The sequence below is a fragment of the Camellia sinensis genome, chromosome 10 (assembly GCF_055761805.1).
Source record: "Camellia sinensis isolate YWXY chromosome 10, ASM5576180v1, whole genome shotgun sequence".
NCBI classification, from domain to species: Eukaryota; Viridiplantae; Streptophyta; class Magnoliopsida; order Ericales; family Theaceae; genus Camellia; species Camellia sinensis.
The window spans coordinates 58,793,501-58,865,180 of record NC_138970.1 but is presented as its reverse complement, the minus strand read 5'-3'; the positions used below and the strand labels follow the sequence as shown (position 1 = coordinate 58,865,180).

At 40.6% G+C, this 71,680-nt stretch overlaps 6 protein-coding genes and 1 pseudogene across 9 annotated transcripts in view; 4 read left to right on the top strand and 3 right to left on the bottom strand.

The window, feature by feature from the left end:
* The window catches only part of LOC114260020 (UDP-glucuronic acid decarboxylase 1), a 4,727-nt gene extending 951 nt beyond the window's left edge, over positions 1 to 3,776 (bottom strand). Inside the window, exons 1-4 of one of the 3 annotated variants that reach the window (XM_082891458.1) lie at positions 3,632 to 3,776; positions 3,466 to 3,545; positions 1,580 to 2,285; positions 1,347 to 1,421 (exon numbers count right to left, since the gene is read on the bottom strand). In XM_082891458.1, the coding sequence (XP_082747584.1) occupies positions 1,347 to 1,421; positions 1,580 to 1,744 (240 nt within the window). In that variant the 5' untranslated portion in view covers positions 1,745 to 2,285; positions 3,466 to 3,545; positions 3,632 to 3,776. The remainder of the gene's footprint in view (positions 1 to 1,346; positions 1,422 to 1,579; positions 2,286 to 3,465; positions 3,546 to 3,631) is intronic. The other 2 variants (XM_082891457.1, XM_082891456.1) reach the window with 2 other exon arrangements.
* Positions 3,777 to 3,857: 81 nt separating this feature from the next.
* LOC145801129 (UDP-glucuronic acid decarboxylase 1 pseudogene) lies at positions 3,858 to 4,505 on the bottom strand (annotated as a pseudogene). Its single transcript, XR_014342057.1, has one exon. The product of XR_014342057.1 is annotated as a UDP-glucuronic acid decarboxylase 1 pseudogene (transcript).
* A 19,904-nt stretch (positions 4,506 to 24,409) lies between these two features.
* LOC114260021 (putative pectate lyase 4) lies at positions 24,410 to 30,954 on the bottom strand. Its single transcript, XM_028200071.2, has 5 exons — positions 30,354 to 30,954; positions 26,493 to 26,844; positions 26,205 to 26,415; positions 25,999 to 26,067; positions 24,410 to 24,846 (listed from the first exon to the last, which is right to left on the bottom strand). The coding sequence occupies exons 1-5, from the start codon at positions 30,640 to 30,642 to the stop codon at positions 24,616 to 24,618; spliced, it is 1,152 nt and encodes a 383-aa protein (XP_028055872.2). The 5' UTR covers positions 30,643 to 30,954; the 3' UTR covers positions 24,410 to 24,615.
* A 4,056-nt stretch (positions 30,955 to 35,010) lies between these two features.
* Positions 35,011 to 35,733, top strand: LOC145800416 (uncharacterized). The gene has a single exon (XM_082890088.1). It carries the CDS (start codon positions 35,011 to 35,013, stop codon positions 35,731 to 35,733), a length of 723 nt encoding a protein of 240 aa, XP_082746214.1.
* A 1,194-nt stretch (positions 35,734 to 36,927) lies between these two features.
* LOC145800415 (uncharacterized) lies at positions 36,928 to 38,245 on the top strand. Its single transcript, XM_082890087.1, has 2 exons — positions 36,928 to 37,807; positions 38,229 to 38,245. Exons 1-2 carry the CDS (start codon positions 36,928 to 36,930, stop codon positions 38,243 to 38,245), a joined length of 897 nt encoding a protein of 298 aa, XP_082746213.1.
* A 158-nt stretch (positions 38,246 to 38,403) lies between these two features.
* LOC145800414 (uncharacterized) lies at positions 38,404 to 38,847 on the top strand. The gene has a single exon (XM_082890086.1). It carries the CDS (start codon positions 38,404 to 38,406, stop codon positions 38,845 to 38,847), a length of 444 nt encoding a protein of 147 aa, XP_082746212.1.
* A 10,472-nt stretch (positions 38,848 to 49,319) lies between these two features.
* Positions 49,320 to 49,763, top strand: LOC145800413 (uncharacterized). Its single transcript, XM_082890085.1, has one exon. It carries the CDS (start codon positions 49,320 to 49,322, stop codon positions 49,761 to 49,763), a length of 444 nt encoding a protein of 147 aa, XP_082746211.1.
* Positions 49,764 to 71,680: the final 21,917 nt, after the last annotated feature.

Here is a 71,680-nt window from a genome sequence, read left to right as displayed (position 1 = left end):
ACTAGGAAAATTGTGACGAGCACAACGCATACAATATTTTTATATATTTATTTGTGTGAGTTTAATTGCTTAATTATATGCTTAAGTGTGAATATCTGTTTGTTTATGGAATACCTGTTAGAATTGCCGACTTGGAGACACTACTGGGGTTGTTTTAGATTTTAAAGCTATGGGTATTTCAAATATGTAATAAATGTTAAAAGCCTATTGTGATGGATGAAGGCACATATGTAAAGAATGGATGTACAATTATGCTATGAGGATGTTTTCATGTGTGCACAGCTCAATGGATCATCATGTCTTAAATTGCTTCCGCTAATCCCCGTAAATTATACTAAGATTGATTTTGTTAATAGAGGCCGTAGATAATCTGAGATTACTGGCCGGTCATAACGCTAAACCTATAGGGATGGGTTTAGGTCGTGACAAAAATGCTCTGTCTAAGCCACGTGACGCAGAACGTTCATGGATGATCTTGAAGACTTTATAATTTTATTTGTCTTTGATATTTTATTTATAGTTTAATTTTGACCTGCATATATTTAGTTTCATATTGTAGGGATTCTAGTTACCAAATAATATTATGATTTACTTTCTTATTTTGAATTAGAGTTTCTAGCCTATAGCTATTAAGTCTTTGCATTTTAATAGTTAGATTTGAATTAATAAGATATAGTAGGTTGTGGCCGTTGTGAGATTAGGATTGTGCCCCTTGTGTTCTTCTTTCTCCTTCCTCTCTTTTACCTCTTGACATTTTTGCTCTTCTCTTTTGGAGAAATTCTCCATATATTCTGGTTTTGAAATCACTTGAATAATTGAACAGATATCTTAATAGTCATTTGGCATCACTATACCTTTAATTTAAGCTTGCCAAACTACAATTTATTACCCAAGTTAAATGGCCTCAAAGCATCCTTATGTATCATGAACAAAACAGATGCTACATTAACAGTCTGTTAACTAACAACCCTCGAGTTTGTTTTAGAGGTCAGACATCTTGAAGACAACAAAGGGATTTGAGGTTGGGGTGTATTTCTGTAACTGTCTTCACAATTATAATCAATTGATCTCACAAGATGACATGCAGCTTGAGATATGAAGTCAGGTAATCCATCTTCCCAAACTAGTTTTTCAAAATTCTGCCTTAGGTCAACCATTTAACTCAAAATGCTTTTGCTGTACTACTGCCCTTCTTACAACTGTGAGAATCTATTATTCTCACAACAAGAAGCCCTTGAAGTTATTACGGAAGTTTTATGATAAAAGGGGGAAATTTGGTTCCCCCAACTTCTACGAACAGGAGATAATGAACAAAAAAGGCCTTTGCAAAGGATAATATGGCATACCAAGTCAGATACATATTGGAAGCTTCGTGTTTGTTTTCCATCACCATATACGGTCAATGGTTGCTTGCGGATGGCCTGCAAGAGATGGCACAACAGTAGGAAATCAGTATAAATCTCAAAAAATTTCACCCACATTTGAAGTTCAAAACAAAAGGAATTTTCATTTTCAGTATGAATTTTCTGTGTGTGTGCCCGTGTGTGTGTGCCTGGATAGATGGGTCAGGAGATCAAACCTGCGCAACAAAATTGCTTACAACACGGCCATCATCTAAACACATACGGGGGCCATATGTATTGAAAATACGTGCAATGCGCACCTGCAGAGAGCAAAAACCATGATTAAGTCTCCTTAAAATTTGATAACTATTCATAACTCTGCCGAATATCCATCCTGGCATCACATTATATGTTACGAAATTATCATGATAGCAAATTTCTCAATTATTCCTGATATTCCAAATTTTTCGTCAGGCAAATGGAAACCCAATTGTCCCTTGTGACCAAACGATTCCCAACAACCCAAAAATTCTTTCCACAACAGCCAACTTGGCTAAGAAAGCACGTCCATCTTCAAGTGTGCTGCTTTCTGTTCTCTAATTCCTAATTTACTTTATCCCTGTCAATTCTAACATTTTCCTGCAAGGCCGCAAGCTCCATTACTCTGCCACGGAGAAAAATGTTTTTTATTGGCCATAATACATACACTCACCACAAAAATCCAAACCCTCAACCAAGGCCACATGAAATGAAGATGATGATCAAATGATATAAAATCTGAAGCAACATGTTTGCACAAAATTGAACCAAGGAAATGTCTCGAGAAACAAAAATATAACTGAAACTTGGAAGAAAGATAAAAGAAGATTTAGAAGATTTTCACGTGGATTTGTCCATCTATCTATATCAAATGGATGCTTTCTGTTCTGAAAAGTCAACTACCTAGCATATAAAAATGAAGGATGCATGTTAAATTCAGTTAAATTTTTTTATTACAAATGGCTAACAACAATATACAAAATAAGCCACCTATCACATGAGGATGAAAAGTCAAAAGCACATGTACTCATTAAACATCAAAATCTTTCAGGATTAAATATGCTATCTCTGTACCAACAGCAATAAATTTTGTGGGAAAGTGATTGCAACTGGTGAAGGTCCTTACTCTATCCAGTCTTGAGTCTTTAGCACCAACTGTTATAGTGTTCTCACTTCTCAGGTTGCTCTAAATGATGCCTTTTGTACTTCATTACGCTTTGGTGTTTACTTTTGTTCAAACGGTAAGGCCTTTAATGCCTATCTCTATTGAGTTATAAGATCTTACAATAAGGTATTTAATCCATTATAGAATTTTGATCCATAAATAAAAAATATTAGCTCATTTTAGTCCAATTAGTACCGAAACAGTTGTTTAAAAATATAATAATAAAATAAAAAAAACTAACCCACCTTTCATGACCAGCCTAAGTCCAATGAAGCAACCAGCAGTTCGGATGAATTATGCTTTTTTTAACTTCATGACTAAACTTCAAGTACACCAGCAATCAATATAATAAAACACTTTTTTTTCGATTTAAGTCTAAACGAGTAACAAACATAATCACTAACCAGTGCCGTTCTAGTAATACCTCCCTTTAATACATAATAATTGACTTATAATTAACACTTGAACACACTATTTGCCACAAATCAGGTTATTGGTTTCTCTGTTTATGTATATGGTTGTGCAATGAGCACATGACAAGATGAAACAGTAATAAACCTGTATTGGCTAGTAGGCCCAGTAAATGCATCAAATGGATGTGATAAATGACTAAACTCAATCATGGGGTCACATGAAGCATGTCCTATGCCTAGAGAGATCTGAGAGTTATTTAGCACAAATAACAAAACAAAATCAACTTGGTCGTGTAGAGAGCAAGACTTTCCATGACTTCAAGTCCTGACAACTTGTGAGGATATGGAAACCTTCTACAAGGGATTTATACAAGAACAAGCCAGCAGTTCAGAATGATCATACTATTTGCAATAAAAATATAATTTTTTAAAACTAAATCATCCACATGTTAAATTCAGCATTGCGCAACATATCACGTACATGTACTCAAATAGAAAATATTACCTCAACACCCGCACCTCGATGATAATCCATTGTTAAGGTTTCAGCCGTGCGTTTACCTTCATCGTAACAGCTCCTAACACCTACATATTAACAAGTGCTTTGAGATTATAAACATAAATTTACACATAAAACAGACAAAATGATTTGGTAAGTAGCAGCATTATACCTATTGGATTTACATGTCCCCAATATGTCTCTTTCTGAGGATGCTCAAGTGGATCCCCATAAACCTCACTAGTACTCGTGAGCAAAAACTTCGCCCCAATTCGCTTTGCAAGGCCCAACATGTTTAGGGTACCCATCACATTTGTCTTGTAATCTCAGTCAAGGATTTCAAACAAGTTTGCATTTAAAATTCAACAAAAATGACAAAAACCCAAAAACTCAAAGCAATAAAAAACCATACTTCATACTAAGGATATGATAGTCTTGACAGGATTATACTTGTAATGAACCGGCGAAGCCGGGCAAGCCAAGTGATAGATCTGGTCCACCTCCAGCAAAATAGGTTCAACCACATCATGCCTAATGAGCTCAAATCTTGGATTCCCAAAATGATGCATCACATTCTCTTTCCTCCCAGTGAAAAAATTATCAATCACAATCACATCATCACCTCTTGCAAGTAATTTGTCAACCAAATGACTACCCACGAATCCAGCACCTCCTGTGACCACAATTCTCAACCGTTTCCGCCCAATTCCCACAGGAATTCTCGCAACAGCCTTGTTGGCATCACCGTAATTCTTTGAAACCTGATATGGGTTTGATAGGGACTCGCGATTTGAGAGAGAAAATGATCTGGGTATTGAAGAATGGGAGTCGGAAGGGGAGAGGCGGGAGAGAGTGGGTTGAATGATGAAGAATGTGGAGCCAATGAGGATACCGACTAGAATGAAGAGGAGTCGCTGTTCCTTGAGGATGTAATTGATGGATCTGGGGAGAGATCTGGGGTGTTTTAGGGTTTTGGGTGAGTATGGTGGGGTTGTTTGGGTTGAAGGGGTGTGGTTAGCGCTTGATTGTTTGTGCAATTGTTTCATGGTTTTTGTGGTATTGAGATTGAGATTGAGATTGAAATTGAAATTGAAATTGAAATTGAAATTGAAATTCCTGGAGTTTGAGAAGATTTGAGGAGCTTGGAACTTGAGAGGTATTGAACAATGGATTAATGTCAAAAGAGGACTAGAGAGAGAGAGAGCGAGAGAGAGAATAGCAGTTGACCCTGTGACAATATGTTTTGATTTGGACTCCAAATTTTGGAGTAATGTTTACTGAATTGTTGTAGATTTGTGGGTGTGAAGAGGAAGATGCAGTGAAACACAGGGGTTAAACTTAAAACAGTGAGTATGGAGGTGTGGGAGAGAGAGAGAGAGAGAGAGAGGATGAATTTTGAAAAGGAGGAGTTAGTTAGAAGAAGAAAAAGACTACAAGATGATGCTGAACACAGATCAAAACATTTCTCCCTCCACCCTACGGTAGGTAGGTATCAGAATTGTGTTGTCTTGTCCCCCGTTTAAAGCTTCGGTTGTCAATTTTATTTTATTTTTAAATTTTTTGTATTATTTTTTATTACGGTTCTGCTGGGTAGTCCCAATGTCCTCTGGCTTGGTATCAAAACGACGTCGTTTTGATATTGTTTTTTTCTTTTGTTTTTTTTGTTTCAGAGGAGAGAAGAACAGAGGAGAAGAAGATGAAGATAGAAGAAGAAAAGAAACAGAGATGAACAGAAGAGGAAGAAAGAGGAAAAAAAAAAAAGATTCTTTATCTTGTTCCCCCAGAAGGACAACACTCTGCCTCCTCCACAAAGTCTTCCCCCTTTCCTTTTCTTATTCCCTTCTTCCACCCTATTTTCCCAGTCCGTCAATCCATTACTCATCTCTTTCTCTCAACTTTTACTTTAAGCACAAAGAGATTCATAAACAAACAAGAGCTTGGGAACACAAACAAACAAGACAAATCTTTGAAATAAAATAAAAATAAAAATAAAATAAAATAAAATAAAAAAACAAGACAAAAAAAAAAAAAGACGTTTTGAGTTTATCAACAGTCATCATCTCAACATCTCCTACAGTTTATCAACGTCATCATCTCAACATCTCCTACAGTTTATCAACATCATCATCACAACATCTCCTACAGTTTATCAGCATCATCATCGCAACATATTCATCAACATCATCATCATCATCAAAAAAAAAAAAAAAGATACAGATCTGATTCAGATCTAAATCTCCGATCACCGCCATCACCGTCAATCTTCCTCCTCCGCCGTCACCGTCTGCTTTTCTTCCTCCTCCTTCTCCCCCATCTTTTCTCCTTCTTCTCTCTTCCTCTTCTCTCCTTTCTCTCTGTCTGTTTGTGTTCAAACAAGAATAGGAAAAAAAAAAAAAAAGCAAGAAAAGGCCAAAAAAAGACAAAAAGACAAAAAAAAAAAAAAAAAACTCAAAACAACACCGTTTTGGGTTTCGAGCCAATTCAAGCCAAACGATTTCGGGCGCTCAAATAATTTTCTTTTTATTAAGGGAATGACTTCTTTCCAGTCTAATTACGGACTGGAGGTATTGTTTGGCCCGTATGGATCCACTACGGGTAGCTTTTTGATAATCTGAATCGTTCAATATGTAGAACTCACTGAGTACTATATGTTTGTAAAAAATCACATTAATTGGATATCAATAACCATGTGATCAAATCAGTTTTGTATAAAAACAATTGACAATGAAAAATAAATGGCTTACAAAAAACTGATTTGATCACATAGCTATAGATATCCGATCAATGTGATTTTTTCACAAGCATATAGTACTCGACGAGTTCTACACATTGAACTGTTCGAATTATCAAAACAGGACCTGTGATGAATCTCTATAGACCCAACAGTACCTTCCAATCCATCAGACTAGACGGAGGCCATTTCCTTTTATTAAAAATATAGAATTTTACCCTATGTGGTTTTCTGGCTTGCAGTAAGTAATTTGGTGTTTTTTGAAATAACAATGCTTAGGGTGTGTTTGGTAACGTTTACGTTTTCAGTTTATATTTACAAAAATTTTATAAATTGATTTTTGTTTATTTATTGTTTATTTTTAGAAAAACATAAACTACAAACGTGTTTGGTAATTGACAAAATGTTTAAAAAAATTTAAAAATATAAAAAAGAGTGAGAAATGACAAGTGGTGGCAAGTGACGGCGGAAGACGGTGGTGGAAAGTGGTGATGGTGGGTGATGGCGGGTGGGTGGTCGTGGTGTGTGGGTGGGTGACGGTGGCGGGTGGTGGGTGGTAGCGAGTGGGTGGTGGTGGTGGTGGTGGTGGTGGTGGTGGTGGCGGTGGCGGTGGCGGTGGCGGGCGATGGGTGGTGGTGGCAGGTGGGTGGCGGTGGCAGGTGGGTGGCGGATGGCAGATGGCGGATAATGGTGGGTGGTGGCGGGTAGGTGGCGGGTGGTGGTGGTGGTGGTAGTGGTGGCTGGTGGCGGGTGGTGGTTGCAAATAGGTGGCGGATGACGGGTGGGTGGTGGGTGGGTGGGTGACGGTGGTGGGTGGTAGCGAGTGGGTGGTGGTGGGTGGTGGTGGCAGGTGGGTTGCGGATGACGGGTGGTGGTGGGTGGTGGCAGGTAGGTGGCGGGTGGTGGTGGTGACGGTGGCGGGTGGTAGGTGGTAGCGAGTGGGTGGTGGGTGGTGGTGGGTGGTGGTGGCAGGTGGATGGTAGGTGATGGTGGTGGTGGTGGTGGTAGTGGCAGGTGGGTGGCTAGTGGCTGGTGGTAGTGGGTAGTTGGTGGCGGCAGGTGGTGGATGGTGGTGGTAGGTGGGTGGTGAGTGGTGGTGGCAAGCAGGTGGCGGGTGGTGGTGGCGGGCGGTGGATGGTGGTGGCGGATGGATGGCAGGTGGGTGGTGGGTGGTGGTGGTGGTGGCGGCGAATGGGTAGCAGGTGGGTGGTGGCTGGTGGCTGGTGAGTGGCGATGGCAAGTGGTGGTGGGGGGTGGGGGGTGGGTGGCGGCGGCGGAAGATGGTAGTGGAAAATGGTGGCAAGTGGTGGTTAGTGTTGGGTGGTAAAAAAAAAAAAAACTCAAAATAGAAACACATTTTTTGTGTTTTCATTTTTTGGCCAAATTTATAAACTGAGACCATTGATTTATAAATCAAAAATTTTACCAAACAAATTTTTATTTGAGTTTTTAAAATTTTTGTAAATATAAACAGAAAACAGAAAACGTAAGTGTTACCAAACGACACCTTAGTATTCGAATTTTATGGTCTGAATGACTCGAATGTCTCAAAACGACGTCGTTTTGAGGGTACAACGACATCATTTTAGAACATTCAATTCATTCGAACCACACAAATTCAAGTTACAAGTATTTTTCTTTTTGAAATATAGTTGCATTATAGCAGAGACGTGATATTTGGTCATTAGTGCTGTATTTAGTTAAGTTGTGTTTGGTTAAAAAATTTAAGAAGAGATTTAAAAAAAAAGAAAAAAAAAAGTAAGTAAAATATGAATAAAATATACCTACATTTCACTTAGTTTCGTACACTTTTTTTTTTTTTTTTCTAAATCTCTTCCTAAATCTCCCAACCAAATGCTGCATTAGGGAATTTGAAAATGAATTTGAAAAGAAAATAAAAAAGATAGGTAAAATATGAATAATATATATATATGTATACTTCATATAATTTCATATATCTTTTCTTTTTTATTTTCTAAATCTCTTTTCAAATCTTCAAACTAAATACAAACACCATGTAAAACTACTAAATAATTTTTCATAATATTCTTATATTTTCACTCTAGCATGACACATCAGTCATTACACACTCCAACAGCGATCGAGGTTGTTTTGATAATTAAAAATTCAATAAAAAAACACATAAAAGATTTAATCCGTGTTAGATTCTAGCATTTGGTCACAAACTCAACAAGCATTTTTATTTATTATTTCGAGGGTAAATTACAATAAACTCATTTTTAGCTATTACATTTTTTTTTTTTTGGTAAGAATTTACACAAAATCACATCATATATAAAGTATGTGATATATTTATTGAATTCTTAAGATAATAATGTTGGTGATCTCATTTACACTTTACCAATAAAACGAGGGAGACAAGTTATAAAAAATGAGACTTTTAGCGACAGATAAAAATCCCAAAATACCTTAAACCTTGTTTGCTTAGAAAAAATTAAATGATGGAAAGTGAAAATGATAAAAAAAAAAATAAAGCAAAAGAAAAGAAAATATATTTTTTCATATAAATTTGATTAGGATGAAAATTTTACAAGAAAATAGAAATTATAATTATAAGTAACTACTTTTATAATAAATTTAAACTTTTATGTATTTTTTTGTATTTTTTACAAGAAACTGGAAGTTTAGTAACCTTATTATTATGAATTATACAAAAAAATTAATTTTTTTATATCTTCTACCACTTTCATGCTAAACAAACTTAGGAAAACTTTACTTTTTTTTTTTTCCCATTTTTTTACTTTTTATCATTTTCATCGTAACTAAATTGAGCCTTAGTCTTAAAAAAATCAATAACTAGTATAGTTACTAGGGGTGCAACTCGGGCGGGTTCGGTCGGGTTGGGGGTCTGCCCAAGCCCGACCCGAATTGTATTTGGCACTGCCCAAGCCCGCCCAAGCCCGACCATGAACCCGAACATTGTTGCCCAAGCCCGGCCCAAGCTTTGTATTTTGAACTCGGGTTGCCCGAATTGCCCGAGTTCAGAAACCTGTAGGTAGATCTAAGGGTAGACATAAAAGATAATCTAATGGTAGAAAACTAACCAAAAAAAAATAAAAAATAAAAATTAAGACTAACTCTTTTACTTAATAGAAGACTAACCAAAAAATAAATAAATAAATAAAAATTAAGACTAACTCTTTTACTTAATTTATATATATTATATAATTTATTAAATTATATATATATTATATATTATATAATTTATATAATATATTAAATTGAATTCGGGTTCGGGTTGCTCGGGTTGGCTATTGGTTCTGTCCAAGCCCGGCCCGAATTGCAATTCGGGCATCAAAAATCTGCCCAAGCCCGTCCAGATTACAAGATATAGTTGCCCAAACCCTAAAAAAACTCGGGCTGGGCTCGGGTTGCTCGGGTTGAGCCCGCCCGAGTTGCACCCCTAATAGTTACATCATAAAATCATTAGAGTCATGACGCACACGACCTGGGCCTTGTTGGGAAACTTAACATTTTTGTTATTTTGTGAGATAAAAAATAAAATAAAAATAAAAAAAATAAAAAATTATGTTTATAATGATGTGTAATTTTTTTTTTTTTAATTGAATATATTGTAAGAAGAAAAAAAAATTATTGATTGAGGCCGAATTGATTAAGGCCGAATTGTATATCATTGAGGCCGTTAATCAGAATCTCTTAACTTTACTTGCTTGTCAAACTGTATACTTTATGTGTGTTTAATGTCAATCAGGTTGTACATAGTAGGAGCATAAAATGGACAAAAAGACAAAATTTTGAGCGAAAATAGATTCTCGCACGTGCGTTGACTTTTTTGGGAAAACGTGCTCTGTTTGAAAGACAGTAGAAGTATAAATATGAAAGAAAAAGGCTGGATTAGGGTTCTGAAATTGTTTTGACAAGGAAAGAGAGGCTAGGGTTTCAAGAGAGGATTTGCTCCAAAAAGCTTGAAGGACACTTCTATGGGGTCTTCTTCATCATCTTCTTCCTCTTCTTACTCCTCCATGAGTGGCTAGTCTTCTTTTCTAGAGTTTTGATGAAACCCTAGCCATATAATTAGGTTTTTTTTTTTTGATTTTCAATTATGTAAAGGTTTGAACATTTGTATGCTGTTTTAGAAGTCTCATATATATATTTTCTATTATTTCTTCAAATATTCGGTTTTATGTGATTGTGAATGTTTTCCATACAAAAGTTTTGTATTCTTTCACATTCAAGGTATGAGACGGACTATACTACAAGGGACGAGTCGTGTCACTACTCTAGTTTAGAGTGAACGATTCGTACTACTTGAGATGGTTCGTGCTCGTACAGTGAACGTGATGATTTTCTTGTTAAATGCTTTGAACTTGTAGTTGCAAAGCATTATCCCGTTCGAACCATAACATAATTGATTTCAATTTGAAACTCTATTTACGTGACTAGTGGTGGACTCTTTGCCCTAAGTTTTTTCCCAAATCAGTAAATTCAATTTTGTTTATAATTGATAATTAATTACTTAGTTTATTTTATTTGTTAATAAATTAGGTTATGAACAATCAATTTTTTCATCAAAATTAATTTAGGAATTTAACAATTAAATTAGTTTAATTTCACAATTGTCCTTGTGGATCGATACCTGGACTTACCATTATTCTAAAAGAATTTGGTATAGTTTTGTGTTTAATTTTGGTGTGTTTAACGACCCATCAAATATTTTATCTTATTAATTAATTTAATTTTTTTTTAATATCTTAATATCTATTCTAGCCAAAAAAAAATTCTTGCCAAACACTCCCTTGATTTCGTTTTAATCCCAGGTAAGACTGCAAATAAACCGAGTTTGCTCGCAAACTAACTCGGCTCAACTTGTGAAGGGCAAGACTTGGTTTGGCTCTTATTTTTGTAAATAAGTCAAACTTGAATAATCTTAACTTATTTATCTTTAGAAAAATGATTTTTTCCTCGAAAAATCATTCCCCCGATTCCCCCGTTTTTTTTCCCTCTCGTTTACATTTGAAGAAGGGAAAGGCAAGAGAGAGAGAAAGAGGAGAGGAGAGAGGGAAACAGAGAGAGAGAGGCCCCTCCATTCTGCCGATCACCCAGTTGATCGTCGGAAAGAGACAGGGAAAAAGAGAGAGGAAAGAGGGAAACAGAGAGAGAGAGGCCCCTCCATTTTGCCGATCACCCAACCGATCGCAGCTCGGCCCATCGTCGCAGATCGCCCGGCCAATCGTCGCAGCTCGTCCGCCGTCTGCTTCTGCCCGGCCGCCGTCTGCCTCTTTCTTCTTCTTCCCTTCTTCTTTCTTCTTCTTTTTTTCTTTCTTCTTCTTCTTCTGCTTCTGCTTCTTCTCTGATTGAACCAAAACTAAAAAAATAAAAAAATTTCAAAACAACGAAACGACGTCGTTTTTTAATTCGGGGGGATTTGGGGGCCTCCATTCGAGCTACCAATCACTTCTCTTACTTTTATTTAAATTTTATAATAAATATATTATTTATATATTAAATAATATATATATATATATATAATAAAAAAATTATCGAGCCCAACTTAATTTGTTTATAAACTTAACCCCGAGACCGAAACCTAATACAATTTGTTAGGTGTATTTAAAATAATAATTTGTGATAGTTAATTATTGCGTTTTGAAGCTAAAAGAAATGAGTTCTATAATTTAAAAGAGTTTGCCATTGCCATGTCAATGCAAAAGCAGTGAATAATTGCTCCACATGTTAATGCTGTCAGCATCTGTAATGCCGGTCAACTGGCATGTCTACTTTCCTACTTTGCTCAACACAGTGGCTTTCATCCGGTCTGTGATCGGAGAGTGCTGTAAAATTTGTATTACGAATTTTGTTTTAAGGGTTGTTTGGGATGATCTAAATAAGTATATTTTTTATTTTTTTATAAAAAGATGTATAGAAAAATAGAGAGGTAATGTGATAAAAAAAAGATAAAAAGATAGATTATTTTGGTGTTGCCAAACTTGGCCTTAATAATTTGAATTATTTTATGTATAAAATTTATCGAGTATTATATACTTATAAAAAATTATGTTAATCCGATATTAATAGTGATATGATGAAATTAGTTTTCTGTCAATCGTTTATTTTTTTACCGTCTATTTTTTTTTATACAAAACTGATGTGATCACGTAGTTTTCGATATCCAATCAACATGTTTTTTTTACAGGCATATAGTACTCGACGAGTTCTACGCATTGAATGGTTCGGATTATCAAAACGGGACTCGTGATAAACCCTCACAGGCCTAACAATATCCTCCAATCTGATCACGGACAGAAGGAAAGCCTAACCTTTTGCTTAAATATCGATATAAAAAATGTTTCAGAGCTCTAATTGTGAGCTTTAGGAAAACTCTAAATTGTGGGTCATATTGTGTGATTTGATATTTTAGCCTTTATTTGTTTGTTTGTTTGTTTTGTTTTGTTTTGTTTTGTTTTTTTTTTTTTTTTTTGAGTTTCCACATCAATAAAGCTCTGATTAAAACTGTACTATTAAAGCTCTTGATCATTACTTATATGCATATCGCTCTCCCTTAAATTACCCAATAATAACTAAAGGAGTGTTGTAACTTGGTAAGTAGGGGTGTAAATTTAGCTCATTAGCCCATGGTTCACTTAAAGTCCATTTGTGGCCCATGAGGTTTGGTCCAGACTTGACCCAATTCAAAATCTTAGGTTTGGGTTTGGACTATGTGTTTTGAGGTTTGGTTCTAAAGTCTGATCTGGGACTCGACCCACACGACCCGTCCATGGCTCACTATCATTTCAAAACTATTTTGGAGAGGAAAAAAATTTTTGGTAGAAAAATATAAAAATATATATATAAATAGCCAGACCCAGCCCAAGCCCAATCCTAGGCCCATGCCCGATGGCCAACCAGAGGCTCGAGTACCCACTAAGCCTGGGCTTGGGGCCTAGGCTACAGTTTTTTGCGAGTAGGCTAGCTTGGCCTGATTTTGGAGGAAGGCTTGACAACAGGCTAGCTCGAGCCTAGGCCCGGCCATTTTTACACCTCTATTGGTAAAGCCTTAAGGCATAAGCCTTGAGGTCCCAAGTTCCACTCTCCTCAGGGCTAGCCACCAAAACAACAGCATATATAGTTGGTAAGACGAACACTCTAAGCTTGGGTGCACCGTACCCAGTGTTAGGTGTATGCGTTTGAATCCCCGCCCATGTGCAAGTCTATAACTTACCGCTACATAATTGAGTGGTCCTACCATATAACACCACCTAAGGGGTAATCTTTGAGCTCTCGGCTCCTTAGGGTTTAAACCTAGAGGTCACCTTATGTGATTACGTGTAACAACCCTCATACTGTTTACCGACTTATGACTGATTGATTACCGATAACCATCGATTACCATTAAACTGAATTGATTATGACTGATAATTGAACTGATTAAAGTACTGAACTGACTAACTGAAATTGGAAACCGAATTGATTGAGTATATGTTAGTTAAATTGCATTTTATCTGTTTGACTGTATGATTATCTGTTCATGCTTATATGTTTAAACTGCTAATTGAAGGCCATATCGGCGGCCGAATTAGTAACCGATTGATGTTTTATGAGCGTCATAATTAATGTGATTTTATGGTATAATTATCTGAAAATTGATTAGGTATGATTAAATTAGATTAATATTGATCAATTGCATAGTTTGATTTATTTACCAAATTGCCACCTGAGTGGCCCACTACTTGAGCCTTTTTGATCTCCTAATACACTCAACAAAACATTTTCTTCTCCTCTTCTTGCCTCAACCGACCCAAGCTAGAGAGTGAGAGAGAGTTGAGTTGTTCTTGAGAGATTTGCTTGATCTTGCTTGGAATTGAAGTGTTGATTGCTACTTTGAGCTCCTAGACCTTGAACACAAGACTAAGGTAGGACATCATCATCTTCTTGTTGTTGTCTTAGAATCCATTCTTGCACAATTCATGCTTTAATTGTAGAGTTAAGCCATGTTTTGGTGCATACATGTTGAATTGAAGCTTGATTGTTGCATGCATGTACATATATTGAAGTTTTGAGGTTGTAGTTCATAATTCCTCACATGCATGTTCATAATTTTGTAATGGTCCATGTTTTCAACTTGTTTTTGGATCAATTGGTTCCCTAGAGCATCAAATTGAAGCTTTAAAATGATTTAAAGATCATGCACGTCATGTTTGAGGATTGTCCTTGGAAAATGGTTTGAAATTGGGTTTGAATAAAACACCCTTGGGCTTTGATTTCTCAAATTGAGTTTTGAATCATGTTTAACTATGAGTTTATATGTGTTTTCTGGAAATTTAGCTCAAGAGGTCGAGTTTTGATGCTTTTGGACTTGGTTTTAAGCTTGGAGGTGCAATCTGGGTTTTCCAGATTTCACACTTCCGCTCGAGCGGGGGAAGTGCCGCTCGAGCGTGGAATCCAAGCATCCAGCATCTCTCTGCACTGTTTTACAGTCCGCTCGAGCGGAGGATTGGGCGCTCGAGCGGAGTCATGTCTCAAGCTCGAGCGGGCATCGAGCGGGGATTTCACCCATCTAGTACTTTTACAGTACGCTCGAGCGGGAAAGTTTACGCTCGAGCGTGTACCTTGGTTTGCCTGTACGCTCGAGCGGGGAAACCTGCGCTCGAGCGAGACTCTGTTTTTCTGAAAATCCTGAAAATGTTTTCTAAGTGTATTTTTGCATCCTCATCCCATCCTAGGCATTCTTAGGCCTAGTTTGAGACATTTAGATGAGGATATCGTGGTAGAACACACCAAGGCAAATTAGGGATTTAGTTATGATATTTCCCAACTGTGTAGCTTAGTGTGTGTTCAACCTGTGAACTGTGTAGGGTTGGCAACTGGGGAGACACGCTCTAGCATACTGTAGCCCAGAACTCTGTGAGTAACAATTGTGTAAAGATATGTTCAACTGATATCTTTTGAATACTGAACTGAACTGTTTACTGAACTGGTATTACTGAATGAATGTATGTCCTTTATTTCTGAACTGTACTGTGGCATCCTTAGTACCTACTGTTTACTGTTACTATTACTGTTACAGAGATCTCTGTCGGTTCCCTCGTGGAACCACTACTGTTTACTGACTGATGGCCATCATTACTGTTCGGTCTTTTAAGACCTACTGTCACTGTTATGCTAATGGATGTACCACATATGACTGTTTACTGTACTGAACAACTGAAATACTGATTGAATTGAACTGTTTTCATTACTGTAAGGACATTCATTCTAAACCCCTTTACGCTTTATGTTATTCACTGGGCTTTAGCTCACTGTTTATATATAAATGTAGGTGCTCAGCCACCAGATCGGAGCTAGGAGCGTGGGTTAGACTCCAGTTTTGTCAAGCCAGCCTTTGTGCCTCATTGCGAGGTTCCGAGTTGCCATGCTATGGCTTTGGGGTGTTTTGTTTGTTTCCCCCGTCTGTCTCCATACTGTTTGGATTACCGTATAGACTGTCTATTGCTAACTGTACTGTTATCAAGGGATTAGGTCCCTGTACTGTGTGACTGTAAATTTTGTATAGACTGTACTGTTTGTGTATGTATGAATGCATGAAAAATGTTTTTGGCATACAGACTGTCACAGCTCAATGGACACTATTTACTTACTGTATTGGCTTCCGCCAGGCCCTGCACTCTGTTTTACTGTATTACTGTTAAGCAGGCCTTCGGTAATCTCGAATTACTGGCCGGTTACGGTGCTAAACCCATAGGGCCGGGTTTGGGTCGTGACAAAGTGGTATCAGAGCGATACTTACCACGAGTTATACCGCACACACGTGTCCAAATGAGCTATAGGGTGTCCTAGAAAAGTTATTAGGGCATCTCATGAGCATGATAAGTGTGTGGTTATGTTATGACTGAATACATGCTAATGTGGTAAACTGTTAAACAAATGACTGCTTATGTTTAAAACTGTTATAACTGCTTATAGTGAAATGGACAATGCAAATGAACCTGAGTCCTCATCTACTGAGGCAAGAATGGAAAGAATAGAAAGAATGATGGAACTGATAACTGCCAGACTTGAACAACAACAGAACCAACCGCCCCCACCTCCTCCTCCGGTACAGCCGGAACCTAATGCGAATGTGAATGATGGGGATATAATTGCTCTGACCCAGAAGTTCAGCAAAATGAAACCGCCATCCTTTCAGGGAGGCCTTGAACCGTTAAAAGCTGAAGCTTGGGTTCTGGAAACAGAAAAATTATTTGAAGTATTTCCGTGCTCAGAAGCAAACAAAGTATTGTTAGCTACCTTCACCCTACAAGAAGAAGCTAGAAGGTGGTGGATGTTGATCCGCGATACAAGCACTGTTATGACTTGGGCTCAGTTCAAGGAGTCCTTCTTTGAAAAGTACTTCCCTCAGTGTGTCAGGGATAGAAGAGTGACTGAATTTGAACAGCTGAAGCAGGGCACAATGTCCGTTGCAGAGTATGAAACCAAATTTACTGAACTTGCCCGTTATGCACCACACATGGTGGATACTGAATATAAGAAGGCCAGAAAATTTGAAGGTGGCCTTAATGTGGCAATACTTGACCGGATAAATGTTTTGAAACTACCGACTTTTGTGGGTGTTCTCGACCGGGCGTTGATGGCCGAGTCGAACATTGCAGCAGTGAAACAATCTGAAACACCAACAACTGAATGGCATGGAAAAAGACAGGGTTTCAAATTCAAGAAAGGCAAGCACAACCCAGCCAATAAGAAACAGAACACGGGATCAATGACTAGCCCCAGCCAAGGGAGTGGGTTCATTCCCTCCTGCTCTGTATGTGGTAACAAGCATAAAGGGGTTTGTCACAAATTATCTGGAGCCTGTTACAGGTGTGGTAAGGTGGGCCACATGGTTAAAGATTGTCCTTCTGCTCCTCAGGGCAATAGCAAAGCTGCAGCCAGCGGCGCAGCATCAAATGCTCCACCAAAACCGAACCCTAAAGCTACCGGAAAAGAGCCTATGAGGCAAGGCCGAGTGTTCGCACTAGTACCGGGAGATGTGCAGAATACCGAGACCGTTGTGTCAGGTATTCTCTCTATCTGTACTCAAAATGCATATGTACTGATTGATTCGGGGTCTACGCATTCTTATGTATCGCATGCTTTCTCACGGAAATTGAATAGGCCCTTAGAACCCATGAACTATCTGCTAGCCGTATCATCACCCGTAGGAGGATCTATGACCTGTGCATATATGTATCCCGCATGTGAAATTATTGTTGGGGATATGCATCTGTTTATTGATTTACTGCCATTGAACATTGATCATTTTGACGTAATATTGGGGATGGATTGGTTACAAAAATATCATGCCACTATTGACTGTGTGACCAAGCAAGTTGTTTTCCGTCCACCTGGTTTGCCTGAATTTGTGTTTAATGGGAGTGGAGTAGTACCTCCTCCGTATTTGATTTCGTCAGTGAAAGCTGTTAAATTAATTAGAAAGGGGTGTAAAGGATATTTGTGTTCTGTACTGACTGTGTCTACTGATGATAGTGTTAAAACTGATGTGAATTGCATTCCTATAGTCAGAGAATTTCCAGATGTTTTTCCAGATAATCTTCCAGGAGATTTGGCTGACAGGGAGATTGAATTTACCGTTGATGTGATTCCCGGAACACAACCAGTTTCTAAAGCTCCATACCGAATGGCTCCAACTGAATTGAAAGAACTGAAAGTGCAACTGCAAGAACTGTTAGACAAAAAGTTCATCAGACCCAGTACCTCACCATGGGGTGCACCAGTTTTGTTTGTAAAGAAGAAAGATGGCTCGTTGAGGTTGTGTATAGACTACCGTGAACTTAACAAGGTAACTGTGAAAAATAAATACCCTTTGCCACGTATTGATGACTTATTTGATCAGTTACAGGGTGAACAAGTGTTTTCCAAGATTGATCTCAGATCAGGATACCATCAACTGAAGGTTAAACCGGAAGACATTGATAAAACTGCTTTTAGAACAAGGTATGGACACTACGAATTTTTGGTTATGCCTTTTGGAGTCACGAATGCCCCTGCTGCCTTTATGGACCTCATGAACAGAATTTTTAAACCATACCTTAATGACTTTATTGTTGTATTTATCGATGACATATTGATTTACTCCAAAAGTGTAGAACAACATGAACATCATCTGAGACTTGCCCTACAAACCTTAAGAGAACAGAAACTGTATGCTAAACTGTCTAAATGTGAATTTTGGCTTGACCATGTTATGTTTTTGGGGCATGTTGTTAGCAAAAATGGAATTTCTGTTGATCCGCAGAAAATTGAAGCTGTAGTGAACTGGCCTAGACCAACAAATGTGACTGAAGTCCGAAGCTTTTTGGGTTTGGCTGGATATTACAGAAGATTTGTCAAAGATTTCTCCAAAATTGCCCTACCACTGACACAGTTAACACAAAAGGGGACATCATTTGACTGGACCGACCAAAGGGAATCAGCATTCCAAGAGTTGAAAACTCGACTTGTGACTGCACCGGTTTTAACTTTACCATCAGGTACGGATGGTTATACTGTATATAGTGATGCTTCTCATAAGGGTTTGGGATGTGTTTTAATGCAGAATGGGAAAGTAATTGCCTATGCTTCCCGACAACTGAGACCGCATGAAAAGAACTACCCGACCCATGATCTGGAACTTGCTGCAGTAGTATTTGCACTGAAAATCTGGCGTCACTATCTGTACGGGGTGACATGTGAAGTATACACCGACCATAAGAGTTTAAAGTATTTCTTCACACAGAAAGAACTAAACATGAGACAGCGGAGATGGCTGGAACTGATTAAAGACTATGACCTACAGATATTGTACCATCCGGGAAAAGCCAATACCGTTGCCGATGCACTGAGCCGGAAATCGATTGGAAACTTAGCCTGTTTGCTTACAGGACAGAAAGAGTTGCTTTGTGACCTTGAAAAATCTGAAATCGAAATTGTTTTATGAGAACAAGGTGGAATCTTAGCTGCTATTTCTGCTCAACCGGAGCTGATTGAGGAGATTAAAGAGAAACAGCAACTGGATGACTTCTTGAAAAAGATCATCGAAGAAAGAGAATCTAAACCGAGATCGGGATTCAAATTCGAGAATAATGTACTGAAATTTCAAGAAAGACTGTGTGTACGAAATGATACTGAACTGAAAAGAAGAGTTCTGCAAGAAGGCCACAATTCGAAATTGTCTATCCATCCGGGGAATACGAAAATGTACCAAGATCTGAAACAGAATTTCTGGTGGCCGGGAATGAAGAAAGAAATTGCTGATTTTGTATCCAAATGTCTTCATTGCCAACAGGTCAAAGCTGAACATCAACGACCTGCCGGACTATTGCAACCCCTATCCATACCAGAGTGGAAATGGGAGCATATCACGATGGATTTTATCGTCGGATTGCCTCGCTCCAGAAAAGGTATGGATTCAATTTGGGTTATTGTTGATAGACTAACCAAATCTGCTCACTTCTTACCTGTCAAGACGATTTATAATGCGGACAAATTGGCTGTTATCTATATTGATGAAATTGTAAGACTGCATGGAGTGCCTGTGTCTATTGTTTCTGACAGGGATTCGAAGTTTACATCGAGGTTTTGGCAAAGCCTACAAACTGCACTGGGTACTGAACTGAGACTGAGTAGTGCCTATCATCCTCAGACAGATGGCCAATCAGAAAGGACCATCCAAACTCTGGAGGATTTACTGAGAATGTGTGTCCTTGATTTTCAGGGAGATTGGGAAAGTCATCTGCCATTAGTTGAATTCGCCTACAACAATAGCTACCATTCGAGTATAGGTATGACGCCTTTCGAGGCATTGTATGGCAGGAAATGTAGATCTCCGATTTGCTGGGCAGAAGTTGGAGATGGGCCTTTGCTTGGGCCCGAGATTGTGTATGAAACAACTGAAAAAGTGAAACTGATACAGCAAAGACTGAAAACTGCACAGAGTAGACAGAAAAGTTATGCAGATGTCAGAAGACGGGACAGAGAGTATGAAGTGGGTGATCACGTTTTTGTGAAAGTGACACCAATGAAGGGCCAGACTCGTTTTGGAGTCAAAGGCAAGTTAGCACCGAGATACGTCGGACCATACGAGATCATTGAGAAAATCAATCCGGTGGCGTATCAAGTTGCGCTTCCTCTTGAAATGGAGCACATGCATAACGTCTTCCACATCTCTATGTTGAGAGACTATCTCCGGGATCCCTTCCATGTGATTGAGCCTACTCGGATAGTGTTGAGTGATGACTACACTTACGAGGAACGGCCTATACAGATTGTAAACCGACGGATCAAGAAACTGAAGAACAAAGAGATCCCGCTAGTAAAAGTTGACTGGCAGAACCACGGTGGCGTGTATGCCACTTGGGAAAGGGAAGATGACATGGCCAAACGATATCCTGAACTGTTTCCACTGAATCCTGTTTTCTTCCAGAATGAAGGTAACTCGAGTTTAGAGGACTAAACTCTTTATAAGGAGGGGAGACTGTAACAACCCTCATACTGTTTACCGACTTATGACTGATTGATTACCGATAACCATCGATTACCATTAAACTGAATTGATTATGACTGATAATTGAACTGATTAAAGTACTGAATTGACTGACTGAAATTGGAAATCGAATTGATTGAGTATATGTTAGTTAAATTGCATTTTATCTGTTTGACTGTATGATTATCTGTTCATGCTTATATGTTTAAACTGCTAATTGAAGGCCATATCGGCGGCCGAATTAGTAACCGATTGATGTTTTATGAGCGTCATAATTAATGTGATTTTATGGTATAATTATCTGAAAATTGATTAGGTATGATTAAATTAGATTAATATTGATCAATTGCATAGTTTGATTTATTTACCAAATTGCCACCTGAGTGGCCCACTACTTGAGCCTTTTTGATCTCCTAATACACTCAACAAAACATTTTCTTCTCCTCTCCTTGCCTCAACCGACCCAAGCTAGAGAGTGAGAGAGAGTTGAGTTGTTCTTGAGAGATTTGCTTGATCTTGCTTGGAATTGAAGTGTTGATTGCTACTTTGAGCTCCTAGACCTTGAACACAAGACTAAGGTAGGACATCATCATCTTCTTGTTGTTGTCTTAGAATCCATTCTTGCACAATTCATGCTTTAATTGTAGAGTTAAGCCATGTTTTGGTGCATACATGTTGAATTGAAGCTTGATTGTTGCATGCATGTACATATATTGAAGTTTTGAGGTTGTAGTTCATAATTCCTCACATGCATGTTCATAATTTTGTAATGGTCCATGTTTTCAACTTGTTTTTGGATCAATTGGCTCCCTAGAGCATCAAATTGAAGCTTTAAAATGATTTAAAGATCATGCACGTCATGTTTGAGGATTGTCCTTGGAAAATGGTTTGAAATTGGGTTTGAATAAAACACCCTTGGGCTTTGATTTCTCAAATTGAGTTTTGAATCATGTTTAACTATGAGTTTACATGTGTTTTCTGGAAATTTAGCTCAAGAGGTCGAGTTTTGATGCTTTTGGACTTGGTTTTAAGCTTGGAGGTGCGATCTGGGTTTTCCAGATTTCGCACTTCCGCTCGAGCGGGGGAAGTGCCGCTCGAGCGTGGAATCCAAGCATCCAGCATCTATCTGCACTGTTTTACAGTCCGCTCGAGCGGAGGATTGGGCGCTCGAGCGGAGTCATGTCTCAAGCTCGAGCGGGCGTCGAGCGGGGATTTCACCCATCCAGTACTTTTACAGTACGCTCGAGCGGGAAAGTTTACGCTCGAGCGTGTACCTTTGTTTGCCTGTACGCTCGAGCGGGGAAACCTACGCTCGAGCGAGACTCTGTTTTTCTGAAAATCCTGAAAATGTTTTCTAAGTGTATTTTTGCATCTTCATCCCATCCTAGGCATTCTTAGGCCTAGTTTGAGACATTTAGATGAGGATATCGTGGTAGAACACACCAAGGCAAATTAGGGATTTAGCTATGATATTTCCCAACTATGTAGCTTAGTGTGTGTTCAACCTGTGAACTGTGTAGGGTTGGCAACTGGGGAGACACGCTCTAGCATACTGTAGCCCAGAACTCTGTGAGTAACAATTGTGTAAAGATATGTTCAACTGATATCTTTTGAATACTGAACTGAACTGTTTACTGAACTGGTATCACTGAATGAATGTATGTCCTTTATTTCTGAACTGTACTGTGGCATCCTTAGTACCTACTGTTTACTGTTACTGTTACTGTTACAGAGATCTCTGTCGGTTCCCTCGTGGAACCACTACTGTTTACTGACTGATGGCCATCATTACTGTTCGGTCTTTTAAGACCTACTGTCACTGTTATGCTAATGGATGTACCACATATGACTGTTTACTGTACTGAACAACTGAAATACTGATTGAATTGAACTGTTTTCATTACTGTAAGGACATTCATTCTAAACCCCTTTACGCTTTATGTTATTCACTGGGCTGTAGCTCACTGTTTATATATAAATGTAGGTGCTCAGCCACCAGATCGGAGCTAGGAGCGTGGGTTAGACTCCAGTTTTGTCAAGCCAGCCTTTGTGCCTCACTGCGAGGTTCCGAGTTGCCATGCTATGGCTTTGGGGTGTTTTGTTTGTTTCCCCCGTCTGTCTCCATACTGTTTGGATTACTGTATAGACTGTCTATTGCTAACTGTACTGTTATCAAGGGATTAGGTCCCTGTACTGTGTGACTGTAAATTTTGTATAGACTGTACTGTTTGTGTATGTATGAATGCATGAAAAATGTTTTTGGCATACAGACTGTCACAGCTCAATGGACACTATTTACCTACTGTATTGGCTTCCGCCAGGCCCTGCACTCTGTTTTACTGTATTACTGTTAAGCAGGCCTTCGGTAATCTCGGATTACTGGCCGGTTACGGTGCTAAACCCATAGGGCCGGGTTTGGGTCGTGACATTACGCCTAAATTACCCAATAATGCTACGTTCTTTAATTAATCACCCCTAATGATGTGATATTGAGATTAGATTCCAAATGATGAAATGTTTGACAAATCAAAATTTGACAATTGTAAGACATATCATTAAGGGTGATTTTTAAGGTGATAAATTAGGTATTTCAAACATTTTTCACAATCGGCTAGTTGGCATATTAATTCCATGTAATTTGTGAATTTATCACAAATTTGGTCGTAGGGGTTGTTTGGGAATAAATTAAAATAATATATTTATTATTTTTTTATTTTATTTGAGTCACATCACTTTTTATTAAGTTATATCACATATTTTTCTTTTTTGCGCACTTTTTTATAAAAAGAAATAGATTCTCTAAGGATTCGTTTGGAAATAACTTTTTTAATCCAACTTTTTGGCTTATTTAACCTAGTTAAATTAGTACCGTTTGAGAATAATTTTTTTGACTTACTTTTTTTGTAAGAAAAAAAATGAAATGATTATGATTTGAATGTGACATTTTGTTTTATTAATTTATTTAGCCTATTTTGCCTTTTTGTACTTTTTTAATCTCAACTGACTTCCAACTAAGTTGCCAAAGGAAAATGTGAATGCTTGTGATTTAAGAGATGTTTGGTAATTGGTTAAAACAATTAAAAAGTCAAAAAAAACTATTATAATATAAATATATTTTCTCTATTTTTTTATATATATTTCATAAAAAATAAAAAATCATTAAAAAAAATTAATTCTCAAACAAACTCATAATTTATAATTAATTCTACCATATATATACATATAATAAGAGTTCCATTTGATTTGTGATTTTTTAATTGAAAGAACCAAAAAAAAAAAAAAATCCAAAAGGTAATGTCAGTATTATATACATTAATCAATTCACTTTTTTCCTTAAAACTTATCTATTAAACTAAAAAAATATTCCAAACACATAACATTTTTCATCTCATAAAAACATTAAAAAAAAATTAGAAAAAAAAACTACCAAACGTGCATATTAACTATTTACAGTAACTAATAAATTATATATATTTGATTTGGTTCCAAAAAACAAAACTACTAATCAAACCACGAAATAAAATTCATCTATTTTAAAAACCAAAATCGAAATAAAATTCGTCTATTTTAAGAAGCAAAATCAATCAAACTGTGTATTGAGAAAACCAAACCAATCTGATTTGCTATTGATTGAACCAATTTACAATTTTTACAATTTTTTTCTCAGCCTAACACAATCAACAAGGGGTAAGTAACCAATCATTCTTAAGAATCTTACAGATCAATAACTCCAAGTGGTAGCTTCATCATTATTATCCTTCATCCATGTCTTACAATACAATTAGGCCATAACTAATATTCAAAGTAATCCACACAAATCTGATAACTAGTTATCAGATCTGACAGCTAACCATTCCAAAATTATGGAAGAACATCACAAAATGCACAACCCTAAATTCATGTATAAATATTTCAAATCTTGGTGTTACTTGGTATAATCTGCTGGCCGTGGGACACTCTGCCATCCTGTACACTGTTGGAGAACTTTTTTCAGAGCATCCGTTGGAGCTTCGACAGTCCATGTGGGGTAGTATTCACTAGGATGAAATATATTATCTGCAGTTGCCGTGGTCAATAAACTGCCTTGAGTTCCATATAAAAACACGTCCCCCTCGGACTTTATGCAGCCAGTACTTGCTTCTTCTTTGTCAGTAGCCTATGAAACAGAACAACAATTCCATCAGTTTTGTAACAAAATGTCGAAGATCTCATGTCAATTGCCAGCATCTTCACAAGGGCAATTTCATATTCATGAGAGATACATATCTAAGTTTAGAAAAGGCTTCTTCACATCAACTGATGGATTGGACGGGAAAAATCATGACATTTTAAGAAACTAGAATTATACAGAAGTTTCACTGTTTCAGCATAATTGCTGCCATCAATTTGATTGATTCCACATTAAATTTCAAAATCAGTAAGAAACTACACATTGTCGTACAGAATTTGCATACCTTTTGAATGAGATTCAGTACCGCAAAACCATAGATAATAATGGTGAACTGTTTTTTTCTAATTGAATGAATGCAATGAAACAATAAGAACATCACAGTATAAGTGCAGTCTAGACAGGCACTCAAGGTGGATAGTTGGTATAAGCAGCAAAGAACTTAAAAATAGCACGATCAAGATAGCAACAGATAATAAGAAATAAAGTGGCACTCATGAAGTTGCATTAACATGAAGTGGAGGACATGATTCAAATATTTCGCACCGTTTTGTAGATAATAATCATCAAAGTGCCTTACAGTAACTAGAGAAAGTACCAATGAAAAGATGTATATGCTATATGCATATAACGAAAATTATAGAAATACTGTATAAATATTCAAATACATCAATCACACTGATCCACATCACCTTAATGAAATATAAAATGTCATGGAATATTTTGGTTGCACAATGCCTTAGTTTCTACTGATTTTTTTCTTTAATTATAAAAGCTTTGCCTAAATTGCTCACCTTACCACATTTTGCAGCAGAGTTTCTATTTTCTAATTGGTTTCCTTCAATTTTGTATGTTTGACCAATTTTTCCAAACTCTTTTCAAGTCCTTCACTTCTCTAGGTTGTATTGGTCGATTCTTTTTTACCAAATATTTAGAATCGACCAATACAACAAGAGAAGTGAAATTCCCTACCTAAAGTGAGGAGTTCCCTATCATGGGATGAAATTTTACCATCCAAAGCATGCATTCGAACTGTTTCTTGAAGCAACATAAAGAAACTTGTGCCATTAATGAAACAATTTCTTGAAGTCACTAATGTCTTCATATGAAGTTTCAGAATGCCAAGATAAAACAAATTACCTTCTCTGTTAGATATTTGAAAGCCACCTTCTTCTGTCCTGCTTCATATATATTGCATTGTGAATATATCTGAAGCCAATAAACAACATGTTCATAAGAAGTGGCCAACCATGTATAATATTTTTAACACCTTAAAATTCAAACCAACAAAAAAGATGAAAGAGGAGGCAGATGATGAAGAAAGCAGCAGCTGAAAGCATCTTTACCTGTGATTCTACACTGGCACATACAGCATAAATGCCCCAGTTTCTGGTGTAATTATTATATAAATGTACTTTCCCAAACCTGACACGAGGATGCCGCTGTCGGGTACCATCAAAAAGACAATGGTGAATGGTCACTCGAATACATCTGTCACCAGTGTGAGACGGGTCTGCTCCAATGAGCATTGTCTTGTCATGCTTTGAAAAGTGACATCTGAATACAAAGATTTAATGATTAAAGACATGGGTAAAAATCAACAGTGATTTCCTAGTGTGGTAGATTCAGCTCACCTAGAAATTGTAATATCTGTGCTCTCTCGGGTGATATCTATCAGTCCATCATCATAATCAGAGAGGCTGCAACGGTCTATCCATATGTGCTTTGACTTGGGTTTTATCTGAATGCCATCAACATCAGGTCCTCTACCACCTTCAAACTCTAGATTGCATATAATTACATGTTCACATTCCTTCAACCTCAAACCCTTCCCTGTGAGTTTCATCCTTTGTCCTCGTCCATCAATGGTCTTATAAGATGACACGTTCAGATAAGATGACAGACCAATAGTTCCTGAAACTTCAAAGACAATCCATAGAGGTTCTTTCTTGCGACAGCCTTCACGGAGTGATCCTGGCCCATCATCTGCAGTAGCACAAAAATGTGCACTATGCTTGCATCACAACCAAATACAAAGTGCAGAAAACCTTTTCAATAAAAGAAAAATTACGAAAAAAGAAGGGAAGGGTTCCCATAAATTGAAGTTCTCAACAAATCAATAGGATGTTAAATAAAATAAAAAAAAAGTTAATGGGAACTACGGTTGACAAAGAAGATAACAAACTACAAAATTCACTTTGACAAGCGCACTAATGACAGGATACAACCAATTCCTACATAAAGATTCATTGAATCAACCTCTCAATATCCGAGTTTTCAAAGATTTGACACAGCACATCCCAATATCGTTCTGTGCACCTTTGCCAAACCCTTCAGCCATACACTTTCTCAGCTAAAACCCAATCTCTCAAATGAAACTTTTAATTATTGAGAATATACAAAAGTTCAGGCCGCAGATGCAAAAGATTATGTCCTACAAATTCTCACACACAATCCAAGAATGTCCATTGCATCACACAAAGTTCGTAACCCAAAATTTAGCCAGACAACTGTTGAGATTGTTGTACATGTGTGAACTACAAGACTGAATGTTACTTGGCTTTGACACAAACTCAGGTGCCTAAAGGGATGCGGTATGGTGGTTCTCGATGAAATGGTGATTCTCAATGGAGTAACAAAAATCCAGGGTTGACTCTCATGTCTAGAAGCCTCAGTGGTAGTCGGCTTTGACAAAGACTCTCGAGTAAGAAAATTCAGGCGGCATTGGAACTCTTGATGGAGCAAGACAAAATCTAAGTGCTGGATTGAGTGGAACGGAGCTCTTGATGGAGTGGGTGTAAGTGACTCACAGTCCAAGCTTGGACAAGGTGTGGAGAGTGGTAAATGAACTTGGATGATCTATGGTGAAACTTTCAATTAGGAAAAGAGTGGTAGAACTACCAAATTTGGTCTCATCAGGCCTACTAGTCTGTGATGTAGTTTGTGTTCAGGCAAATATTGAGTTTAAGGACGAGCACACCAACGCCGGTGGCCAAATAGTGTCCCAACAAAACCATAATTCCCTTCATCAAACTAAGGTCCCGTTTGGGAACAGGCTAATTTAGTAACTTTTTGGCTATTTGGCTAAAATAGGAGCTAAAAAAAACTAATATGTTTGGGATGACTTTTTGGCTTTTTACGAAAAGATGCAAAAAGTAGAGAGAAAAGAGAATCTTTGACTTTTTGGTATGGATTGTTGGCTTTTTGGCTAATTTAGTAACTTTTTAGCTTTTTGGCTAAAACGGAGGGTTCCCAAACGAGGCCTAAAGTATCCTTCACAATTGGAACATGATCCGTTTGTGCTACCAGTCTAACACTACACAACAACATCTCAATCAGATATAATTGGTTGACTTCTGTCAAGTTGAATTATAAAATTTCTTATCAATTTAAACTATTTCCAAAACTTGTTCACATTACACGGTATTTACAACACAAAAACAACAATCAACCAATAAAAATGCCCACAAACAAACAAAATTAGCTCCTAAACAGAACATATTGCAATAGTAAATAACACAAAACCCAAATAGTATGATCCTACTACACTTTCAAATATTCTAGAACTACCCTGACCCTACCATGTGGATATATTTCTACAAGCATATGCATACATTTGTGTATATATTATATATGGGATTAATTATACTAGTTATCCCAAAGTATATGTTAATTACACTTTAGTTTGTAATCTTTTAATTGTTTCACTTTTGGTCCCTACAGTTTGTGATCGGTTACACTTTAGTCCTTCCATCAAGATTGAGAAGGAGTATTTTTTATAGGGTCATGTTAAACAAGTTTAAAAATATTATACATATTGCACTCACTTTTATGCATGCTGAACATACAATCTTTTTGGACTTCTTAAAACTTAAACAAACTCCTTTTGAAAATTTACAAGAAGCCTCGACAAATTCAAAATAGCCAGATACATACCAGTCTAAAATCAAGCAATATGTAACATTTTGATTCCTAAAATATGTATTTTGTTTCATTATAAAGCATGCACTTTCTTACCTTTATTGTCCCTAATCTTTTAATTTTGTTACATTTATTTTTGTAAAATTATGAAAACATCCTGATTTTGAAGGGACTAAAGTATTAACATATTTTGGAAACTATGGTGAAACAATTTAAAAATTTTAAAACTAAAGTCAAATATAATAGAAATTTTTGCAGACATTTATGTAACTGGATTTAGTTTTTGTCAAGTTCAAAAACTTGGGAGGCCTGTGAAGCCCACCCCAAGTCACATTTCGATAATTTAAATCGTTCAATTTGTAAGATTTTCAATTTATAAAGAGAGTCGCTATTCCCACTCCATTTTGCTCCAAATACACTTTATTCTTTGTCCTTATTATACATAATTACATTAACATCCTTGGAATTTTAATTTTTTCAGGGAGTATTTTTTGCTCCAAATACATTTCATTTTTTGTCCTTATTATACATAATTACATTAATACCCTTGAAATTTTAGTTTTTTTTCAGGGGAGTGTATTTTGTTTGAAAGAGTATTAATATAAGCATGTATAATAAGGAATAAGATGAAGTGTTTTTGAAATAAAGTGGAGTGAGAATAGGGTGTCCCTTTATAAATCCATTTGATAGTCGTAATCCTATCATGTTTGCCGACAAATAAATGGACAACTACGTTTTTCAAAATAGACCAACTATTTTTTTTTTTTAATTTAAAAACAAATACGATAAAATGAAAAAAAGCTTATCAGATTCACATAATTTTTGTATCCCCACAAATAAATGATTTAAATCTATTTTCAAAATAGGACACTCAAATTTTTTAAAATTTAAATTTGAATGTGAGATAAATCCAACCCTATGAAATTCCCATATATATACCCAAAAAAAAAATACCAAACTTTTTTTTTTTCTTCAAAATTTTAACAATAAGTAACGAGGAACACATTGCAACAAACTATAGGGTTCAAATTGTTTAAAAACTACAACAGCAAAGTGAAACTTTACTAAAATTACAGGGACAATAGTGTAATTCACTCTTTATGTAATGAGTAAATTACACCATCGGTCCCTCTATTCTATTCTAATTTAAGTAAAGTGTCACTTTAATCCCTACAGTTTCAATTTGATTAATTTGATCTTTATACTTTCAATTTTCTTACAATTTGATCCCACCATCACTTATCATTAGAATTTGATATGAAATACAAAACTAGAAATACAAAGTGAAATTAAAAACAAAACTAGAAAGACAAAGTGAAATTAAAAACAAATTGTAGGGACCACTGTATTTATTACAATGATGGACCTATAGTTCTTTTTAAATTTCACTCCAATCTTCTAATTTTCAAAATATTAACCACAAATGATAGCACGTTGCAACAAAATTAAAAGGGTAGATTGTAAATTGTTCAAATTAACACTATGTAACTAAAGTGACAGTTCATTCAAACTAGAGGGACGAGTGGCGTAATTTACCCTTATGTAATTAACCCAGAGAGAGAGAGGGATGAGACCTGCTAAAGTGGTGACATGATAAAGGGGACCTTGGAGGCCACCGATAGCAAGGCGGCCGAAACCCTCGGCTTGGCCGGCGAGAGCTCGTAAGGAGGAATCGACCCGAGCGTAAGGCAAAGACAACGACGACATAGACGACGATGAGTCCGTGATCTGAGGAGGAAACCCATGATCTGAGGTTCCCGATTTATAGGGCGGAACTTCCGATTTCCCAGGACGAGGAGAGGAGTTAGAGCCGTGACGGTTCTTGTGATGTCTCCTCGAGAAACAACCGTTGTGGTTCCCCATTGATGACACAGAGAGGAGCTTTAAAGCTCAACTCAAACCGACAATCTCTCTCTCCTCTCTCTACACATACACTCGATGAAATAATGAAACCGACCATTCTCTCTCCCGCTATGTAACCGATTTGGGAAAGGTAAATACAGGAAATGACTTTAGCATCTCCTTAATTATTTAACAGTCTGAATAAACGCCACTAACTACCAACAAGTTATTCCATCTGTCAGTCATACAAGCAACCTCCCACCAATGAGAATAATATAAGGATAAGCTACTTTCTAGTTAGATTTTCCAATTAGAGGCTGATGTGCCAACGGCATTTAGAAATATGATCGATCGACATGTTATTAAAATTTCATCAACGCGATTTTTTTAAAAATATGAAGTGTGGGGATGTATTTTCTAAATACCAACACGTGACATGGTGACGTCGACGTATCAGTCGAGGTGCCACGTGTCCTGATAGTTAAGCCGAGATGATCATCTTGGAGTTGCCGAGGTTATCCCGAAGATATCGGAATCCGAGATAAGCAGATAAGGGACAAGAGTCCTAAGGTAAAGAGGGGACTTAACCAAGATAAGGATAAAACTCTTAGGGAGTTTTATCTTTATCTCTTATAGAGTCCAGAGTAAAACAGTAAATTGGAGTTCATAAGAAGTCATACTTCTAGTGGGATTTGGATTGAGTATATTATAAAAGAGAGGCACCCCGTGGGTCTAAGGTATGTAATTTATGTTTTGAGTATTCAGTTTAGCACTTGATTATCTTTGAGAGATATACTGACTTGATCGTCGGAGTGCCCCCGGGTGGAAGAACCACCGCCGGAGCTTTTTCTTTCTGTTACAGGTTGCTAAAGCCATCTATTCTGCCTGTGCTCTCCAGCTAATCGGTTCAGATTATTAATACCAGGTCCATAGTGATTCACGGATGCTCAACAATACTATCAAGTCTGATATGGACCGACAGAAATTTGCTCACAATAATATATGAATGAAAAAAAGTTAGGATAAATTATACTGACAATTCTTGAGATTTCTTTTTAATATAAATCTTTTTATTCATATTTGAAAAAATACACTTACCTCTCTATTATATTAAAATAATATATTTATTCTTTAACCTTTATACATATAAAATAATAAAATAATATTAATATTTTGTTTAAGTCATTTCAATAGAAATAACAATTATCTTCCTTAGTTTAACTCATACAAAAAATTAATTTTTTTTATTTTTTATGTTTTTTATTTTTACTAATTTTTTAAATATTTTCAGTAATTTTTTTATTTTTTAGCTACACCTAATCTATATATACTTAACAAGTATCATATTTTGTAATCGTTTGGTGAGATGGGAGATTTGGACCGGACTGTACGGCCGAGCTACGGTAACGCAGGTTGGTCAAAATCTCACGGTATCGAGCTGTGTTCTCAGTTGGTGCGGCCCCCGACCTGTCGTGTACATCCGAAGGGATTGGTCAACTAGGCATGGATTGAGGCCTGACCGAGCTATGATTGGGAAGGCATTCGGCTGGACGCGCAGTGATTTGAGGTGACCGAGCTAAGGCAGCTCGGGATAGACTCAAGGCGAGGTGAGAGTCGGCATGCCACCAACCGATCAGCCAAGATGGCCCAGCTTCATATAACCAAGAATGAAGGTAGAATGGGGAAAGGCCGGCATGCCTCGCGGCCGGTTAACCAGGACTCACCGGTCCTACGCAGCTCGGCCATGAGCATCACACTCTTGCCCCTTGTCAAGGGACAGGTCGGCGATACATAGCTCGGTTTTGTTATCTGTGGTGGCAATTCTCCACAAGGAATAGGTCGGTCGCGGTACTCCGGTTGAGTGTGCTACCTGGGCCAATGGCGTGAGGGAGAGGAAATCTGCTCCAAGCACGCGTCAATTCCGTTTGGCAGTTCTGTGTGTACTGGTGGGAGGACTAGGCCTTTACACGCGTAAGGTGGTGAGAGGCGAGCACTGCCACCTGTCTAGGGAAGGACAACAAAGGTAGTGCGCGCACAATCTTGAGGCTGCATGGCCAGCCTAGAAATAGGGGTGGAAGATGAACGTTAGAGGTAAGCAATTTGCGCCATATGAAACACACTCTCTCTCTAACAGCCTTCTTCTTCCTCAAGTGATCTGACATGATCGTCGGAGGGTCCATCTAGCACACCACCGCCGGGCAGCTCACCGTTCTCTGTGTTGCCAGGTTAGACGCCGTCACGTGAAACTTGAAGTCCAAGGAGTACGGAAAGCAGTGGATATTTCGCCCTCGTACAATTGGCGCCGTCTGTGGGAAGCTCTTTGATACTCAAACCTTGTTTTTCAAGCTTCTTCGACCATCTCCATGGCCAACAACAACGAAACTCCACTGTTCGTCGTTGATGGTGTCACACCAGAGTCTGTCCGACGGAGAGAAGGCCCCCCGAATGTTCCATCCATGGCGGGCCTAGAAACTTCTTCGCGAGGTGCGCGAGACAAACGCGGAAGGAGTACTGATCGCTCGAAGAGTCCAGATGGCCGCCGACGTCGGGGGGAGTCTCGTGCGCAGCGCCTGGAGCACAAACTCAAAGACCAAGACGCCCTCATTCGCAAGATGGTGGCGGAGATGGAGGTGCTGAAGCGCCAGATTAAGGGAAAGAGTGTTGCTGGAGAGGACAACCTCAGTGAGTGCACCCCGTCCCCTTGTTCTAGCAGTCGCCGCCAGGAGAGGACTCACTCTCTCTCCATCACCAGGAACTATGGGGTTGGAGATTCTGACCAAAGAGAGGGCAGGTCCCTCACTCGTGACAGCACCTACCGCCCCTCACGCCCGTCGCCAACGTCGCGATACTCTTTCTCCACACGTTCCAGAGACCTGAGGGATGTATTAGAGGAGAGGGGGCGCCGTTGAGAGGCTCAGAGAGTGCCGGCGTTGCAGAAGTTGAGCGCCCCAACTCATTGTAGCGAAGAAGTGGCGATGCTAGCGCCCAGAGCGATGGCCCATGCGCCAGTGGACAAAGAGCTGGCGAGACTTACAGCCACGCCGTTGTCTCCGGAAATCGAGAGTACACCACTCCCTGTCGGATTCCACCAGCCTAAGTTCACCTTGTACGACGGCAAGACGGATCCTTACATGCACGTAAGTCATTACCGGCAAGTAATGGCTGGCCATCAGGGCAATGACGCCTTGATGTGCCTCATATTCCCTGCAAGCTTGGGAGAACTGGGCTTGAAGTGGTTCGAAAGGCTCCCGGAGGGGAGTATCAAGGGGTGGCAGTAACTAGCGGAAGCCTTCGTTACCAGATTCAAAACTAACACTCGAATGCCGAAGGAGGTCGATCATCTTCTGGGCGTCAAGATGGAGTTAGGAGGATCATTAAAGGCATACAACGCGAAGTACTGGGAAACTTACAACGAAATCCTCGACTGCCCTACCAATCTGGCAATCACTCAATACAAGCTGGGTCTCCCAGTCGGACATAGGCTGTGAGATTCGCTCACAATGCACCAACCCACAACCATGGAGTCCTTGATGTAGTGGATCAATGAGAACATTCGTGTGGAAGATGATGCCGCATCCGCGACCGAGAAGGTTAATCCGGTTGCAACGGACAGAAGGGTGGCAGGGAAAGTTCACTCGGTCAGGCAGGAGGATAATCGCCCACGCGACTGGTCAAAAGATCAGCGTCGTGGCCCAAACCGCGATGACAGAAACAAAGGTCACAGAAACGACCGAACTGACGCTCAGCGTGATGCAGAGGAGGATGCCAAGAGAAAACTGAAGGCGCGGACTGGAATCACCACGGTCTTTAAAATCCCTATCTACCGCATTTTGAGCGAGACCCGAGGTGAGCCTTTTGTCCGCTGGCCGGCCAAGTTGGGAAGTGCACAGAGAGGCTTCAATTCAAAATATCGCTGCACCTTCCATGAAGAACAGGGGCACCGAACAGAGGACTGCTTGCCGCTCAAACAACATCTGGAAGAGCTGGTGGCGGCGGGGCATCTTGACCAATTACATAGATGGGGGTATGAGAGCCGCCCCGCAGGGACAAACCCAAACAAACGGCCTAGCCGCCCTGGACGCGGCGCCGCAAGGTGTAATCAACGTCATCCATGGCATCATTGAACCAGCGAGGGTCTGCGAGCTTAGAGGGATGATTAAGAAAGCCGAGTACATGAGGGAAGTGCTCTCTATCCAGCCCGCTGTGAAAAAGGGAAAGACCGAGGAGAAAGACATTCTTACCTTCTCAAGCGAAGATTAGGAAAGGATCCAGATGCCCCACAATGATGCCCTAGTAGTAACTCTTCGCGTCAAAGACTTTGACATCAAGAGAATCTTGATCGACCAGGGGAGTTCGGTCGAAATTATGTATTATGATGCGTTCAAACAAATGAAGTTGGAGGACAAGGACTTGGCCCCTGCGACGTCCCCTTTGGTTGGCTTCAACTCTCAACCAGAATGGTCGATCGGAAAGATCATTTTGCCGGTCAAAGCGGGTTCAGTCGTAAAGCAAGTGGAATTCTGGGTGCTCAAGGTTCCATCCACTTACAACTTAATTTTGGGCAGAGGCTGGTTACACACCATGCGAGCAGTTGCGTCAACCTTCCATCAAGTTATTCGCTTTTCGGCACCCACCGAGGAGATCGAAGAGGTTTGGGGAGACCAAGTGATGGCAAAACAATGCTTTGTTGCGGTAAATGGCAGCCGAGCAGCCAAAGGGTTTGTCCAAATGATTGTGGGACCCGAGGGAAAGGAGGTCCTTGAAGACGTAGGAAGAAAGGCCGAGGAAAAATCGGTCGAGGATTTGGTGGAAGTGCGCATCGACGAGAACGACCCAACTAAGTTCTTCCTCTTGGGATCATCTTTATCTAGCGCCGAGCGGATAGATTATGTCAACTTCTTGGTTAAGAATTTAGAGGCTTTTGCGTGGACGCCTTACGACATGCCTGGCGTCGACCCCAACTTTATTTGCCACCAGTTGAATGTCTTCCCAAATGTGCGGCCAGTCATTCAGAGGACCCGCTGCTCAGCTCTGCACCATGCCGAGGTAGTGGCAGAGGAGGTCAAAAATTTGTTGGACGCAAGAGCGATAGAAGAAGTGCAATACCCTTGATGGATATCCAACACGGTGGTGGTCCCGAAAAAGAATGACAAGTGGCGAGTCTGCGTTGACTACAAGACGTTTAATCGTGTATGCCCAAATGATAGCTTCCCCCTCCCTCGAATTGACCAGTTGGTGGACTTGACCGCTGACCATTAGAGGTTTAGCTTCCTGGATGCATATCGCGGCTACCACCAGATAGCCATGTATGAACCGGACCGAGAGATCACGTCGTTCACTACTCCTAAAGGCCTGTATTGTTATAAAGTCATGCCGTTCGGACTGAAGAACGCCGGGGCAATTTTTCAGAGGATGGTGACAAAGATGTTCGCTCCCCTTTTGGGCCGAATAATGGAGGCCTACATCGACGATATGGTGGTAAAGAGTAAGGAGAAGTCTTAACACCTCGCCGACCTAGTATAAATTTTTGCCATACTTAAGCACCACAAACTTCGTTTGAATGCCTCCAAGTGCGCCTTCGGAGTCGGCACCAGGAAGTTTCTGGGGTTTCTGGTCACAAACTGAGGGATTGAAGCTGACCCATCACAGATCAAGGCTATACAAGAGCTGGAGCGCCCAAACTCCACGAAGGACGTGCAATATCTTGCCGAGATGGCAACCGCGCTGAAAAGATTTATCAGCCGGTCTTCGAATCGTTGGAAGCCCTTCTTTAAAACTTTGAAGGCCAAGTTCTCCTGGGATGACGAATGTGACCATGCACTGGCAGACTTAAAAATATACTTTTCCTCAGCCCCTATCTTAGTCACACCTCGGCCGGGCGAAGAGTTGTATCTCTACTTGGCAGTCTCTCAACATGCTGTGAGCACCGTCCTAGTCCGCGTTGAAGGCATCCAGCACTTGCCCATCTTCTATGTAAGCAAGACTTTGCTCCCTGCCGAGACGAGATATCTTCCACTGGAAAAATTAGCGCTGGCCCTAATGATGGCATCAAGAAAGCTGGCGCACTATTTTCATACTCATACAATAGTTTTGTTAACCGAGTTTCCACTTAAGGTGCTTTTTGAAAAGGCAGACTTCACCGGAAGAATTTTGAAATGGGCCATGGAATTGGGGCAGTACGATATCAAGTTCCACCTGCGCTCCGCAATCAAGGCTTAAGCTCTTGCAGTCTTTGTCGCGGAATTTGCCCCTGGAACGCATCCAATTTGCCCGGCTGATTTGGCTGGAGCAGATTTAGCGCAGCCCATGGTTCTGGCAATAGAGACAAGTGTTGGCTCACAAATGGGAGGAGTGCGAAGAGTGACCGAACTAGAGGAACTGGGTGACTTCTTGGAAGACGGACTCAACCAAGACAAGGAAAGAGACCAGAATGAACCGATCAGAGACTTGGAATTGAGAAGCTCCCAGAACCCCTCTGATTGCTGGAAGCTGTTTATTGGCGAGATGTGGAAGCTCTTCGTCGATGGGGCATCCAACAGACATGGCGCCGGGCTGGGCATCGTACTGACTTCACCGGATGGGCTGATTATCGGGCAGGTAATTACGCTCGGCTTCCCAGCATCCAACAACGAAGCGGAGTATGAAGCCCTCATTGCCAGGCTAAGAAGCGCATTGAGAATGAAGGCGTCAGCCCTTATGGTATTCACCGATTCCAAGCTGGTGGTCAATCAGGTCTCAGAGGAGTATGATGCAAGGGACGAAAGAATGGCCAAGTATCAGGCGCTGGTACACGCAGAGATCAAGAAGTTCGCCGCAATAAGGATGGAACAAATCAACCGCGAAGAAAACAACGCGGCTGATGAATTGACCGGACTTGCTTCTACTCAGACAGTTTTTCCTAACCCCTTGACGATAGAATTTTTACCTCGGCCTAGCATTGAGGAACTAGAAGTGACCGAGGTACTCTGCACCGACTTGGGTCCTTCCTGGATGGACTCCATCATCGCCTTCCTGAACGATAGAGTTCTACCAGAAGAGAAGAAGGCGGCCAACAAGATCCGAGCCAAGTCAGAGCGGTTTTGGCTCTCCCCGTCCGGAGCCTTGTATAAGAAGTCTTTCACCGGGCCGTATCTAAAGTGTGTCCACCCCGCCAAGGTGGAAGCATTCCTCTACGAGATCCATGAAGGCATCTGCGGCAGCCATACTGGGGGCAGATCTTTGGCTTACCGAGCAATTTTCCAAGGTTATTGGTGGCCGTGCATGCAGGCAGACGCGCAGAAATACGTTCGCCGGTGTGAAAAGTGCCAGAAATTTACTCACCAGATTCACCAACCAGCCAGAGAATTGTTCCCCCTTACAAGTCCTTGGCCGTTTGCACTCTGGAGATTGGATATAGTGGGGCCACTCCCAGTAGCCCCAGGCAATCGCAAATTCTTCATCGCCGCCACTGACTACTTCACAAAGTGGGTTGAGGCCGAGCCATTGGCGACCGTAAAGGAAAAGGATGTGAAAAAGTTTGTCAGGCAAAATGTTATCACTCATTTCGGTATACCCAAGGCCCTCATCTCAAATAATGACACTCAATTCGATGGGAAACTCTTTCGCAGATTTTGCGAAGAGTTGAAGATCGAGTTCTACAATTCAACGCCGGCCTATCCTCAGTCAAATGGTCAAGCAGAGGCCTCAAACAAGACCATCCTGGACGAGCTGAAGAAGCGACTTGAGAAGACCAAGGGGAAGTGGGCTGAAGAACTCCCTAATGTAATCTGGGCGTACCGTACTATGTCAAGGCGTTCGACCGGAGAAACACTGTTCGCTTTGGCCTATGGCATGGAGGCCGTCATCCCGCTGGAAATTGGCATGCCAACCATCCAGTCTGAGAGTTTCCAGCCAGATCTAAACAACGAAGCTGTCGCATTGGAGCTAGACCTTGCCGAGGAAAGGAGGGAGCGGGCACTGATCCATATAGCGGCTTATCAGCAAGAACTCTCCAAGAAATACAACAAGGCGGTGCACCCCAGGTTATTCAAGATCGAGGACTGGGTCTTAAGAAAGGTACTGGACAACACGGTGGTCCCTGGCGAAGGAAAGCTCGGTGCAAATTGGGAAGGACCATACAAAGTGACTGGCCTCGCTGGGAAAGGGGCGTATCATCTGGAAGATTTAGATGGCAAAGCTGTCCCCAGACCATGGAATCCAGCCAACCTTAAGATCTTTTACTTCTAGAATGTAATTGTTTTTATTACTTAGCTTTCTAGACCTATAGCTTTTTGGCATTGAATGTAAGAGATACCCGTGCTTTTTGTAATGAAAATTGGCCCTCTTGTTGTTTTGTATTACATCTTTATGTACAATGAAACCGCAATGATACTGGGCCACTGTGGATGCCAGGGGCAAAGAGACCGACCTGAATGATACTGGACTGATTTTCTCTCGCCGGTGCAGGAACGGACCGCACAAACAGTTGGTGTATTGTCCAGAGAAATGATAAGGGTATTGTCCAATTCACATAAGGGCCGAGCTGATTTTTGCTTGCCCAATTGGGATGTTGGCGTCATGACCAACTTAAATGAAATATTGGTGCTTTGCCCATGGTAAAGGCCGAGCTGATTTTGCTCGGCCAAACGATATGTTGGTGTTTTGTCCAACTGATAAGAGCCGAGCTGATTTTGCTCGGCCAAAAGAAACGTTGGCGTTTTATCCAACTCAAGGGCCGAGCTAATTTTGCTCGATCATGGTGAAATATTAGTGTTTTGACCAATATACAAGCTGAGCTGGCTTCGCTCGGCCAGAATGAAATGTTCGGGCGTTTTCAAAACAACAAACACTGAGCTGATTTATGCTCGCTTTACTCTAAATGTTCGCGCTCTGCCCAATTTAAGGCTGAGCTGATTTTGCTCAGCCAAACGCAAATGGCTGGGTTCCTCCGAAAACTCAAAGAGCCGGGCTGCTAGTAATGATTCGCGAACATTTAAGTCGAAGCAATTCTGATTTTTGCTCGGCGTTTTGCGCGGCAAAGCCGACCTACCAATTGTGATTCATTAAAGTTTGAATGAAGAAATTTTGCACGTATCAACCGCACAGAAATAGAAGATAAACGAGCAAAAGTTCAAATTTCATTGATCAAGGAAATTGCATTACAAAATGTGGGGCCTAGCCCAGTTACATTAAAAAAAGAAAGAAAAGAAACAAAAGCAAAGCAAAGAAAATACACATCAATCTAGTTCGAGGTCAACCGTCTGCTCGGCGAGCTCATCCGTTTGCTCGGGCAACCCATCCACGGCCTCGTCGTCAGCGCATTCCACCACGACAACCTCCCGATCAGCCACTTGACCTTCGACATCTTGAGATGCTTCGGGAGAAGTTTGCTCGGTTTGTTGCATGGCGGCGGCTTCTTCCTCGGCCGCTTTCTTTGCCTCTTCAATGAGCCAGTTTTGGGCGGCATTAGCATACGTCTGCATGTAGACCGGGATATAGGCTGCAGGGGGATTCAGGAACAGATCAGCGTCTTGACCAAGGCCAACTTTTTCCACGGCAGCTTTCCAACCGCACTGAAAAAAGATGTCCTTGGTAGCCTGAACTTGCCGCTCATAGGTCTTCTCGCCCTGCGCGTATCCCCGGTCCTCGGCGTCATCAACCGCCTTGTCTTTCTCTTCCTTGTGGGCATCGCGCAGTTTGCGCAGCTCGGCGAGGTACCGAGCCTTCGTTGTCTTCACGGCCCTTGTTTGTCTGCTTAAGCCCGGTCCAACTTTAGGCTTAGCGTATCTCGCTCGGCCTCAACTGCCTCCTGCGTGGCCTTGAGCTTTGTTATCTCGGCCTTTTGCGCCTTGTTCTCAACAATGGTGTCGCGCAAACTCTGCCGCACGGCGATCATGCGATCACGGGCGAGATAGTTCTTTTGCGCGGCCTGTAAACAAGTGCAAGATTGTTAGCATTAAGGAAACCGAGCAAAAATCGGGCGATAATTTGAAAAAAAAAAAAAGAGAGACTGACAGCTTACCAGCACTATGGATTTTGCCGCCAAGCGGAGGACCTTCCGGTCGGACAACTTGTCATATTTTTTCATGTCGGCGGGCAGGATCAACCCGTTGGTCATGTTAAAACCGAACGAGTAGTCCTTGTCCGCGTAGACAGAGTCTGTAGCAGAAACAGCACGACCTTTGTGCTTGAATTCTGGCGACTAGACCGGGGGGGCACTTGGGCTCTTGGATGGCCCGCTGATTTGTTGTTTGGTCTGGTCCCTGAGATCGGTCGAAGCTTGCTCGGTGGAGTCTTCATCCACCAGTTGTTGTCCGGCCAGATCTTTCCTCGGGCACTTCTTCGACCGGCCAGCTGGTTGTTCGCTGGCAAGAGCCAGCATAGCCCCTTCCTTTTGACCGGCTGGAGTGGAGGAAGTCCCCCCAGAAGCTCCTGGTGGCTGGGAGTCGCTCGGTTGACCGGTGATCATCGATTTGATAGCCCAGATTTTTGCCATTTCTTGCTCGGCGGTGGTAGGGACAAGTTTGATCGGCGGAAGATTTGGGTCAGGTTCTGGGGAAGAAGCACGAAGAAAGTCGGTGACCTGGCTTCTGTGCGGCGCCTTGTAGTTGTAGGTCGGTTCAAAGCCGAGCAGCTTCGGTGATTCTCTTTCTTCTTCTGGATGACACAGTAAGACTCTAATAGCCCCTTGGTTAGCCCGGTTGTAGTCTTCTGCTAAGTGCTTGTAATTTGCAAAAAAGAGAGTGTTAGACCGGCATAGAGAGAAACTAATGCAGAAAGAAGATAGTTCGGTTAGCCGAGCTACTCACTAGCACTGTCAAAATCTTTTCTAACATACCAGCCCGGTATGGACGCCTCGGTGTCCTCGTAATGACCGGACACCCATAAGAAATCATCGTCATTGGTCTCCTTGTCTGGGTTACTCTCTATGAGTTTTGCTCGGCCCTTCTTGACCTTCAGGTACCAGCAAAACCTATCCTTATTTTTACTAAGGCTGTACTGATGGAATATTTCAGCAAGTCCGAGATTCAGATCGAGCCTCTTATTCAGCTCGGCGACTCCGTTTATTATTTTGTATGTGTTGTTGGAGACTTAGGTCGGACAAAGCCTTGTCTGTCTCAAAAACTCGCAGATCAAGGGTTGGACCGGGAAGCGAAGCCCTCCCTCCACTATGGATACGACTGTGATGGGGCACCGGTCTAGGTCGTCCCATGGGGTATCTCCCTTCTTAGCCAGCTCTAAAATGATGTCGTTTGGAATGTTGTACTCCCTACGAAACTCGGTTAGCGCGCCGGACGAGCTCACCATGAACCGGTACTTCTCCATCTATCTCGGTTTTATTTGGTGATTTAATCAGTATCTCGGTGAAAATTTTTTGTGTGTTTGCTCGGGCGTTGAGCTTCACCAGTGGCTGAATGGGCCTGGTCGGTCCTAGTTTGTTCTGCATTGATTGAAAAATAATTCGAAGGGTTAGCACAGCGTAAATTGCACGGCTTCAACATGGAGCTCCTAATCCGGTAAAAGGATTTTTGGCGTTTGGACGGTTCGATCCCTATCTCGGCTCGACTACTTGGCCGATTTGGCCTTCCTAGTTTGGTTTTGATTCTCAAGGCCCAAGAAGAGAACTCGAACAAGTTTTTGCTCGGTTAAGTCCGATTTGCGGATCTAAATTAATATATAGCTCGGTTCTGTCAGTGTTCATCCAGTTCATCCTAAATTCAAGGCCCATCCATTCGAGCTAAGGTGAAATAGGGGCTCGAAGGCCCCATTCATTCCTACAGTTCTAGTTTTTCTAGGGTGTGTCATTATTGGTCTAAAGGGGAGGGGGACTGTTGTGATTCCAACAACCCTAAACAAGAACACGAAGAATGAAAGCACAAAAAATGAAGAACAAATATGAAGATACGGGAAACGGAAACAGAAAATGCAATGAAGGGATAGAGAACTCACCAAAAGCAGATGCGAAGCAAAGTAGGCCTCACGAGCTTGAGTACGGCTTCTACAGGAGCGAGAATGGATGAATGTGGAGATGGAGGCTTGGAGGGAACGATTGGAAAGCTTGGGGGCTAGGGTTTAGCTTGGAAGGAAAGTAAATAGTGAGGGTGCAAATGACCCTTCGTTTGTGCATAAAAAGGGGGGAAAAAACCAAACAGCTGCGCCATTTGAATTTCGGGCATGAAAAGACAGCTTTGGGGCTGCACGGGGCCAATGGGATGAAGCCACGTGGCATCGAAAGGACGACTGTCAGTACGGTTGTACGACCCTTGACAAGATTGCTGAAGTAATGACCGACCAAATAGGATAGCTCGGTAACGGCTTCGAAGCCGATCACGCTCGACTTGGTACTGGCGCAACTAGAGGACCGTTAGCTCGGCCATGGTGGTAACCCTAATCACGATTAGCTTGGATGGGATTAAGGGACAATTGAGAGGGAACATTTGGACCGGACTGTACGACCGAGCTACGGTAACGCAGGTTGGTCAAAATCTCACGGTGCCGAGCTGTGTTCTTAGTTGGCGCGGCCCCCGACCTGTCGTGTACATCCGAAGGGATTGGTCGACCAGGCATGGATTGAGGCCTGATTGAGCTATGATTGGGAAGGCATTCGACTGGACGCGCAATGATTTGAGGTGACCGAGCTAAGGCAGCTCAGGATAGACTCAGGGCGAGGCGAGGGTCAGCATGCCACCAACCCGTCAGCTGAGATGGCCTAGCTTTATATAACCAAGAATGAAGGTAGAATGGGAAAAGGCCGGCATGCCTCACGGCTGGTCAACCAGGACTGACCGGTCCTACGCAGCTCGGCCATGAGCATCACACTCTTGCCCCTTGTCAAGGAATAGGTCGGCGATACATAACTCGGTTTTGTTATCTGTGGTGGCAATTCTCCACAAGGAATAGGTCGGTCGCGGTACTCCAGTTGAGTGTGCCACCTGGGCCAAGGGCATGAGGGAGAGGAAATCTGCTCCAAGCACGCGTCAATACCATTTGGCAGTTCTGCGTGTACTGTTGGGAGGACTAGGCCTTTACACGCGTAAGGTGGTGAGAGGCGAGCACTGCCACCTGTCCAGGGAAGGACAATAGAGGTAGTGCGCGCACAATCTTGAGGCTGCATGGCCAGCCTAGAAATAGGGGTGGAAGATGAACGTTAGAGTTAAGTAATTTGCGCCATATGAAACACACTCTCTCTCTAACAGCCTTCTTCTTCCTCAAGTGATCTGACTTGATCGTCGGAGGGTCTATCCGGCACACCACTACCGGGCAGCTCACCGTTCCCTGTATTGCCAGGTTAGACGCCGTCATGTGAATCTTGGAGTCTAAAGAGTACTGAAAGCAGTGGATATTTCGCCCCCGTACAATTGGCGCCGTCTGTGGGAAGCTCTTTGATACTCAAACCTTGTTTTTCAAGCTTCTTCGACCATCTCCATGGCCAACAACGACGAAACTCCACTGTCTGTCGTCGATGGTGTCACACTAGAGTTTGTCCGAAGGAGAGAAGGCCCCCCGAATGTTCCAGCCATGGCGGGCCTAGAAACTTCTTCGCGAGGTGCGGGAGACAAACGCGGAAGGAGTACTGGTCGCTCAAAGAGTCCAGAGGGCCGCCGACGTCGGGGGGAGTCTCGTGCGCAGTGCCTGGAGCACAAACTCAAAGACCAAGACGCCCTCATTCGCAAGATGGCGGCGGAGATGGAGGTGCTGATACGCCAGATTAAGGGAAAGGGTGTTGCTGGAGAGGGCAACCTCAGTGAGCGCACCCCATCCCCTCTTTCTAGCAGTCGCCGCCAAGAGAGGACTCACTCACTCTCCATCACCAGGAACTATGGGGTTGGAGATTCCGACCAAAGAGAGGGCAGGCCCCTCACTCGCGACAGCACCTACCGCCCCTCACGCCCGTCGCCAACGTCGCGATACTCTTTCTCCACACGTTCCAGAGACTTGAGGGATGTATTGGAGAAGAGGGGGCGTCGTCGAGAGGCTCAGAGAGTGCTGGCTTTGCAGAGGTTGAGCACCACAGTTCATTGTAGCGAAGAAGTGGCGATGTCACCGCCAGAGCGATGGCCCATGAGCCAGTGGACAAAGAGCTGGCGAGACTTACAGCCACGCCGTTGTCTCCAGAAATTGAGAGTACACCACTCTCTGCCGGATTCCACCAGCCTAAGTTCATTTTGTACGACGGCAAGACGGATCCGTACATGCACGTGAGTCATTACCGGCAAGCAATGGCTGGCCACCAGGGCAATGACGCCTTGATGTGCCTCATATTCCCGGCAAGCTTGGGAGAACTGGGCTTGAAGTGGTTCGAAAGGCTCCCGGAGGGGAGTATCGAGGGGTGGCAACAACTAGCGGAAGCCTTCATTACCAGATTCAAAACCAACAACTAGCGGAACCCTACCAATCTGGTGATCACTCAATACAAGCGAGGTCTCCCAGTCGGACATAGGCTGCGAGATTCGCTCACAATACACCAACCCACAACCATGGAGTCCTTGATACATCGGATCAATGAGCACATTCATGTGGAGGATGATACCGCCTCCGCGACCGGGAAGGTTAATCCGGTCGCAGCGGACAGAAGGGTGGTAGGGAAAGTTCACTCGGTCAGGCAGGAGGATAACCTCCCAAGCAACCGGTCAAAAGATCAACGTCGTGGCCCAAACCACGAAGACAGAAACAAAGGTCGCAGAAACGACCGAACTGACGCTCAGCGTGATACAGAGGAGGATTCCAAGAGAAAATTGAAGGTGCGGACTGGAATCACCACGGTCTTTAAAATCCCTATCTACCGCATTTTGAGCGAGATCCGAGGTGAGCTTTTTGTCCGCTAGCTGGCCAAGTTGGGAAGTGCATAGAGAGGCTTCAATTCAAAATATCGTTGTACCATCCATGAAGAATGGGGGCACCGAACAGAGGACTGCTTGCCGCTCAAACAACATCTGGAGGAGCTGGTGGCGGCGGGGCATCTTGACCAATACATAGATGGGGGTATGAAAGCCGCCCCGCAGGGACAAACCCAAACAAACGGCCTAGCCGCCCTGGACGCGGCACCGCAAGGTGTAATCAACGTCATCCATGGCATCATTGAACCAACGAGGGTCTGCAAGCTTAGAGGGATGATTAAGAACGTCGAGCACATGAGGCAAGTGCTCTCTGTCCAGCCCGCTGTGAAAAAGGGAAAGACCGAGGAGAAAGACATCCTTACCTTCTCAAGCAAGGATTTGGAAAGGATCCAGATGCCCCACAATGATGCCCTAGTAGTAACTCTTCGCGTCAAAGACTTTGACATCAAGAGAATCTTGATCGACCAGGGGAGTTCGGTCGAAATTATGTATTATGATGCGTTCAAACAAATAAAGTTAGAGGACAAGGACTTGGCCCCTGCGACGTCCCCTTTGGTTGGCTTCAACTCTCAGCTAGAATGGCCGATCAGAAAGATCATTTTGCCGGTCAAAGCGGGTTCGGTCATAAAGCAAGTGGAATTCTGGGTGCTCAAGGTTCCATCCACTTACAACTTAATTTTGGGCAGAGGCTTGTTACACGCCATGCGAGCAGTTGCGTCAACCTTCCATCAAGTTATGTGCTTTTCGGCGCCCACCGGGCAGATCGAAGAGGTTTGGGGAGACCCGGTGATGGCAAAACAATGCTTCGTTGCGGTAAATGGCAGCCGAGCAGCCAAAGGGTTTGTCCAAATGATTGTGGGACCCGAGGGAAAGGAGGTCCTTGAAGACGTAGGAAGAAAGGCCGAGGAAAAATCGGTCGAGGATTTGGTGGAAGTGCGCATCGACAAGAACGACCCAACTAAGTTCTTCCTCTTGGGATCATCTTTATCTAGCGCCAAACGGATAGATTATGTCAACTTCTTGGTTAAGAATTTAGAGGCTTTTGCGTGGACGCCTTACGACATGCCTGGCGTCGACCCCAGCTTTATTTGCCACCAGTTGAATGTCTTCCCAAATGTGCGGCCGGTCATTCAGAGGACTCGCTGCTCAGCTCCGCACCATGCCGAGGCAGTGGCAGAGGAGGTCAAAAATTTGTTGGATGCAGGAGAGATAGAAGAAGTGCAATACCCTTGATGGATATCCAACACGGTGGTGGTCCCGAAAAAGAATGGCAAGTGGCGAGTCTGCGTTGACTACAAGACGTTTAATCGTGTATGCCCAAAGGATAGCTTCCCCCTCCCTCGAATTGACCAGTTGGTGGACTTGACCGCTGGCCATCAGAGGTTTAGCTTCCTGGATGCATATCGCGGCTACCACCAGATAGCCATGTATGAACCGGACCGAGAGATCACGTCGTTCACTACTCCTAGAGGCCTGTATTGTTATAAAGTCATGCCGTTCGGACTGAAGAACGCCGGGGCAACTTTTCAGAGGATGGTGACAAAGATGTTCGCTCCCCTTTTGGGCCGAACAATGGAGGCCTACATCGGCGATATGGTGGTAAAGAGTAAGAAGAAGTCTTAACACCTCGCCGACCTAGTAGAAATTTTTGCCATACTTAAGCACCACAAACTTCGTTTGAATGCCTCCAAGTGCGCCTTCGGAGTCGGCACCGGGAAGTTTCTGGGGTTTCTGGTCACAAACTGAGGGATTAAAGATGACCCATCACAGATCAAGGCTATACCACGAAGGACGTGCAACATCTTGCCGAGATGGCAGCCGCGCTGAAGAGATTTGTCAGCCGGTCTTCGAATCGTTGCAGGCCCTTCTTTAAAACTTTGAAGGCCAAGTTCTCCTGGGATGACGAATGTGACCGTGCACTGGCAGACTTAAAAATATACCTTTCCTCAGCCCCTATCTTAGTCACACCTCGGCTGGGCGAAGAGTTGTATCTCTACTTGGCAGTCTCTCAACATGCTGTGAGCGCCGTCCTAGTCTGCGTTGAAGGCATCCAGCACTTGCCCATCTTCTATGTAAGCAAGACTTTGCTCCCGGCCGAGACGAGATATCTTTCGCTGGAAAAATTAGCGTTGGCCCTGATGATGGCATCAAGAAAGCTGGCGCACTATTTTCATGCCCATACAATAGTTGTGTTAACCGAGTTTCCACTTAAGGTGCTTTTTGAAAAGGCAGACTTCACCGGAAGAATTTTGAAATGGGCCGTGGAATTGGGGCAGTACGATATCAAGTTCCGCCCGCGCTCCGCAATTAAGGCTCTAGCTCTTACAGACTTTGTGGCGGAATTTGCCCCTGGAACGCATCCAATTTGCCCGGCTGATTTGGCTGGAGCGGATTTAGCGCTACCCATGGTTCTGGCAATAGTGACAAGTGTTGGCTCACAAATAGGAGAAGGGCGAAGAGCGACCGAACTGGAGGAACCGGGTGACTTCTTGGAAGACGGACTCAACCAAGACAAGGAAAGAGACCAGAATGAACTGATCAGAGACTTGGAATTGAGAAGCTCCCAGAACCCCTCTGATTGCTAGAAGCTGTTTATTGGCGAGATGTGGAAGCTCTTCGTCGATGGGGCATCCAACAGACATGGGGCCGGGCTGGGCATCGTACTGACTTCACCGGATGGGCTGATTATTGAGTAGGCAATTATGCTCGGCTTCCCAATATCCAACAATGAAACGGAGTATGAAGCCTTCATTGCCAGGCTAAGAAGCGCATTGAGAATGAAGGCGTCAGCCCTTATGGTATTCACCGATTCCAAGCTGGTGGTCAATTAGGTCTCAGGGGAGTATGAGGCAAGGGACGAAAGAATGGCCAAGTATCAGGCGCTGGTACGCGCAGAGATCAAGAAGGTCTCCGCAATAAGGATGGAACAAATTAACCGTGAAGAAAACAACGCGGCTGATGAATTGGCCGGACTTGCTTCTACTCAGACAGTTTTTCCTAACCCCTTGATGATAGAATTTTTACCTCGGCCAAGCATTGAGGAACTAGAAGTGACCGAGGTACTCTGCACCGACTTGGGTCCTTCCTGGATGGACTCTATCATCGCCTTCCTGAAAGATAGAGTTCTACTAGAAGAGAAGAAGGCGGCCAACAAGATCCGGGCCAAGTCAGAGCGGTTTTGGCTCTCCTCGTCCGAAGCCTTGTATAAGAAGTCTTTTACCGGGCCGTATCTCAAGTGTGTCCACCCCGCCAAGGTGGAAGCCTTCCTCTATGAGATCCATGAAGGCATCTGCGGCAGCCATACTGGGGGCAGATCTTTGGCTTACCGAGCAATTTCCCAAGGTTATTGGTGGCCGTGCATGCAGGCAGACACGCAGAAATACGTTCCCTGGTGTGAAAAGTGCCAGAAATTTGCTCACCAGATTCACCAGCCAGCGAGAGAATTGTTCCCCCTTACAAGTCCTTGGCCGTTTGCACTATGGGGATTGGATATAGTGGGGCCACTCCCAGTAGCCCCGGGCAATCACAAAATCTTCCTCGCCCGCCACTGACTACTTCACAAAGTGGGTTGAGGCCGAGCCATTAGCGACCGTAAAGGAAAAGGATGTGAAAAAGTTTGTCAGGCAAAATGTTATCACTCGTTTCGGTATACCCAAGGCCCTCATCTCGAATAATGGCACTCAATTCGATGGGAAACTCTTTCGCGAATTTTGCAAAGAGTTGTAGATCGAGTTCTACAATTCAATGCTGGCCTATCCTCAGTCAAATGGTCAAGCAGAGGCCTCAAACAAGACCATCCTGGACGGGCTGAAGAAGCGACTTGAGAAGGCCAAGGGGAAGTGGGCTGAAGAACTCCCTAATGTAATCTGGGCGTACCGTACTATGTCAAGGCGTTCGACCGGAGAAACACTGTTCGCTTTGGCCTATGGCATGGAGGCCGTCATCCCGCTGGAAATTGGCATGCCAACCATCTGGTCTGAGAGTTTCCAGCCAGATCTGAACAACGAAGCTATCGCATTGGAGCTAGACCTTGCCGAGGAAAGGAGGGAGCGGGCACTGATCCATATAGCGGCTTATCAGCAAGAACTCTCCAAGAAATACAACAAGGCGGTGCACCCCAGGTTATTCAAGATCGGGGACTGGGTCTTAAGAAAGGTGCTGGGCAACACGGTGGTCCCTGGCGAAGGAAAGCTCGTTGCAAATTGGAAAGGACCATACAAGGTGACTGGCCTCGCTGGCAAAGGGGCGTATCTTCTGGAAGATTTAGATGGCAAATTTGTCCCCAGACCATGGAATGCAGCCAACCTTAAGATCTTTTACTTCTAAAATGTAATTGCTTTTATTACTTAGCTTTCTAGACCTATAGCGTTTTGGCATTGAATGTAAGAGATACCCGTGCTTTTTGTAATGAAAATTGGCCCTCTTGTTGTTTTGTATTACATCTTTATGTACAATGACACCGCAATGATACTGGGCCACTGTGGCTGCCAGGGGCAAAGAGACCGACCTGAATGATACCAGACTGATTTTCTCTCGCCAGTGCAGGAACGGACCGCACAAACAGTTGGTGTATTGTCCAGTGAAATGATAAGCGTATTGTCCAATTCACATAAGGATCGAGCTGATTTTTGCTCGCCCAATTGGGATGTTGGCGTCATGACCAACTTAAATGAAATATTGGTGCTTTGCCCATTGTAAAGGCCGAGCTGATTTTGCTCGGCCAAACGATATGTTGGTGTTTTTTCCAACTGATAAGAGCCGAGCTAATTTTGCTCAGCCAAAAGAAACGTTGGCGTTTTATCCAACTCAAGGGCCGAGCTGATTTTTCTCGGTCATGGTAAAACATTGGTGTTTTGACCAATATACAGGCTGAGCTGGCTTCGCTCGACCAGAATGAAATGTTCGGGCGTTTTCAAAACAACAAACACTGAGCTGATTTATGCTCGCTTTACTCTAAATGTTCGCGCTCTACCCAATTTAAGGCCGAGCTGATTTGGCTCGGCCAAACGCAAATGGCTGGGTTCCTCCAAAAACTCAAAGAGCCGAGCTGCTAGTAACGATTTACGAACATTTAAGTCGAAGCAATTCTGATTTTAGCTCGGCGTTTTGCGCGGCAAACCCGACTTACCAGTTGTGATTCATTAAAGTTTGAATGAAGAAATTTTGCACATATCAACAACACAGAAATAGAAGATAAACAAGTAAAAGTTCAAATTTCATTGATCAAGGAAATTGCATTACAAAATGTGGGGCCTAGCCCGGTTACATTAAAAAAAGAAAGAAAAGAAACAAAAACAAAGCACAGAAAATACACATCAATCTAGCTCAAGGTCAATCGTCTGCTCGGCGACCTCATCCGTTTGCTCGGGCAACCCATCCACGGCCTCATCGTCAGCGCCTTTCACCGCAACAACCTCCTGATCAGCCACTTGACCTTCGACATCTTGAGATGCGTCGGGAGAAGTTTGCTTGGTTTGTTGCGCGGCGGCGGCTTCTTCCTCGGCCGCTTTCTTTGCCTCTTCAATGAGCTGGTTTTGAGCGGCATTAGCATACGCCTGCATGTAGACCGGGATATAGGCTGTAGGGGGATTCAGGAACATATCAGCGTCTTGACCAAGGCCACCTTTTTCCACGGCAGCTTCCCAACCGCACTAGAAAAAGATGTCCTTGGTAGCCTGAACTTGCCGCTCATAGGTCTTCTCGACCTGCGCGTATCCCCGGTCCTCGGCGTCATCAACCGCCTTGTCTTTCTCTTCCTTGTGGGCATCGCACAGTTTGCGCAGCTCAGCGAGGTACCGAGTCTTCATCGTCTTCACGGCCCGTTGTTTGTCTGCTTCACCCTGGTCCAACTTTAGGGTTAGCGTATCTCGCTCGGCCTCAACCGCCTCCTGTGCGGCCTTGAGCTTTGCTATCTCGGCCTTTTGCGCCTTGTTCTCAGCAATGGCGTCGCGCAAACTCTGTCGCACGGCGATCATGCGATCACGGGCGAGATAGTTCTTTTGCGCGGCCTGTAAACAAGTGAAAGATTGTTAGCATTAAGGAAACCGAGCAAAAACCGGGAGATAATTTGAAAAAAGAGAGAGAGAGAGACTGACAGCTTACCAGCACTATGGATTTTGCCGCCGAGCGGAGGACCTTCAGGTCGGACAGCTCGTCATATTTTTTCATGTCGGCGGGCAGGATCAACCCCTTGGTCATTTTAAAACCGAGCGAGTAGTCCTTGTCCGCGTAGACAGAGTCTGCTGTAGAAACAACACGGCCTTTATACTTGAATTCTGGCAACCAGACCAGGGGGGCACTTGGGCTCTTGGATGGCCCGCAGATTTGTTGTTCAGTCTGGTCCCCGAGATCGGTCGAAGCTTGCTCGGTGGAATCCTCATCCACCAGTTGTTGTCCGGCCAGATCTTTCCTCGAGCGCTTCTTCGACCGGCCAACTGGTTATTCGCTGGCAAGAGCCAGCACAGCCCTTTCATTTTGACCGGCTGGAGTGGAGGAAGTCCCCCCAAAAGCTCCTGGTGGCTGTGAGTCGCTCGGTTCACCGGTGATCATTGATTTGATGGCTTGAATTTTTGCCATTTCTTGCTCGGCGGTGGTAGAGACAAGTTTGATCGGCGGAAGATTTGGGTCAGGTTCTGGGGAAGGAGTACGAAGAAAGTCGGTGACCCGGCTTCTGCGCGGCGCCTTGTAGTTGTAGGTCGGTTCAAAGCCGAGCAGCTTCGGTGATTCTCTTTCTTCTTCTGGATGACGTAGTAAGACTCTAACGACCTCTTGGTTAGCCCGGTTGTAGTCTTCTGCTAAGTGCTTGTAATTTGCAAAAAGGAGAGTGTTAGACCGGCATAGAGAGAAACTAATGCAGAAAGAAGATAGTGCGGTTAGCCGAGCTACTCACCGGCACTGCCAAAATCTTTTCTAATATACCAGCCCGGTATGGACGCTTCGGTGTCCTCATAATGACCGAACACCCACAAGAAATCGTCGTCATTGGTCTCCTTGTCTGGGTTATCCTCTATGAGTTTTGCTCGGCCCTTCTTGACCTTCAGGTACCAGCAAAACCCACCCTTATTTTTACTAAGGTTGTACTGATGGAATATTTCAGCAAGTACGAGATTCAAACCGAGCCTCTTATTCAGCTCGGCGACTCCGTTTATTATTTTGTATGTGTTGTTGGAGACTTGGGTCGGACAAAGCCTTGTTTGCCTCAAAAACTCGCAGATCAAGGGTTAGACCGGGAAGCGAAGCCCTCCCTCCACTATGGATACGACCGTGAAGGGGCACCGGTCTAGGTCGCCCCATGGGGTATCTCCCTTCTTAGCCATCTCTAAAATGACGTCGTTTAGAATGTTGTACTCCTTACGAAACTCGGCTAGTGCGTCGGGCGAGCTCACCATGAACCGGTACTTCCCCATCTATCTCGGTTTTATTTGGTGATTCAATCAGTATCTCAGTGAAAAATTTTGGTGTGTTTGCTCGGGCGTTGAGCTTCACCAGTGGCTGATTGGGACTGGTCGGTCCTAGTTTGTTTTGCATTGATTGAAAAATAATTCGAAAGGTTAGCACGGCGTAAATTACACGGCTTCAACATGGAGCTCCTACCCCAGTAAAAGGATTTTTGGCGTTTGGACGGTTCGACCCCTATCTCGGCTCGACTACTTGGCCGATTTGGCCTTCCTAGTTCGGTTTTGATTCTCAAGGCCCAAGAAGAGAACTCGAACAAGTTTTTGCTTGGTTAAATCCGATTTGCGGATCTAAATTAATATATAGCTCGGTTCTGTCAGTGTTCATCCAGTTCATCCTAAATTCAAGGCCCATCCCTTCGAGCTAAGGTGAAATAGGGGCTCGAAGGCCCCATTCATTCCTATAGTTCCAGTTTTTCTAGGGTGTGTCATTATTGGTCTAAAGGGGAGGGGGACTGTTGTGATTCTAACACCCCTAAGCAAGAACACAAAGAACTAGAGCACAAAAAATGAAGAACAAATATGAAGATACGGGAAACGGGAACAGAAAATGCAATGAAGGGATAGAGAACTCACCAAAAGCAGATGCGAAGCAAAGTAGGCCTCACGAGCTTGAGTACGGCTTCTACAGGAGCGAGAATGGATGAATGTGGAGATGGAGGCTTGGAGGGAATGATTGGAAAGCTTGGGGGCTAGGGTTTTGCTTGGAAGGAAAGTAAATAGTGAGGGTGCAAATGACCATTCGTTTGTGCATAAAAATAGGGAAAAAAACCAAACGGCTGTGCCGTTTGAATTTCGAGCACGAAAAGACAGCTTTGGGGCTGCATCGGGCCAATGGGATGAAGCGACATGGCATTGAAAGGACGGCTATTAGTACGGTTGTACGACCCTTGACAAGACTGCTGAAGCAATGACCGACCAAATGGGATAGCTCGGTAACGGCTTCGAAGCCGATCACGCTCGGCTTGGTACTGGCGTAACTAGAGGACCATTAGCTCGGCCATGGTGGTAACCCTAATCACAATTAGCTCGGATGGGATTAAGGGACAATTGAGAGGGGAGATTTGGACCGAACTGTACGACCGAGCTACGGTAACGAAGGTTGGTCAAAATCTCACGGTGCCGAGCTGTGTTCTCAGTTGGCGCGGCTCCCGACCTGTCGTGTACATCCGAAGGGATTGGTCGACTTGGCATGGATTGAGGCCTGACCGAGCTATGACTGGGAAGGCATTCGGATGGACGCGCAGTGATTTGAGGTGATAAAGCTAAGGCAGCCCGAGATAGACTCAGGGCGAAGTGAGGGTCGACATGCCACCAACCCGTCAGCCGAGATGGCCCAGCTTCATATAACCAAGAATGAAGGTAGAACGGGGAAAGACTGGCATGCCTTGCGGCCGGTCAACCAGGACTGACCGGTCCTACGCAGCTCGGCCATGAGCATCACACTCTTGCCCCTTGTCAAGGGACAGGTCGGCGATACATAGCTCGGTTTTGTTATCTATGGTGGCAATTCTCCACAAGGAATAGGTCGGTCGCGGTACTCCGGTTGAGTGTGCCACCTGGGCCAATGGCGTGAGGGAGTGGAAATCTGCTCCAAGCACGCGTCAATACCGTTTGGCAGTTCTACGTGTACTGGTGGGAGGACTAGGCCTTTACACGCGTAAGGTGGTGAGAGGCTAGCACTGCCACCTGTCCAGGGAAGGACAACAGAGGTAGTGCGTGCACAATCTTGAGGCTGCATGGCCAGCCTAGAAATAGGGGTGGAAGATGAACGTTAGAGGTAAGCAATTTGCGCCATATGAAACACACTCTCTCTCTAACAGCCTTCTTCTTCCTCAAGTGATCTGACTTGATCGTCAGAGGGTCTATCCAGCACACCACCGCCAGGCAGCTCACCGTTCTCTGTGTTGCCAGGTTAGACGCCGTCACGTGAAACTTGGAGTCCAAGGAGTACGGAAAGCAGTGGATATTTCGCCCCTGTATATTTGGGAAGTTAGGTTGGGGTGGGTTAGGACTAAAATAGCCACAAAGAGACAAAATATGTCTTTTAGACCCAGACTACAAGTTGTTATATCTAAACCATAATCATTTTCTTTTTTCTTTTACAAAAGTTTTTTTTAAAAAAAAGGCCAAAAAAGCTCCTTCCAAACGAGACTTTTTAGCCCTAGGCTAAAAAAGTTAAAAAGCCAACCCATATCCCCCAAACGAGACTTTTTAGTCCCAGGTTTTTTTTTTTTTTAAATTCACCAAATATAAAAAAAAATACAAAAATTCAGTAATACTTTAATAAATGTGAATGACAGTATTTGATAATATTGTAATAAATGTGGGTGAGTAGATGAGAAAGAAAAATGATAGTGGAAATAAAAATAAAAAATTTATTCATATATAAAAATTTATATAAAAAAATATCATAAAAATGATGTGATAGTAATGTTGTTGTAAATATAAATCATATTTATAAATGTTTTGTTTTAAAGTGAAATGTCACCATTAAGCTATATCATTGTGTTTGAAAATTTTATATAAAATTTATGTTTATATATCATCACTCAATAAGAATATATTTAGGTAAAATTTAATGATGGAAAGTTATAGAATTAAGTTATGATGATAAGAAAAAAAATGATAGAAAAATGGACAACATGGTCATTTAGAAAATTTAAAGATATAACATCAGCAATTCAAAAGACACTTTATAATGAGATTACAAATCTCAAAAAGAAGAATGCAATTTTTCAGACATGAAGAGATCTGTATTAAACAAAAAATCATGAGTATCAATGTAATTTACCCAAAAAGTTATTTGCTAATAATTATCAACTTTTTTTAAAAAAATTTATTTATTTATTTTTTATCAGAAAATTTTATTATTTGGGAAGATGGAATTTTAGTCGAAAAGTTTGGAAAGATGAATTATTAGTCAAAAAAAAAAATTAACAAATTATCATATTATTCTCTCTAATTTTTTTTTTATATATTTTTTCGTAAAAAATCAAATAAATAATTAATTTCCAAAGGAGTTTCAAATAATTTGTTGCTAAGAATTGGTTTGGCAAATGATTTTGTAAGTGACATTTTGATTTTTTTAAGTTAAAATATAAGGTGTTAAAATTTTTGTATCTATTTGATTTGATTTTTCAAAAATTATTTTTAGATGAGTTTTCATTTATTTTTAGTATATATTTTTCTTATTTTAGTTAAACATTTTAAATTTTTAGATGCATCTAATCTTGATGTATCCAAAAAATAATGGGTTTGACTTCTCTCAAGTTATCATCTCAAGTTGAGAGCGTTTGGGCTTAGTAGATCCATTTTGGGATTGATTTCAGTGATCCAAACCGTTTATTTTTTAATATTCGTTAAGAAAAATATTTATACAAAAATTAAGGTGATTGAATATCAGTAGTTATATGTTTAAATCATATTTATTATAAAAAAATAGATAACAAATATAATTTCAAAAAAGTAGATCCATTTTTTATAATATAAATTTGATTAAAATATATAACTATTAATATTCGATTATCTTGATTTTTTATTTAATATTTTACTCAACGAGTTTTAACAAATGAACGGTTCGAATTTTCGAAATCCATCAAAAATCAAATTGAAATGACTAATTTGAGAAAAAACTAAACCCTATATATATAGTTGACTATGATGATTAAAAAATCAGAAGTGACCCATCAAAAAATTTCTAGTCATTTAATTTTCTTGGAATTAATAAATTTCTCTGGTTATTTAATTTTGTTACTACTGATAAGAAAGAAATGAAATACAATACACAATGGTTGATCCTAATTTTTTTTTTCCACTTGTCGATTTTTTTTCTGTGCAATCCTAGAAAGTAGTCATATGTGAATTGTTTGTCAAGTAAAAACCTACTATTCAACGTCCTCAACAATTGAACTTGTATGTTTTTTATCTCAAAAGTTCCAGAGAGAGAGAGAGAGAGAGAGAGAGAAGCCCCTCTCTCTTAGGCGATTTTCGACAGTGGTTCAACGTCATTCTACTGATATTCTGGTGACTCTTTTTATACTTTTAAAATGTACACCTATATTTTTAGAGTATAAATTTACAATTTTAAAATATAAATTTGAATTTTTTATGTCTGAAATAAGAATTTTGAGAGTTTTCTCCTCCAATTTCGACATATATATGCACTATTGGTTATGACTTTTAAGTCAATGGTCATGATCAATTGAGTTGTTAGTTATGACATATTATGATATTAGTTATGACAAAATTTTGATTATAATGTAAGAGTTATTTGTGTTGGAACAATCTTCTGTGTACAATAAATAAATAAAAACAAAATAAAATAAATAAAATAAATTACATACCGAATTTATTTTTACCGAACCAAATGAAAATAAAAGATCAAGTCGAGTGTGCGACACTCTGTCCTTAAGACAGATTCACCCCGCTACGGTACTTACGGTTATGTGACGTCTATCTCCCAGGATATAATGATCTTCACAAATTTGTAGTAGCACTCCAAACAAATTTGTTCGGCGAACTAGAACCTTGTATTCTATTACTCTCTGAATTTTTCTCTAACACTAGAATGAAGAATAAAATGCAAAAGAAGAAATATGGACTGCAAAAATGAATTATTTTTGACTGTTTTTTGGATCCCAAGACTGCTGGAACAGATCTGAATTTATAGGCAAAAATTCTGACCCGAACAGGTACAAAAGAAGTGAACAGGTGTTGTTTTGAAATTGGACAGGTGCTGTTTGAAATCAAACAGATTTGCAAACTGTTTCAACAGATTAACTGCTGCAATTGAAAACTGTCCAGATTTTGAATATGTTTGGACAGTTTAACAGATCTAAAATTGTTTAAATCTGTTCGGTAGTTTCTGTAGGAAATTCGAACAGAAGGAGGCACAAATTTGGACAATAATTTGAATTCAAATTCAAATTCGAATTAAAAAATTTAAATTAATTTTTCCCGCAAGAAATTTTGGAAAAAAATTCAAATAAATTTTGTCAAAAAAATTAATATTAGAACCGACCCGACCTGACCCGACCCACACCCGCGCCTGGCATGGACGGCGGCGGTGCACGCGCATGTATGGTGATTTAGGCTAAGATTCATTTTGTCCATAACTCCTCCCTTCTACAAACTTAGGATGCCCCTTGGGGCCCAACCCAAGGTTGTACACCTAGAACTTATATATACACATAAGTTCTCTTCAAGTTTCAATGTGGGACAAGTCTCAAAAGGAAATCCACATTTAAAACTTAAATATCCAATTCCATGAAACCGAAAACGATGTTAACTTCTCATTCACTCACAAATGGTTTTGACAAACCGTCTTCACCGTGTGACTTGTTATGATGTAAGCAACATGTCACTTTTTCGGATCCACCCCAAAAGTCGTTTGGGACCCACTCAATTTTGGGCTTAAAGTTGGCCCAAAATAAGCCTTATAAAAACCAATTTTTCCAACAATCCCGCACATGAATAGAATTTGACGGAAAGAAAATGCAACAACATGATCTAATTACAGAGAGTACAGAAATTGGAAATATTCTACAAATGATAAGTAGCTTTTGGTTTTGAACCTTCCCTTGTGAGACACTATCAGATTTACTAGCCAACCAGTGAACATGATGTCTTGAACTGTTCAGCCGTTTGTGTAAATCAAGACAATAGAACTCACACAGTATATTCTCAGGCACAATTTAGTTGTCATTATTGTGTTCATTTTGGTTCTAAACAACCTGGTCTTTCATAAGTGCTCTAAAGACTTGTAGCCCGTCACAAATCTCATAGAACCGGCCTAGTTCACACTCACATAGGTGATTCTTATGAAGAGTATCCATACTGCACTAGGTTTACCTAGATATAAAAATTATTAAAATTTTTACTTAACCTAAAACGCTGCAGACATCACTATTTCATCCTAGAAATAGGTAAGAGTTGGACTCCCCAGTGATCCTTCTGAGTTATTCACAACTCGATTGTCCCTTTGAACCTAGATCTTGGGATCTCCAGTCAACTAGGTTGGGTTGCCGCTGTGGTAACTTTTATTTAATAGGCTTTAGTCCCATTCCCCTCAATGAATTCTCAACTAGCTCTCTTGCTAACCCTTTGGTTAGTGGATCCGTTATGTTGTCTTTAGACTTCACATATTCAATGGAAATAATTCCATTAGAGAGTAGTTGTCTTACGGTATTATGTCGACGACGAATATGCTGTGACTTACCGTTATACATATGACTCTGTGCTCTACCTATTGCTGATTGACTATCGCAATGTATGCATATAGCAGGCACCGATTTTGGCCATATTGGAATATTTTCAAGGAAGTAGCGAAGCCATTCTGCCTCTTCTCCTGCTTTGTCTAAAGCTATGAATTCTGATTCCATAATAGACCTAGCAATGCAAGTCTGTTTGGAAGATTTCCAAGACACAGCCGCCCCACCAAGAGTAAAGACATACCCACTGGTGGACTTTGAGTCTCTAGTATCCGATATCCAATTTGCATCACAGTATTCTTCAAGTACTGCTGGATATCTAGTATAATTAAGCCAAATGTTACGAGTAAATCGAAGATATCTAAGAACCCTTATAATAGCTTTCCAGTGTTCTACTCCTAGATTACTCGTATATCTACTTAATTTACTTACTGCATAAGCTATATTTGGGCGAGTGTAATTCATCAAGTACATTAAGCTTTCAATAATTTGGGCATAGTCTAATTGAAAAATACTTTCCTGTACATTCTTAGAAAGAAACATATTAACATCTACATGTATTCTAGCAAGATTATCATCATCTTTGCTAAATTTGTCAAGTATTTTCTCAATGTAATGAGATTATGACAAAGCATATCCTTCTGACGTTTTGGTAATTTTCATACTAAGAATTACATCAGCAATGCCCATGTTCTTCATGTCAAAATGTTTATTCAACATTTTCTTGGTAGTTTTAATCATATCATTATTACTACGTATGATGAGCATATCATCCACATAAAGACATACAATGACATAACTTTTGTCTGTATTTTTAATATAAACACATTTGTCACACTTATTAATTTTAAATCCATTTGACATCATTGCCTTGTCAAATTTCTCATGCCATTGCTTTGGCGCTTGTTTTAAACCATATAATGATTTAACCAATTTACACACTTTCTTTTCTTTTCCAGGAACAGAAAAACCTTTTGGTTGTTCCATGTAAATTTCTTCATCTAACTCACCATTTAAGAAAGCTATTTTCACATCCATTTGATGAATTTCTAAATTGTATAAAGACGTAATAGCAATTAGCATTCTAATGAATGTTATTCTAGTAACCGGTGAGTATGTGTCAAAGTAATCTAGACCTTCTTTTTGTCCAAATCCTTTGACTACAAGTCTTGCCTTGTATTTGTCAATTGATCCGCTTTCACTTTTCTTTTGAAAATCCACTTGTACCCAAGTGATTTACAACCTGGTGGTAAGTCCACTAATTTCCAAGTGTGATTTTGCAAAATAGATTCAACTTTACTATTGACAGCTTCTTTCCATAAAGGAGTTTCAGGACTGGACATAGCCTCTTTAAAAGTTAAAGGATTATTTTCTAACAAAAATGTTAGAAAATCTGGACCAAAAGATTTTGAGGTTCTAGCACGTTTACTACATCTAAGTTCCTCTTCCTCATTTTGATATATTTTTTGCTCTTGATCTTGTTCTTGATCATTACTAGTAATAGCATCAAAAGATCTTTTATTGTTACTAGTCTCTTGGCCAGTCTTATTTGAAAATACATGTTCAGAGAAAGATGCATTCCAAGATTCAATAATAGTATTTACATGCATTTCGGAATGTTCTGATTTATGAATCAAAAACCGATATATACTACTAATTTTGGCATTACCGATGAAAATACAATCAATGGTTTTAGGACCTATTTTAGTCTTTTTGTAGGATGGTACTCTTCCATGTCACATTTCATAAGGTGTTTGATTCACTTTTTTTTGGGGTACTTTATTTAAAATATAATTAGCAGAAAGTATTACTTCCCCCCACAAATACTGATGTAATCCAGAACTTATTAACATGGCATTCATCATTTCTTTTAAAGTCCTATTGTTCCTTTCAGCAATTCCATTTTGCTGAGGTGAGTAAAGAGTGGTGGTTTGATGAATTATTTCATGTTCTTTACAAAACTCACCAAAAGGTGATTCATATTCACCACCTTTATCACTTCTTATTTATTTGATTTTCTTACCAAGTTGATTTTCAATTTCATTCAAAAAGCTTCATCCTTGGTTCGAATTAAATAAACATAACTATATCTAGTATAGTCATCTATAAAAGTGATAAAATACTTTTTCCCACCTCTTGTTTGAATTGATTTAAAATCACAAATGTCACTATGAATTAATTTAAGTGGTTCCGAACACCTTTCAATTGAATGAAAATGAGTTTTAGATAATTTTGCCTCAATGCAAATTCATATTTATGATTTGAATCAATGTCAAATTTAGGTAAACATTCCACATCAATTAATCTATGCAAAGATCTATAATTAATATGTCTAAGTCTACCATGCCATAAATTTAAAGACTCAAGCAAGTAAGAAGAAAATGTATTTTTATTAATAATTGAGGATACAACGGTCATTACATTCATCTTGAAAAGGCCATCAGACATGTAACCTTTTCCTACATACATCTCATTCTTAGTAAGTACAAATTTATCACTCTCAAACACTAACCTAAATCTATTCTTACTCAACAAAGATCTGGAAACAAGATTCTTGCGAATGTCCAGTACATACAGCACATTGTTGAAAGTGAGTTCCTTTTCAGATGTCGTCTTGAGAACAATCTTCCCTTGTCCTTCAACTTTGGAAGTTGAGGAGTTGCCTATAAAAAGTTGTTCACCATTGTCCACTGTAGAATAAGATGTGAACATCTTTTTGTCGACACAGATATGGCGAGTAGCATCAGTGTCCACCCATCATTCTTTAGGATTTCTGACAAGGTTTGCCTCGGAAACAACTGCAGAAAGATTGATGTCATCTACACCATTGGAAATATTGTCCACTTGGGTCATATGGGCTTAAGTAGGCTTTTTGCTTGTTCTACTTTTGCTTTTGCTTTTGTTACGGCAATCTTTGGCCTGATGTCCCTCTTTGTCACAGATGTAACACTTGTCATTAAACTTGTACTTTTTAATTTCCCTTCCTTTAGAGCCTTGTGATGAACTTTCTTCAGAAAACTTCCGTTTCTTTGCTTTTGAAACATGTTCCAACACATTTGCCTTAGACTCCATAGAATGCTTACCAGCCCGCTTTTCAGAATTGCGGTTGTCCTTCTCAATCCTCAAATGCACAATTAATTATTCTAAAGACATTTCTTTGCACTTGTGTTTGAGGTAGTTCTTGAATTCCTTCCAACCTTGTGGTAATTTCTCAATTAAGGCTGCAACTTGGAAGGATTCACTGAGAGACATGCCTTCTGCGTGAATGTCATACAGAATGAGTTGGAGATCTTGAATTTGGCTGATCACAGTCTTAGAATCAACCATCACAAAATCTAGGAATTTGCCAACTACAAATTTCTTTGAGCCGGCATTTTCCGTTTTGTACTTTTTCTCTAAAGACTACCAAAGTTCATTTGCTGTCTTGATAGGACTGTAGACGTTGTATAATGTGTTGTCAAGTCCGTTCAAGATGTAGTTCCAGCAAAGGAAATTAGCATGTTTCCAGGCATCAACCACAGTAACCACTTGCCGGTCAGTTTCATCCTCTTTCAAAATAGGAGCATTCTCACATAGAAAACGAGTCAGGTTCAAAGTTATAAGATAGAAACACATTTTCTGTTGCCATTTTTTAAAATTAGTTCCTGAGAACTTCTCTAGCTTCTCACCGTGATTTACCGGTACTGTCACCACAGGAGAGGGCGTTGGTGCAATTGTAGCCACCACACTAATACTTGTTTGGGCATTAGTTTCAGTAGCCATGAATTTTAAATTATAATTAGAATTTATACTACACAGAAAATTAATCCAAAATCACAGAATTAAATTCTGTAAAAATAAAAGAAATGAGAATGTAACTTTTATTTTCAATTAATTTAGAAATAAAATAAAATTTTATTTAACCAAATTAATTCTATACAGAAAAATAAATTTTTGTAACACTTCAATAATTAAAAAAAATGAATTTATTTTTTTAATTAATGAACCCTCATAAATTATTTAAGAACACCAAAATTAATTTCTGACAAACTTCATAAATAAATATTCTGAATTGTTAATGATACTAGTATATTACTACTAGTTGTCAAAGAAAATAGACAGTATATTACTACTATTTATCAAATAGTATATTACTACTATTTGTTTTCCAACCAGAATATTATTTTGTAAAATCACAGAAAATAATTTTTGTAAGAAGAAGAAAGAAGAAAGGAAAAAAATGAAAAATTCTGTAAACAGAATAATTCGAATCTGTCTTAAGATTGTTGGAACAATATTCTGTGTACGATACATAAATAGGAACAAAATCAAATAAATAAAATAAATTACGTATTGAATTTTTTTTTACCGAACCGAATGAAAATAAAAGATCAAGTTGAGTGTGTGACACTCTGTCCTTACGACAAATTCGCCTTGCTATGGTGCTTACGGTTATGTGGCGTCTATCTCCCAGGATACAATGATCTTCATAAATTTGTAGTAGCACTCCAAACAAATTTGTCTGGCGAACTAGAACCTTGTGTTCGATTACTTTCTGAATTTTTTTCTAACACCAGAATGAAGAATAAAATGTAAATGAGAAACATAGATCGCAAAAATGAATTATTTCTGATTGTTTTTTGGATCCCAAGACTGTTGGAACAGATATAAATTTATAGGCAAAAATTCTGACCCGAACAGGTACAAAAAAAGTGAACAAGTGTTGTTTTGAATTTGAACAGGTGCTGTTTGAAATCAAACAGATTTGCAAACTGTTTCAACAGATTAACTGCTGCAATTGAAAAACTGTCCAAATTTTGAATCTATTTGGACAGTTTAACAGATCTAAAATTGTTTGAATCTGTTCGGCAGTTTCTGTAGGAAATTTGGACAGAAAGAGGCACAAATTTGGACAAGAATTTGAATTCAAATTCGAATTAAAAAATTTAAATTAATTTTTCCCGCAAGAAATTTTGAAAAAAAATTCAAATAAATTTTGTCAAGAAAATTAATATTAGAACCAACCCGACCTCGGCACGGCTCGGCCAGACGGGCGGCGGCACGCGTATGGTGATTTGGGCTAAGATTCATTTTGTCCATAACTCCTCCATTCTACAAACTTAGGTGCCCTTTGAGGCCCAACCCAAGGTTGTACACCTAGAACTTATATACACACATAAGTTCTCTTCAAATTTCAATGTGGGACAAGCCTCAAAAGGAAACCCACATTTAAAACTTAAATGTCCAATTCCATGAACTAAAAAACGTCAACTTCTCATTCGCTCATAAATGGTTTTGACAAACCGTCTTCACCGTGGGACTTGCCATGCGGCAAGAAACACGTCACCTTTTTGGACCCATCCCAAAAAACGTTTGGGATCCACTCAATTTTGGGCCCAAAGTTGGCTCAAAATAAGCCTTATAAAAACCAATTTTTTCAACAATTTGGTTATATTTCATCTGATATTTAGTTATAACTTTTTTTTTTAAATTTATTTTAGTTATGACTCGTATAGTACTGAGTTATATAATTTGTAATAATTAAATTCACAAATAACATAAATTTAACCATGAATTTTTTGTACAGTTTTATATTTGTATATCATTAAATGAATTTTTCCATAACGTTGGGCCAAACGCAGCATCTTTCTTCACTTAATCTCTCAAAATCTTTTGTGCTTCATCATAATTATTAAAAATAAATTAATTCCTATAAAAAAATATCCTAGGGATTAAAACGAAATTAAACATAAATACTAGAAAAATTAGCATTAATTATATATAAGAAAATAATTTGTAAACGAAAAATTCATACAAAAGGTCTCACAAGAATAACGTGCTAATGACATTTAAAAATTATAAATCACTTTAATGAAACTTTTTTATTTGAAATGAATTAATACACTTTTTCCACCTTATTATGTATGAATTTTTCGTACAAGTTTTATACTTGTATATCTATATATCATCCCTCTTATGGCCTTGTTTGGGAACTTAGTTATTTTAGTAGGGTATTTTAATTTTTGACTATTTTAGTAAGCTAAAATATTTGTATTTGGAAAGAGAATTAGATTTTTTTTTATAATTGGATATGATGTTTGTGAGAGAAAAAGTGAAATAATTATAGATTTGATATGATATTTTATTATATTGACTATTTTAATCTATTTTCTCTTTTTGTAAATTTTAACCAAAAAAAAGTCAATTTTTGACTTCCCATATATATCTTGTTGAATTGGTAAGAGAAGCATTTTTTTTTTATCAGCTTGGTAAGAGTAACATTACATTACATTAGACAATTAAAGTCCAACAATCACCAAAATCAATAACCATTACAACATATAAAGAAAATCAAGTTCTTCTTCATAGTTGAACCACAATCTCATACCACAAAGTAGTACTACATAACCACTAAATCAAAGATCTAAATCAACAAAAATTCTGATTCAAAGAATAAACACTTTTAGGCATTCATCACAATATATTTGCCTTGAAGTTTTTGGGTGGATATATTTGCCTTAATGCTAGATAAAAAGGATTTTGGTTTCTTTAGGCCATTGTTATGATATATATAGAGGCAAGTGAAGCTTAGACTTGCCAATTCAATTGAAAGCAAATACAAAGGGAGAAGAATGGTAAGGTCCAAGTTGATACTCATGGCGGCAACCCTTGTGCTCATACTAGCTTTGGGCTTTGCTGCCTACCCAATGGAGGCCATAAGTGTCTGAAATTCAATACCTCCATCTAGGCCGATAGGCACATCCAATTTTAGCCCTGTCCTACATGGCCTTCCCAAGAGGCCTCATTTTGAAAAGCTTCCCAAAGGGAATCCAGTACCTCAAGGGCGGATTCAGGATTCGTCGATGGAGTGGGCTAAAATTACGATAAAATTATGCAATATATTTTAAATATAACCACATAAGAAAAAATGGAATTTAATAATATAATCTAGATTAATATCTAAATTTATTGATTAGAAACAATCTAAGTTGTGTTTGACGAGTCTTTAAAGATTCGAATTCATCGATTACAGAATCTAAATCAATTTTCAAAGTAAGATCTCGTTCAAGGTAGAGAGACAAGCAATCGATAAGAAACTCATCCCCTATTGAATTGCAAATGGCAGTTTTAACATGCTTTATACTCAAAAATGCTATTTTCGTAGTCGCCGTAGAAACAGGAAAGGTCAACACAAGACAAATCAATTTGTAGATCATGGTGTAATGCTTGAACTTTTTGGGCGAGAGCCCGCCAGCTGTCTTTTTTTGAAGATATTTTCGACTTGTTTTGCTCAAATTCTATAAAAACGAGGTTACACCTTTGTTTTGAGGGTTGAAAAATTTCAAAAGAACATATACACACAAGAGAGAGCTTCTTCTTCCTATACAAGTCACCTTTGAGCCAACCTATGTCTCTTGATCAATATCCATACACCATACATCACCTTAGATCATAACCTCAAAGCTTTGGTTGAGGCTTGGGCATCACAATTGAAGCTTGAGAGTGTGCTCAAACCAAGTTTGTGTTACAAACAAGAGCTTACTTCTTTGAGAGGTATAAGCTTATCACATTCTCTTTTACTTCTTGTTCTATCTCTTACTATCTACTTTTTGTGTTTTTATGCTGTCTTGAATTCATTTCAAGTGTTTAAGCTTGGGTTTGGATAGCTACCAAAGGGTAGAAAAGGTTAACACCTTCTTGTGCACCTTATTTCATAGCTCAAGCCCTTGTTTTTACACTCTCTAGCGTTGCTTTGCCTTATTATTGCCTACCATTTTATGCTTTCTAACATGATTTTTGGTCACTGTTTTTAGCATACTAGGGGCTATTTTAGGGCTGTTACAATTTATTTAATTAGTATATGCTTGAATATCTAGCTTGTTGCATTGTAAGCCTTCACATTTAGCTCATGATGTTGTGTTATACATGCTTTGATAGCATTTCTATGGTTAATCAAGAATCAATGTTGCAATCATGTCTGCAATCTTCCCCCTTTCTTCTTTTCTTCTTGTTTGAGAGTTATTTCAACCGGTTGATGGTTATTCAAAATATGAGTTAGAGACCTATGCTCAATGGCTTAATCTCTATGGAGGTTCATCGTCAAATGAATGGTCTCTCCTTCATATTTAGGAGTACCTCTCGCTTGACATTCTTCTCATTTAGCAGACTTAACCATCACCTTGGACAAATGGATCAAAGAATGGACAAGACTAATGAAATTGGCTTAAAATTGGATCAACCTACGTAAAGAAAATGATAAGGTCACTTGTGCTCGGTCAGACGTTATGCCGAGTCTATTGTGTCAAGAGTCGTCACACGTTAATTCATGGTGTTTTGACGACCCTTGAAGCGTCTTTACTTCCCCATTTGAGCTCACTTCATGATAAATGGGAGGGGTTAATGTTGATTCATTGCATTCATTGATTTTTGTCCAAATCATGGCCAAAATCATCAAGCAAGCAACTTGCTCATTGATGGTTTTGGAAACGACTTCATCTTTCTCTTGAGGCTTTCCATGACAGAGAAGTGTAAAAGAGACAAATAGGGCTCAGAAAATTCTGTCTGCACTATTTTCACCTCAGAGTACAAAAACAGAGTTTTGCATGAAATTAGGACACGGCTGGCCCTGTTTGGGCCCAGTCGGGCTTCATTGGCTGTCGGTCGGGTGCCAATATTTGGTAAACAAAGTGTTTTGCAGAAATAGAGAGTAGTGGCTGAAGGTGAAATAGGGCAAATTCCAAGGAAGGCAAATAGAGTTACTTCTAAAAACCGTCACGTGCATGCCATTCTTGTGCTTCTTGGTTCTATCAAATGTTGTAAATTAATTCTCTCATTATCATTGTAATTAAATATAAATAGCATTACTGTAATGATTGTGAATGTTCATCGTTGATTAACTTAGATAGTTAGTTTTATTGTTCATCCTTGTTGTAATAAATTAGGTAGCTAGCTTTTTTCTTATTATTAGTCTTTGTTGTAATAGCTTAACTAATTAGTTGTTTATTCATTCATTTGGTTTTGTAATAGTTAGTTTAATTTGGACACTTGGACATTCATTCGGACCCTCTTGTATGAGGGAAAATATGTAATAACGTGTATGTCTTCCAATCCCCATTTCTTTCTCGTTTTTATTTACCCGCTTATAGTGGTAATGCAGATTATCATGTTTCTTAGCATTTCTCATGTTCTCATACACTCGTCTCACATGCATTTGGGTTCGGCTCATCATACTAACCAATGTCAATTTCACTTTCATTGTTTGAATACGTGATTTATCACATGCCTTGGAATTGGATCATAGACCATGCTCATAGCCGAGCCTATAAAAGTGGCATAAATGTGTGTGTTGCATTAGTCATGTTGTATGGTTTAGGGACATGCATGTTTTCGAATCATTTTCCTCTATTTAGCTTGCCTTGGAGTACTAGATGAGCACTTATTGTTTTAGCATATCACATAGTATGTTTGTGTTACCATATCTTTAAGTGATATACTTGTTTGAATGCCTGTGGATGAAGGCTAATTGCTAAAATTGGGATAAGTTGATTAATGTACATACAAGCTCGCTTTTTTCAAGTGACGAGTATCAAAAATAATTTTCAAACAAATATGAAATCAAAGCGTTCCAATTTTTGTAAATTAGTCTATACTTGTGTGCAACACATAGTAATGTTAGTCTAATAATCGAAACAAGAGCATGTAATGTAAATAAAATCACATCATGATTAGTAAAGGCCGATCTTTGATTGGGTGAATGGGGTGCTCAATTTATGACCTTCCTTTCTTATATCTAAGTTCTCGAGCTGAGACACTTTGGTGATGACGGATAAATGGCCTTTGGCACGAGTCGCAGGTTTTCTAAATTTTTCAAAAATATTTAGGTGGCGACTCTGAAATTTGGCAAAGCAATCCATTTTTTTTGACATTTGATTCAAATATCGATTTTCCAAAAGAATTGCCAGATTTGAACTCTTTTTGTGTTTTCACTGTTTCACATTGTACTTGTGAAATCAGATTCAGAACCACGGGAGTCTAAACTGTAAGGCTAGTCATATCCGAAAGGAGTACGAAAAGAAAGATACAGTTTCTGGCGACTTTGATGGGGATCTAAAGAACTTGACTTGAAATTCATGATGTGAAATTTTATCTACACTTATATGTTCTTTGCATTGCATTTTCATGGTTACTTTAAGTCACTGTGTTTTCCATCTACTATTCCTGAATGGTTTGTCGGATGCTTGCCTAAAAGGCTTGCCGAAAGACTGACCAATCATGGACTCTGCTATGTTGGAAACACAACCCTTGGATCTAGATTACCGCTATACAGTTTGATCCTCCTTTCACTTTTTGGTGTTAGGTGTGAGAGGTATATTAGGTAATCTTGCCGATGTACCCTTTCAACCATTTGACCTAGTTGTATATAGTGAAGCTATAGTGACTATTCCAAATTAGGATATGATGCCACCCATATGCAGGATGTTGTAAGACTCATTGGTTGAAGTAATGCAGCCGAGATCATGTCAAAAATCTAGGACATGGTAACCCTTCCCCTCTCATGGGGTTGTTTTGGTTTTTTTACTTAGTATGTGCTTTTACAGTGAGACTGTACAAGATGATTCATTTCAGTATGAGTTTGAGGACAGAGTTTAGTGGGGATTTTGGTTTTTCAGTTATGTTTTATCTGCTGTGAATTGGGCCGAAGTGTTGTCCGATTTTGATCGATGTTTTTTTCTTTTCTTTTGTTAGGTAGTTTACCATCATAGCTTCAGAAAAACTCAATATTCCCCAAGTTGTGTGGACTCGCTCTGACAGGCTTTGCAAAGCTCAAAACCTTATTGGTGGCCAGCCTATGTTAGTCTCACTTCCGTCAGTTACTCGACGAAGAAGGAACGAACAGTCAGCAACACCGGTACAAAGCATTCAACAAACACCTATCTGTTATTACTCAAGCAGTTCACCAGCATCTAACTTATCTAGACCAGCAATGGCACAGAACAAGGAAGAATTTGCTGCCATGATGGTGACTTTCTAGAGAACCATGGATACTATAAACTAAAGGATGGCCGCACAAGACAAAGTCATCGCTGATCTACGATGTACATCTAGGGCATCCGCATTGACCGTGCATCAGATCCCGACTGCTCAGCCAAACTCAGATCCACATCCACTAGTAAAAAAACCCCAAATCCCAGATCCTCAGGAAATTTTTCCCCTAGCTCCGGCTTATAGGCATTTGGTTCAACTCCCTGCACGAATCTTTCCTTTTGATATAAATGAAATCAATCCTGCCTTAGTCAAGATCGCCAGGCTAGAGAAAGCACTGAAAAAATCCCAAGGCTTCAACTCGATTTCGGATATTGAAGATGGGTACACTGAGGTTTCAGTCAGATTACCGGAGAAATTTAAGATGCCTCACATCGACAGATTTGATGGAAGTGGGGATCCGATTGTGCACGTCCACCTTTTTTCAGATGTGCTAAGACCAATGGGCCTGTCTCAGGCTCAAAAACTATTGTTGTTCGAAAGAACTCTGTCTCATGTAGCGGTTATCTAGTACACTAAATTGGAGGACACTACAAAGAGGAATTGTGAGGAGTTATCTGAGACGTTTGTCAACCAGTACCTGTATAACACTCAGATAGAGGTAACCATCAATGAGCTGGAGGCTATTACCCAGAATCCTAAAGAATCATTCATTGACTTTGTTGCCAGATAGAGGGCAAAAGCAACAAGAATGACAAATAGACCTTTTGAAAGAGAGCAAGTTCGGCTGGTGATCCAGAACCTTGGGCCAGATATGCTGTAGAGAATGATAGTGGCACCGCTGTCCACATTTGCTTCCCTACACGAGTTAGGGGTCGAGATTGAGAGTGCATTCAAGAAGGGTATCATCCACAGAACTAGTGAACCTGCTAGAAGGCCATTCTCCCGGAGTACCAATGCTAACAGTAGCACTATTTCGCGGCCTGCAGATGTCAATACTGTTGTCATAACGGCCAAAATGGCTAATCCCTTTACTACTGCCATAACCTCACAACATTCACAAAATACCGGCCCACCTCGAAATCTAAGAATCTTTACCCCTCTATATATGATCCCAGCCCGCACCCTCAAAATGTTCCGCGACCCCTTCCTAACCCACTGTCGCCTAGACATGACCGAACCCAGTACTGTCTCTTTCACTAACAACATGGCCACCCCATGGACCTGTGCTATCGCTTACATCATGAAATCCAAGATCTCATTGGCAACAAAGTCATTGCTCCACCTGCCAAACCGAACGTAACCACTAACCTACTTCCTCTACATAACCAAGTCACCCTACCCAGAAACATTAACCAAATACATACACTACCACATTTCTTTAACCCCAGCGCATACATTACCCCATCCTATCTACCCAAGCCAGAGGTGATTATTCCAGAAGGTACAGACATATGCATGATGGATTTAACACCACAAACCCAACCCGAACCCCTGACAGTAGAAACGGAGAAGAAAGAGAGTGCACCAGAGAAGGGCTTGCCTGATGCCCAAGTCATAGAAAAAGGGGCCTCACTTGCAGAGCAGTACGACCCAGGTTATACATCGTGGTCGT

Excerpts from the sequence above, each read along its gene's own strand:
- LOC145800413 (XM_082890085.1), top strand. The coding sequence starts at position 49,320 with ATGTCAAGGCGTTCGACCGGAGAAACACTGTTCGCTTTGGCCTATGGC.
- LOC114260021 (XM_028200071.2), bottom strand. The coding sequence starts at position 30,642 with ATGGGGAACCACAACGGTTGTTTCTCGAGGAGACATCACAAGAACCGT. Across the intron at positions 26,416-26,492 it reads ACAGATATTACAATTTCTAG|ATGTCACTTTTCAAAGCATG; the intron begins GTGAGCTGAATC and ends CTTTGTATTCAG. Across the intron at positions 24,847-25,998 it reads TCAAATATCTAACAGAGAAG|GCTACTGACAAAGAAGAAGC; the intron begins GTAATTTGTTTT and ends TCTGTTTCATAG.
- LOC145800416 (XM_082890088.1), top strand. The coding sequence starts at position 35,011 with ATGAAGTTGGAGGACAAGGACTTGGCCCCTGCGACGTCCCCTTTGGTT.
- LOC145800415 (XM_082890087.1), top strand. The coding sequence starts at position 36,928 with ATGGTTCTGGCAATAGAGACAAGTGTTGGCTCACAAATGGGAGGAGTG.
- LOC145800414 (XM_082890086.1), top strand. The coding sequence starts at position 38,404 with ATGTCAAGGCGTTCGACCGGAGAAACACTGTTCGCTTTGGCCTATGGC.